This window comes from Salvelinus namaycush, chromosome 3 (assembly GCF_016432855.1).
Source record: "Salvelinus namaycush isolate Seneca chromosome 3, SaNama_1.0, whole genome shotgun sequence".
Lineage (NCBI taxonomy): Eukaryota > Metazoa > Chordata > Actinopteri > Salmoniformes > Salmonidae > Salvelinus > Salvelinus namaycush.
Window position 1 is genome coordinate 77,501,517 of NC_052309.1, and position 62,664 is coordinate 77,564,180.

General features: G+C 44.6%; 2 protein-coding genes across 3 annotated transcripts; both read right to left on the reverse strand.

Moving 5' to 3' along the window:
* Positions 1 to 3,482: 3,482 nt before the first annotated feature.
* Positions 3,483 to 21,926, reverse strand: LOC120044047 (protein phosphatase 1 regulatory subunit 27-like). The gene is made up of 4 exons (XM_038988637.1): positions 21,778 to 21,926; positions 4,422 to 4,630; positions 3,894 to 4,044; positions 3,483 to 3,603 (listed from the first exon to the last, which is right to left on the reverse strand). The coding sequence occupies exons 1-4, from the start codon at positions 21,924 to 21,926 to the stop codon at positions 3,483 to 3,485; spliced, it is 630 nt and encodes a 209-aa protein (XP_038844565.1).
* A 6,331-nt stretch (positions 21,927 to 28,257) lies between these two features.
* On the reverse strand, positions 28,258 to 36,858 carry LOC120039472 (platelet endothelial cell adhesion molecule-like). 2 transcript variants are annotated; one of them, XM_038984866.1, is made up of 15 exons: positions 36,723 to 36,832; positions 36,549 to 36,572; positions 35,165 to 35,458; positions 34,573 to 34,854; positions 34,142 to 34,402; positions 32,814 to 33,101; positions 31,724 to 32,023; positions 31,259 to 31,540; positions 30,992 to 31,124; positions 30,752 to 30,822; positions 30,380 to 30,433; positions 30,190 to 30,279; positions 29,975 to 30,031; positions 28,797 to 28,825; positions 28,258 to 28,588 (listed from the first exon to the last, which is right to left on the reverse strand). In XM_038984866.1, exons 1-15 carry the CDS (start codon positions 36,778 to 36,780, stop codon positions 28,448 to 28,450), a joined length of 2,364 nt encoding a protein of 787 aa, XP_038840794.1. In that variant the 5' UTR covers positions 36,781 to 36,832; the 3' UTR covers positions 28,258 to 28,447. The 2 variants fall into 2 exon arrangements, with proteins under 2 accessions (XP_038840794.1, XP_038840803.1); XM_038984875.1 differs by lacking the exon at positions 28,797 to 28,825 and having other exon boundaries at positions 36,723 to 36,858.
* Between the last annotated feature and the right edge of the window lie 25,806 nt (positions 36,859 to 62,664).

Genomic DNA, 62,664 nt, shown 5'->3' on the forward strand with positions numbered 1-62,664 from the left:
GATTGAGAACCATATCAGGCTGAACATAGAAACAGACGAACTAGACACACAACATAGAATTCCCACCCAGCTCACGTCCTGACCAACACTAAACAAGCAAAACACATAAGAACTCTGGTCAGGACGTTACACCTTTATTGACGCTCTGCCTGTTTGATGGTTTGTCGGAGAGCGTACGGGTTAGTGTACCATTCCTTGAAAGCGCCAGCTCTGGCCTTTAGCTCAGTGCGGATGTTGTCTGTAATCCATGGCTTCTAGTTGGGATATGTACAGTACGTACGCAAGCCCTGCCACATACGACTAGCGTCAGAGCCGGTGTAGTAGAATTCGATCTTAGTCTTTTATTGATGCTTTGCCTGTTTGATGGTTCGTCGGAGGACATCCTGGTTATTGTCCCACTCCTTGAAAGTGGCAGCTCTAGCCTTTAGCTCAGTGCATATGTTGCCTGTAATTCATGGCTTCTGGTTGGGTTATGTACGTACGGTTACTGTGGAGACGAGGTCGTCGATGCACTTATTAATGAAGCCATTTACTGATGTGGTAAAACACCGCAATGCCATGAATCCAATAACATATTCCAGTCAGGTGATGTAAAAAATGTTGCCCTCTAGTTGCACAGGTGACATGCTGGTAGAAATGAAGTAAAACAGATTTTAGTTTTCCTGCATTAAAATCACGGCCAGTAGGAGCGCTGCCTCTGGATGAGCCATTTCTTGTTGGCTTATGGTCCTATATAGCTCGTTGAGTACGTTCTTAGTGCCAGCATCGGTTTGTGGTAGTAAATAGAAATACTCACAGGGATCCTCTCAGGCTCCCTCACACTTTGCCCATCAACCTCTACTTTCCTTACTGTCTCAGCATATGACACTTTCTGCACTGCTCTCACCCTGGAAACTTCAATCTGTCTCACTTACACAGGACATTTCTGATCCCCAGCAACAAAGCCACCCCCACAATTGGAAGACTTCCCCAGCCCACTCCCACATGTACACTTCTCACATTTAGGAATCTCCCTCCTACATACTGCTGCAACATGACCATAAACTTGGCACCTGAAACGCCATAGTGGGTTCGGAACAAAAGCTCTGTATGAAAATGTATATACCCTAGCATGACTTTATCCAGAAAACACTCTAGTCTGCGCCGCACTAAACAACGTATGTCACAAACACCGGGGACCCCCAACTTCAGTTGATCCACTCAACCCCACCCCAGTTATCACTCCTGTCTGCTCCGGAGATCAAAGCAGGACATTGCTTTCGTCCCAAGACTAGAAATGCGCAACGACCTTTCCCTCTGAGCAGCAGACACACACAAAAATCAACACAAGTCCATCTCTGGATACTTTGACCGAATTGACAGAACCCCACTCTTTCACCCAGCCTGATACCACAAACGGATCGGCCAAAAGGCATGGATCCACTTTCTCCATGAATCGTACTCCCACTGGGCCAGAGTCATCTCATGCATTTTCCTGATCATTGGGGTGAGGCTTGGAAGTCTTCACTTCACCTGACAACGCAGATTCTTTCTCCTCACTTTTGTCAGGATCAATTTCAAGTTCATTATCCGTCGACTGCTCAGGATCTTCAGGTGCGTAACATGCATTTTTCTCTCCTGTACTTGACCCAAAGGAGAAAGTACTCAGCTTGTATTTCACCGTCAGTTCAGGTTTTCACCTCGCACCCTTCTTTCTGCCTCGCTTCTTCTCGCCATCTATCCTCTTGCTCGCCCAGTCCTCCGACAAAGGTGTGTTACCGTGTCCAAAACTTCTTCTTCTTCTTCATGTGGTCTTCCAGCAGAGTAGACGCTGTGTTGTGTATTGCTGCTTTTCACAGGTTGGAGTGCAGATTGCACATTTTGGTCACAAACAAAAAAGGGAAAAGGGAATGGGAAAATCTTAAATTGCACCACCATCTAAACCTGCACCTATACACTATACCCAAAAACCCACCACCCCATCCGACTACTTTGACCCTAAACAAAATAAATGTTTTCTCATTGGAAGAAACATGATGGAATTTTGTCATTAAAATTGTATGCTTGTATAATTATGTACCAGTGTAATTGCATCATTCAAGTCACGAGTGTGTCCCGAAGTCGATGGGTTTATTTGGTCCCCTCGCCACTTTTGAAGTCACACTCGGAATTTTATCAGTAACACGTAAAATTGAGGGCCCTACAAATGAGTTAGTTGGTAGGGGCGAGGGCCTGGTTTGGGATTCACTGTACGACTTGAGGGTCGTTCAAGTGAAACTTCCAAGTCAGAACTCCACACTTCAGAGATCTCTGACAGCATGTGAACGCCACACTAAGCCTAAACATAAACCTCAGGTTGATATGAAATTATGATGTGAATTAGCAGCTCGTTACCCTTTTCCTCTAGGGGATCCTTATCATAACCTATAATAGGCTATTTAGATTTTTCCATCAAGGGTCAATCAGTGATATAGAAAAGAGTTGCGTCCCCACCAATTAATTTCATCAATATTTATAAAAAGCACCTTTATTTAGGAAAATATTTTGTAAAAAATAAGACTTTCTTTGGTGAAATTCATTAGATTAGTTGAAATTGGCAGAATACCACTTACACTTTCAGCAACACTGTTAACTATTTCAGAAAATAACAACTGCCAAGGATAATAGGAAAAATGCCAAAACAGCAGCACCAGTGCATGTATGGCATAGTAGCTATTTTCCAATGATCTCTGGCCTACCAAATGAAATGTAATTTTTGATGTGAATTGTTATTGACGCCCTCTCTCTGCTCAGCAGAGAGGATACACACAACTTTTCTCAAGCCATAAACATACAGGCTAAATGCAGAGAACAATGCCAAATACAGTCTCTGCCCATATGCAGGAACTATCCTCAATGTTGCGTAGTTTTGTGGAAAATCCAAGCAATGGACAGTCAGATTTTTATAAGATTGATCACAGAATTGGGCTGGATGATCTCATTGGGTAATCAGAATGAAGACATACCCTATTGATTCATTACACAGATTAAATAACAACTGTTTACTGTGGTGTGTCACACTGTATTTTTTGGTATGTGGTGCTACATGATCTGGGAAACTGAAAGCGGCTGGTGCTATGAACAGCCTGAGATGCTGTTTGTGACAACTAAAGTGACAAGACTGGTTTGCATGTTTTTGTGCAAAAGCACCAAACAAAAATTAGCCAACTTCTTTTAAGCAAAGAATGAAAAAGTTACAAAAAATAATAACCTTTACAAAGCATTGTCCAACTTGATACACAAAACCTCTCCAAAAAGCATTGTGAGTCACAATTATGCATTTAGCAAAGAATAGGCTACAAGTGCTCTGTAGCAGGAAAAGTGGCCTGGTCCCTTGTCACAGTCTTTCTCCTTCTCTCTGGCTGGGCTTTTCCATTCCAAGAAGCTAGTCTCAGGACCAGGGTACACTGTCCATCTGTCCACATCAAGCTCCTTCAGGTCCTGTTCAATAGGTGGCCAGTGAGTTACACACAGCCTGCCTCAAATAGATTGACCAGCTCCTTACAGTCTGGGTCAATGAGGTCCGCTGGCTTCTCCCCATTCTCGTTCTCTGCAAATGCACTGGCACCAAGAGAGAGCAGGTAGCTAAGGAGGGACAAAATACAGTGTTGTTCAACACAAGTCACATTCACACAAGGCATCTTCATTGTCTATATTCACACTGGCTATGAAATGCTGCATGTCTGGTTCAATCAGGTCACCGAGGTCAGTATGGTTAGCAAATCACTTCCTGCCTTTTGTCAGAAGAGTTATTTCTCAAAGAGGCAGCAATGTTGCATGATAGATCAATTGAATGTTATGTTTTGTGGTCTCCGTACTGTAGGCAAATATATCTGTGGGCCTTTTATGAGTTTGTGTTTCATTTGTACACCAACCTGGCGATTTCGGGGAAGCCATCACTGCAGGCCATGTGCAGCGGCGTCCAGCCGTCCTCATCTCTCTGGTGGACATCAGCTCCATATCTCACCAGCAGCTTCACGCAATCCAGGTTCCCTGTGAGTACGGCCTCATGGAGTGCTGCCATACCTGTACACAGAACACCATACATGGGCACAGTCAGAAGAGGGCTCAGCTGCACTGTACATACCCTTACACTGCTTTTCTGTCATTTCAACCCCTGCTTTTAACTTCAGAACTTTTTTGAACTTCACTATGCATTTGTCAAACAATTATTTTGAGCCTTTATTCTTTTACTGGTTTAGAATATAAATAAATATTTGAGACCCTTTAACTTCTCAGTAGTTTTATATTTGTCAACACAATATCACTCCGAAAAATAAGCTTTTGTAGTTAGTGACTATATTTCCATGCAGACAGTTGTAGGTGCCATTGCCTGCTGTGGTAACTCCTGTCAATCTCTCAACACTTTTCCTCTGTCTTTATGTATTTGTAGATTCACTCACCAGATGGGAAGAGGGTATGCAGACGTACTTTCTTCGCTCTCATAAAGCGTCCAATCTGCTCCATCTCACCATGTCGGACAAGGTCCTGGAAGATAATATCATTGGAGAAGTGTACAGCCCGGACTGGCTTGAGTGGTAGAGGTGCAGGAGTCTGCTGTGCAGGTATGTGTGCTGTGCGACATGTAGCAGCACTGTAGCGTGTTCCTTTGCTGTACGAAGGGGTGTAACTGGAACTGGTTTTGTGTGTAGGTGTGTAAAGTGATGTGGAGTAGCTTGTGGGGGTGTAGTGAGTTGAGCTGTACTTTGTTGGGGTATATGAAGTGGGTGTGTATTTGGTGGGGGTGTAGTGCGTAGGTGTGTATTTGGTGGGGGTGTAGTGCGTAGGTGTGTAATTGCTGGGGGTGTAATGCGTAGGTGTGTAATTGGTGGGGGTGTAGTGTGTTGGTGTGTATGTCATTGGTGTGTACTGACTATATCGCGTGGTGTACGATGACACTGGTAGCTGGTAGCTATACTTCATCCCTGCGGTCAACACGGTTCTTCCTCCCCCTATGCGCTCAGCCCAGGAGGAGTGGTGGGAGAAATCCAAGAATACTTTGCAATCCAGTCAGGGGAAACAATTTCCTTTGTCCTTTTCACGCTTATCGTTCTTGACTTTTCTCACTTCCTTCTGATCCTTGAGTTTCCAACCAGAGTAGCACGGCTACTCTCTCTGCAGAGTACCAAAACTTTCCCAAAGTCAATTCTCACTGACCAAACTTCCTCTTTTTATTTATTTATTTCCTTCTGGTTCTCTGGATTTCTCCCTCGTGCCTCCTGTCTTGTTTCTCCAGTCCTTTTGTATGTCACTACAGTTTCCTCTGGCTTTGTACAGGCTGGTGGTCTGATGGAGCAGGTGGGAGAGGGTCCCTATATACACTCTGGAGGGCTATTTTGGGGCCCGTCATCCCTCATATCGAGTGACTTTAGCTTGGAACGGAGTGGTCTCTGCCAGGCCAGGCTCCTCCCACTATGTGGTCACGTGACCCCTGACACTGCCTCCACCCATAGCACAAACACATTGGGGTCTTTATGGAGCTTGCCCAACATGTCTAATACCACATCACATCAAAATGTCCATGATCAACATCAGAGGAGAGGAGAGGAACAAACTGTCATTAACAGTTGAAGGAAATGAAATGTTTACAGTTCAGTGTAGACGTGTTTTTATGGCCCCTGGGTACAGGTCAGGCAGCCTTTTTTGGAATTTCACAAGCGACAGCACTGACACATGGTCATGGTGGTCAACAGTGTGAGAGTCACATGTCGAGTCACATGTCTAGTCATGTGATTTTCAGAATTAGTTTGACATTTTGTTTTTGTTACTTTGGAAGGGTTCAAGAACTCTCGCCTCAAAACAACAAAAACCTGAATACTTGTGTCACACCCTGGCCTTAGTTATCTTTGTTTTCATTATTATTTTAGTTAGGTCAGGGTGTGACATGGGGAAGTTTGTGTGTTTTTTGTATTGTCTAGGGCACAGGTGTCAAACTCATTCCACGGAGGGCCGAGTGTCTGCGGGTTTTCGCTCCTCCCTTGTACTTGATTGATGAATTAACATCACTAATTAGTTAGGAACTCCCCACACCTGGTTGTCTAGGGCTTTATTGAAAGGAAAAACCAAAAACCTGCAGACACTCGGCCCTCCGTGGAATGAGTTTGACACCCCTGGTCTAGGGTGTTGTATGGTTTAGGGGGTTTAGTAGAGGAGATGGTTTAGTGTTCAGTGTAGGTGTCTAGGAAAGTTTATGGTTGCCTGAATTGGGTCTCAATTAGAGACAGCTGGTTATTGTTGTCTCTGATTGGGAGCCATATTTAAGGCAACCATAGGCTTTAGCTTTTGGTGGGGAATTGTCTATGTCGAAGTGTTTTGTGTTCAGCACTTATGGTTGTATAGCTTCACGGTCGTCTGTTTTGTTGGTTTGTTTTGTTTTTTCCTTCTTTTAAATAAAAGAAGATGTACTTTCCACGCGCTGCGCTTTGGTCCTCTCTCAGTCCCTTTGACGATCGTGACAACTTGAACTATTTCAACAGAGGTAATGTACGAGAATTTAGGACACGTTATTTGACATTAAGAAAATAGCAGACAAACAAGGTCTTCAAAAGTTATTTTATTTGCCATGAAAGGATAACATACTTTTTGGTTGCTTGAACAACTACTGTATCTATTCTTATTGTGACAGGTCTTGAAACTTTGGAAGGATCAATATTTTGACCGTAGCATCTCTGGTATTAGAGCAAACAGTAACCCCATCACATGGTTGACATCTGATCTACACTCACTTGCCTGGACCCATTGGACCAATAGTATCTTGCCATACAGGACGTTCAGGAACCACTGGGCCAATTGTATCCAACCATTCAGGGAGTTCAGTGCAGGAGCGCAGTCTTGGCCAACAGTTGTGTCATAGGGACATAAATCTATGATGCGAAATGTAACCCATTTCTCTAGATGGCATTAAAAGATCAGATGGTTTTGGTTTAAAAAAGAAGGCCCTTTACAGTGCAGTGATCTTTCAATCTGTGTAACCTTCAATCATATTGGGAAATCTGATTAGCTCAAATTCCAAAGCAATGTTTTGAAATGTAGTAAAGTTGGTACTGTGGTTACTCCATTTTCATGTCATATGATTTTGTGAGTTGGAAGTTGTGCATGTGAACCGTGACAGCCGGGACATTGTGCCAGTGCCAGCTGTTCTCAGCAGACAGGCAGGAACTTCTAAGAGTGGCAGAGCTGGTTCAAGCTGGATTTCAACGGCTTTGGACTTGGACATTTCACAGGAGCTGCTCCATGCTAGCCAACGAAAATAGCATGGCTACCATCCCACTGGTTTTCTCTTACCAAGGTCTCGCAGGCTAGACTTTACTGTGCCCTAAGGGGCAACCTTTATGGTTGACTAGAATCCACAACATAGGCTTCATCTTACTATCAGTCCTGGCTTGAGAAGCAGTACATTCTACTGTAATGTACATCCTGTTATGTGTGTCCTGCATCTGTCATTAGGTACAATTCCACTATAAGGATCCACTTTCTCACTTACCGTCAAAATGTCAAGGCTTATATTATATCACATCATGGCAAATTGTATTACAATGAGGGAGGAGATATAAGCTTGATGCAAAACCATCCTTCTTCTAGAACAGTTGATTGTCATTAGGGGTATAATAGGCTTGTGCATTCAGTTACAAAGAAATGAAGTTACATACATCCATTAACTCCATCCATTACCTAACTGGAGGGGCCCTTTAAACTCATTATGATTATCCACGTTGGGATTGGAACTGTATGGGTGACTTTACCTTCGGATTAGAACTGACCCCGGCCCTGAACATAAACCTTTTTTAGCACTACACTGTCTCCACCCAGCACAGCTGGCCATTCTGCACCGAGGAGCTGGTGGGAAAGTCTTAGAGCTCATGTCTAGACAAATTGAGGTGAGAGTAATTTATAACCGCAGCTCGGGGAAGAAGCTTTATGCACTGATTATCGAGTTCACCAGTCTCTCATAAAGAAGTGTGGTGAGAGGGTGGTGGAGTTCCATGAACCATGGTGCTACCCCTTCCCAAAGCCCCTACCCACCCAAGACTGAGAAGGGCCTCATTTGGTGGGAGTTGTTTGTTTGTTGTCCTCTTGCATCACCCTTGGATACATGCCAAAAGGAGTGCTCACGTATCTGTAGGGGTTGAATCACCCTCCATTCAGTGTGCTATACATAGATACAGGCCCACCTCCCGCATGCCTTATAGGGCACATACAGTATTGCATACTGTCAATTACCACCAAGCAGTTCCATGTTAAAACCTTCCTGGTGTGTGAATCGCTGTAGTGTTTCAAGTTAGTAATCACAATAATCACTATAGCAGTAGTGTATGTGGTGAGTGGGTCTGTGAATGGTGATGAGTGTAAGTGTGTGGTGTGAGTTGTGAGTGTGGGTGCATGTGTGTGTGTATGCGTGTGGGTGCATGTGTGTGTGTGTATGCGTGTGTGAGAAGAGTGTCAGTGTGTGCCTTAGCGTGTGCCTGTAGGCGTGTGTGCCTTAGTGGGTAGACACAAACATAGGCGCACGCACACACACACACACACACACACACACACACACACACACGATAACAGCAGCTAATGGGGATCCATAATAAATACCTGTGGATGAGCATAGAGTTCGTGCAGGTAGTACAGTGGTAGCTGTCTATTGAAAAGTCTTATGGCTTGGGGAAAGAACCTGTCTCTAAACCTTTTGGTCCGAGACTCGATGCTCCGGTACCGCCTGCCGGACGGAAGCAGAGAGAACAGTCCATGAGAAAAGAGAGAACAGTCCATGTTTTCCAATTGCAGCTGTGTCATGACTTTGGCAAAGCCTTTATGTATACAGTGCATTCGGAAAGTATTCAGACCCCTTGACTTTTTCCACATTTTGTTACGTTACTGCCTTATTTTATAATGGATTAAAAAAAATGTCCCTTATCAATCTACACACAATACCCTAAATTGACAACTAATTTTTTTTGCCCAAAAAATGTATAAAAAAATGAAATACGATATTTACATAAGTATTTAGACCCTTTGCTCAGTACTTTGTTGAAGCACTTTTGGCAGCTATTACAGCCTCAAGTCTTCTTGGGTATGACGCTACAGGCTTCGCACACCACTATTTGGGGAGTTTCTCCCATTCATCTCTGCTGATCCTCTCAAGCTCTGTCAGGTTGGATGGGGAGCGTCGCTGCACAACTCTTTTTAGGCCTCTCCAGAGATGTTTGATCGGGTTCATGTCCGGGCTCTGGCTGGGCCACTCAAGGACATTCAGAGACTTGTCCCGAAGCCACTCCTGAGTTGTCTTGGCTGTGTGCTTAGGGTCGTTGTCCTGTTGGAAGGTGAACCTTCACCCAAGTCTGAGGTCCTGAGCGCTCTGGAGCAAGTTTTCATCAAGGATCTCTCTATACTTTGCTCCGTTCATTCCTCCAACGATCCTTACTAATCTCCCAGTTCCTGCTACTGAAAAAACATCCCCACAGCATGATGCTACCACCACCGTGCTTCACCGTAGGGATGGTGCCAGGTTTCCTCCAGAAGTGATGCTTGATATTCAGGCCAAAGAGTTCAAACTTGGTTTCATAAGACCAGAGAATCTTGTTTGTCATGGTCTGAGAGTCTTTAGGTGCCTTTTGGCAAACTCCAAGTAGTCATGCAGGCTTATGTGCCTTTTACTGAGGAGTGGCTTCAGAGATGGTTGTACTTCTGGAAGGTTCTCCAATCTCCATAGAGGAACTCTGGAGCTCTGTCAGGGTGACCATCGGGTTCTTGGTCACCTCCCTGATCAAGGTCCTTCTCCCCATCTCTAGGAAGAGGCCGGCTCTAGGAAGATTCTTAGTAGTTCCAAATTTCTGGTCGGAGGGAAAAAAAACAATTTAATCAATTTTAGAGTAAGGCTGTAACGTAACACAATGTGGAAAAAGTCAAGCGGTCTGAATACTTTCCAAATGCACTGTATAGTTTAAGATCTATGTTATAAATTACCTGGCAATGCACATTTTCCTTCTATAAATAAGCGGTTGAACCAGTCAGGTATCTGTACCCACTGCAAAGTATTAGGATCCTTATAACGACAGACCTTCAATAACAGACCAAAGGTTTAGGACACAGCCGAGGACAGACAGAGGCATCGTGATGTTAACAACCTGTCAAATAGGCTTATCATGTTGACCGGACAGCTATGGATTCCAAAACACTTTGATGTTGACTTTCATCAAGCTGGTGGCTGGACAGTTGGTGACTCACTCTCTAAATATGTTCAAGGTGAGATAAAACCATAGAAACCAGAACAGTGAAACAACCAATGTCAGCAAAGACTTCACAAGAATTCATAGCATATTGGCTATTCCTGGATCAACACTGGAGTCCCCTGCTGCACTCCATTGTATGATTGACATACACATTATTTTCAGGATCATCCTTAGATATGAGCATACAGAACAGAACAAAACGTTAGGAACACCTGCTCACTTACCAGGTGAGTCTAGGTGAAAGCTATGATCCCTTATTGATCCTCTTCAATCAGTGTAGATGAAAGGGAGTAGACCGGTTAAATAAGGATTTTTAAACCTTGAGACAATTGAGACATTGTGTATGCATGCCATTCAAATGGTGAATGGGCCAGACAAAAGATTTAAGTGCCTTTGAACGGGTATGGTAGTAGGTGCCAAGCACACCAGTTTGAGTGTGTCAAGAACTTCAACGCTGCTGGGTTTTTCACGCGCAACAGTTTCCTGTGTGTCAAGAATGGTCCACCACCCAAAGGACATCCAGCCAACTTGACACAACTGTGGGAAGCATTGGAGTTAACATGGGCCATCTTCCCTGTGGAACGCTTTCGACACCATGTAGAGTCCATTCCCCAACAAATTGAGGCTGTTCTGAGGGAAAAAAGGTGTTCTAATGTTTTGTACACAGTGCATATTCTGAGCTTTGATTGATCTCCTAACAGATTAGCAGGACTAGGGCATGGGGCTGTCTGCAAAATGCATACCTATTGCCAAGTTGGCAGACAACATTCTTGTACTGATGATGAGGTGCCAGGTACCGCGTGCCTCCTGTGCATGGCGTGTTGAGCCTCTTCTCAGAACAGCCTGGCCTGCCCCGGTCAAAGTGAGCCCCATTGGTGGCAGCACTATGCTCTCATCAGGGGGGCAGAGACAGGGAGCAGACTGACACACCTGGATTACTGGACAGTGAACACTGTGGGACTGGATCTCAGCCTGGATCCTCCAGGCCCAGTGGGAGACACATGCCCGGGCCGGCTGGATCCAGTTACGGCACGTGTGGCTAGGCCAGAATAGGAAGCCTACATCTAAATCCGGAGCCAGTAATCCTCAGTCCTTGCACAGGGAGCCTCCACCATGCCAGCTGCAATCACCAGTAACAGTGGCAGAAGTGTGAGACTGAATCGACAGCAGACATGAGGTCATTTATAGCAGGGAAATTTGCATGTTAGAAAAAGTGATGAGAAAGCGTGTTCATGACTTCTCGATTTTCCCCCAACAACTGGTTGAGCCACACACTTAGGGCCCTGAATATATCCCCCCAGAGTCAGTTGACGCATCGGTGCATCAATCTAAGTAACATTTAAACAAAATCCCCATTTAAAAATCAGTCAGTTTAAGCTAGAGATATCAGTTTTGCATTGGATGCGTCTCAATCTACCGCATCCGCCGATGTCGCACAAGGTGGTGGTCTTCTCACGAAAACATCTGTAGCATCCGAACGGATACTACAAACTAGTATGACCACTCTATGGAAATATCTCACGAGCCTCTCACGAACACTATGGTGGTCTCAGTTTTGTTCTACGACACCCACAAGTGTCAGGGGACTTGTTTCAAGTCGGTACCGTCGATGTGCCAACTTCAGAGTTTAGCGTCTGATCCGTTTGGGCTACAAAGTGTCACGGGACTCGTCTGAAGGTAACCGGTACCGGTTTAAAACATTAATGGAAGTATGGAGGTAGTTTTGTGCCTACTCAAAAAATGGGGTTAAATATGTGGGGAAAAAATATACAGTACCAGTCAAAAGTTTGGACACACCTACTCATTCAAGGGTTTTTCTTATTTTTAAAAATATCTTCTACATTGTAGAACAATAGCGAAGACATCAAATCTATGAAATAACAGATATGGTGTCATGTATTTAGCAAAAAAGTGTTAAACAAATCAAAATATATTTTAGATTTTAGATTCTTCAAAGTAGCCACCCTTTGCCTTGATGACAGCTTTGCACACTCTTGGCGTTCTCTCAACCAGCTTCACCTGGAATGCTTTTCCAACCGTCTTGAAGGAGTTCCCACATATGCTGAGCACTTGTTGGCTGCTTTTCCTTCACTCTGCGGTACAACTCATCCCAAACCATCTCAATTGGGTTAAGGTCGGGTGATTGTGGAGGCCAGGTCATCTGATGCAGCACTCCATTACTGGCCTTCTTGGTCAAATAGCCTTTACACAGCCTGGAGGTGTGTTGGGTCATTGTCCTGTTGAAAAGTAAATGATAGTCCCACTAAGTGCAAACCAGATGGGATGGCGTATCACTGCAGAATGCTGTTGTAGCCATGATGGTTAACTCTGCCTCACAGACAGTGTCACCAGCAAAGCACCCCCACACCATCACACCTCCTCATCCATGCTTCACGGTGGGAACTACACATGCAGAGATCATCCGTTAACCGACTCTGCGTCTCACAAATACAAGGCGGTTGTAACCAAAAATCTCAAATTTGGACTCATCAGACCAAAGGACAGATTTCCACCAGTCTAATGTCCATTGGCATGTTTCTTGGCCCAAGCAAGTCTCTTCTTATTATTGGTGTCCTTTAATAGTGGTTTCTGTGCAGCAATTCGACCATGAAGGCCGGATTCACGCAGTCTGCTCTGAAAAGTTGATGTTGAGATGTGTCTGTTACTTGAACTCTGTGAAGCATTTATTTGGCCTGCAATCGGAGGTGCAGTTAACTCTAATGAACTTATCCTCTGCAGCAGAGGTAACTCTGGGTCTTCCTTTCCTGTGGCGATCCTCATGAGAGCCAGTTTCATCATAGCTCCTGATTTTTTTTGCTATTGAACTTGAAGAAACTTTCAAAGTTTTGACATTTTCCGCATTGACTGACCTTCATGTCATAAAGTAATGATGGACTGTTGTTTCTCTTTGCTTATTTGAGCTGTTCTTGCCATAATATGGACTTGGTCTTTTACCAAATAGGGCTATCTTCTGTATACCACACTTACCTTCTCACAACACAACTGATTGGCTCAAATGCATTAAGAAGGAAAGAAATTCCACAAATTAACTTTTAACAAGGCACACCTGTTAATTGAAATACAATTCCAAATGACTACCTCATGAAGCTGGTTGAGAGAATTTCAATAGTGTGTAAAGCTGTCATCAAGACAAAGGGTGGCTACTTTGAAGAATCTGAAATCTAAAATATATTTTGATTTGTTAAAAAAATAAATTGGTTACTACATGATTCTAAATGTGTTATTTCATAGTTGTGATGTCTTCACTATTATTCTACAATGTAGAAAATAGAACAAATAAAGAAAAACCCTTCAATGAGTAGGTGTGTCAAAACCTTTGACTGGTACTGTATATACATATTTCCTGAGCTTTCTTATATCTCCTAGATATAGGACAGACACTTCTAAACCTTATTCCTTATGAGTTATTTTTGATTGTCTTTTTTGTCATTTATGAATGTGTTACTCAATGTGTTTCTGTGGGTGGTAGTAAAGGCCAAATAATTTGTTTATATTTCTTTTTGATACCTAAAGGGGTCCTAAAACTCAAAACCAAATACCTAAATGATCCATGGTATGACCATCTTAAAACAATTCCATATGTCATCTTAAATTAAACAGCATGATCATTACACAGGTGCACCTTGTGCTGTGGACTATAAAAGGCCACTCTAAAACGTGCAGTTTTGTTCCATAACACAATGCCACAGATGTCTCAAGTTTTGAGGGAGCGTGCAAATTGCATGCCTCCAACCGCAGACCACGTGTAACCACGCCAGCCCAGGACCTCCACATCCGGCTTCTTCACCTGCGGGATCGTCTGAGACCAGCCACCTGGACAGCTAATAAAACTGTGGGTTTGCACAACCAAATAATTTCTGCACAAAGCTCATCTGCATGCTCGTTGTCCTCACCAAGGTCTTGATCTGACTGCAGTTTGGCGTCGTAACCGACTTCAGTGGGAAAATGCTCACCTTCGATGGCCACTGGCACGTAGGAGAAGTTTGCTCTTCACGGATGAATTCCGGTTTCAACTGTCCGGACAGATGGCTGATGGTGTCGTGTGGGCGAGCGGTTTGCTGATGTCAATGTTGTGAACAGAGTATGCTGGGGTTATGGTATGGACAGGCATAAGCTACGAACTATGAACACAATTGCATTTTAACAATGGCAATTTGAATGCACAGAGAGACCGTGAAGAGATTCTGAGGCCCATTGTCGTGCCATTCATCCGCCGCCATCACCTCATGTTTCAGCATGATAATGCACGGCCCCATGTCGCAAAGATCTGCACACAATTCCTGGAAGCTGAAAATGTCCCAGTTCTTCCATGGCCTGCATACTCACCAGATATGTCACCCATTGAGCATATTTGGGATGCTCTGGATTGACATGTAAGACGGCGTGTTCCAATTCCCGCCAATATCCAGCCATTGAAAGGGAGTGGGATCATTCCACAGGCCACAATCAACAGCCTGATCAACTCTGTGCGAAGGAGACGTGTCGTGCTGCATGAGGCAAATGGTGGTCACACCAGATAATGACTGGTTTTGTGATCCACATACCTACTTTTTTTTAAGGTATCTGTGGACCAACAGATGCATATCAGTATTCCGAGTCATAAATTAGGGCCTAATGAATTTATTTCAATTGACTGATTTACTTATATGAACTGTAACTCAGTAATATCTTTGAAATTGTTACATGTTGCGTTTTACATTTTTGTTCAGTGTTGATAAAAAGCTGAAATCAGTATGAGATGCTGGCATTTTAAAGCATACTTAATTATCGGAATATCACATACTCTCAAACGTTCTATTTTCAAATACTCAATCAGCTTAGTATTTGGAATGCAAGTACACATATTCAGACACGGCCATCCTCTTTTCTGGTTTGAAGAGTTTACAGGATTGTAATAATCAAGGCCAAAGGTACCCTGGATATGTGACCCTTTTCACAGCCCATGGAAGTGGTGACCGACAGTTACACCCACATTTCTGTGCCTTCATTGTAGGCATCAACTATTGCAAAACATGGAGGCTACAAAGTTTGCTGTGCATCACATAATGTGGCACATTTCCATTGACTGCTTATCAGCTCTGCCCTCTATGCGTGTCTTTGAACATGCTGTGGCAGGCATCCACAAAGGGATGATCTGACAGCTTTCAGAGCCTCTAATCTGAGCCTTGCTCCTAGCACGGACGGCAGACCACCCCAAACTAAATCGGGCTATTTGCTCTGCAAATGGGAGCGTCCGGCGTCCACCACCTGGCCCGAGATGTATGGCATGGCCATCATAGTTCCCATGCCTCTGGACTCTAGAGTTGCTGAGCCCTCAAGGCACAAGGACATAGTTTCCATGGGAATTGGTCAATATTTTCTTACAGAGAGAAGACCAAAATAGTGTTGCCCGGAAAAGTATCAATGATACATTTATTTGTTTGACTTTCAGTGTTGCCTTTGCTTATTTTAAGTTGACATAAAAGAGACAGGAAAGTTACGGGATGTTTAACAGCACATAGAAAAATGAATTGTGTACTTTGGCTTGGCTGCACTTCGATTGTGGACATTTTGCCTGAAAACTATTATAGGTAGGCTTATCATATGATGTGCTCAGACCCAGAGAAACTAAGACACACGTCTTCAAGAACACAAACAGCAGGCCTGCTGCTGCACCCATCACACAAGGAGGGCACCATGGGCATTTCAAGGCTATATTTAGTTGGGGCTCAGTTTTAAATAACACCCTTTCTGTGTAAATGCACCAATCAATTTAAAAGTCAAGGCTCCAAAGATTGTTGGAGAGTATTCCTTGGGGTAATTTAAGCTGAAAGAAAGAGAGTTAGAATTGTGACTATTTGTGGTCACAATTCAGGGCTGAAATATATCACCTTGACTTTCAAGGAGGTTCACTGGTACTCTGAAGTGTATGCCTATACCATGGTCTGAACAATGGTTTAGAGCAGGCTATTAGACATGAGCCTATGCTTAATACAGGGATACAGGGATATATAGTTCATGCTAATTATGATCACATAGATTAATGCAGATGTTTCTGACCACGACTCCATTTTGTTGCTCCCAGCCTATAGACAGAAACTAAAACAGGAAAGGCCCATGCTCAGGTCTGTTCAATGCTGGTCCGACCAATCTGATTCCACGCTTCAAAATTGCTTCAATCACGTGGACTGGGATATGTTCCGCATAGTGTTGGAAAACAACACTATGCGAGTTTATTAGCAAGTGCATCGGTGATATTGTACCCACAGCAACTATTAAAGCCTTCCCCAACCAGAAACCGTGGATTGATGGCAGCATTCGTGCAAAACTGAAAGCGTGAACCACTGCTTTTAATCAGGGCAAGGCGACCGGTAACATGACCGAATACAAACAGTGTAGCTATTCCCTCCGCAAGGCAATCAAACAAGCTAAGCGGCAGTATAGAGATAAAGTAGAGTCACAATTCAACGGCTCAGACACGAGAGGTATGTAGCAGGGTCTACAGTCAATCACGGACAACAAAAAGAAAACCAGCCCCGTCGCGGACCACGATGTCCTGCTCCCAGACAAACTAAACAACTTCTTTGCTCGCTTTGAGGTCAATACAGTGCCAACGACACGACCCGCTACCAAAACCTGCAGGCTCTCCTTCACTGCAGCCAACGTGAGTAAAACATTTAAACGTGTTAACACTCGCAAGGCTGCCGGCCCAGACGACATCCCTAGCCGCGTCCTTAGAGCATGCGCAGACCAGTTGGCTGGTGTGTTTACGGACATATTCAATCAATCCTTATCCCAGTCTGCTGTTCCCACATGCTTCAAGAGGGCCACCATTGTTCCTGTTCCCAAGAAATGACTATCGCCCCGTAGCACTCACCGCCGTCATCATGAAGTGCTTTGAGAGACTAGTCAAGGATCATATCACCTCCACCCTACCCTACCTCCACCCTACCTGACACCCTAGCCCCCCTCTAATTTGCTTACCGCCCCAATATGTCCACAGACGACGCAATCACACTGCACACTGCCCTAACCCACCTGGACAAGAGGAATACCTATGTAAGAACGCTGTTCATCGACTACAGCTCAGCATTTAACATCATAGTACCCTCCAACCTCATCATTAAGCTCGAGACCCTGGGTCTCGACCCCGCCCTGTGCAACTGGGTCCTGGACTTCCTGACGGGCCGCCCCCAGGTGGTGAGGGTAGGAAACAACATCTCCACCCCGCTGATCCTCAACACTGGGGCCCCACAAGGGTGCATTCTCAGCCCTCTCCTGTACTCCCTGTTCACCCATGACTGCGTGGCCATGCACACCTCCAACTCAATCATCAAGTATGCAGACAACACTACAGTGGTAGGCTTGATTACCAACAACGACGAGACGGCCTACAGGGAGGAGGTGAGGGCCCTCGGAGTGTGGTGTCAGGAAAATAACCTCACACTCAACATCAACAAAACAAAGAAGATGATCATGGACTTCAGGAAACAGCAGAGGGTGCACCCCCCTATCCACATCGTCGGGACAGTAGTGGAGAAGGTGGAAAGTTTTAAGTTCCTCGGCGTACACATCACGGACAAACTGAAAAGGTCCACCCACACAGACAGCATGGTGAAGAAGGTGCAGCCGCGCCTCAGGAGGCTGAAGCAATTTGGCTTGTCACCAAAACCACTCACAAACTTTTACAGATGCACAATTGAGAGCATCCTGTCGGGCTGTATCACCGCCTGGTACCGCAACTGCTCCGCCCACAACCGTAAGGCTCTCCAGAGGGTAGTGAGGTCTGCACAACGCATCACCGGGGGTAAACTACCTCTCCTCCAGGACACCTACACCACCCGATGTCACAGGAAGGCCAAAAAGATCATCAAGGACAACAACCACCCGAGCCACGGCCTGTTCACCCCGCTATCATCCAGAAGGCGAGGTCAGTACAGGTGCATCAAAGCTGGAACCGAGAGACTGAAAAACAGCTTTTAACTCAAGGTGATCAGACTGTTAAACAGCCATCACTAACATTGAGTGGCTGCTGCCAACATACTGACTCAATCTCTAGCCACTTTAATAATTACAAATTGGATGTAATAAATGTATCACTAGTCACTTTAAACTATGCCACTTTATATAATGTTTACATACCCTACACTACTCATCTCATATGTATATACTATACTCTATACCATCTACTGCATATTGCATATGCCGTTTGGCCATCGCTCATCCATATATATTTTTATGTACATATTCTTATTCATTCCTTTACACTTGTGTGTATAAGGTAGTTGTTGTGAAATTGTTAGATTACTTGTTAGATATTACTGCATGGTCAGAACTAGAAGCACATGCATTTCGCTACACTCGCATTAACATCTGCTAACCATGTGTATGTGACAAATATAATTTGATTTGATGTGTAAATCCACTAGAAGGTGGAAAGGAGATTGCATTCCTTAATAATATAATGGTTATATGTAGGTAATAAACGTTTAGAAAGACCAATGTTTGTTAGTGAACACTTTCACTGAGGCTCATTATTTTGAGTGTGTAAAATGTGAAGTTGGTCAAACACTTGACTAGCCATACCTTTCCTTTATTACCATAGAGCAGATATTAGAGAGTGAGAGTGTGTTATTTGTTCTGAGGTAAAGGTATTGAGGCCCTTTCCAAGCTAAGGGATACAGTGGCTTGCAAAAGTATTCACCCCACTTGGCATTTTTCTTATTTTGTTGCCTTACAACCTGAAATTAAAATAGATTTTGGGGGGGGGGGTTGTATCATTTGATTTACACAAATGCCTACCACTTTGAAGATGCTAAATATTTTTACTTGTGAGACAAAGAAGAAATAAGTAAAAAAAAAACTGAAAACTTAAGCGTGCATAACTATTCAACCCCCCCCCCCCCCCCAAAGTCAATACTTTGTAGAGACACCTTTTGCAGCAACTACAGCTGCAAGTCTCTTGGGGTATGTCTCTATAAGCTTGGCACATCTAAACACTAGGATTTTTGCCCATTCTTCAAGGCAAAACTGCCCCAGCTCCTTCAAGTTGGATGGGTTCCGCTCGTGTACAGCAATCTTCAAGTCATACCACAGATTCTCAATTGGATTGAGGTTCAGGCTTTGACTAGGCCATTCCAAGACATTTAAATGTTTCCCCTTAAACCACTCGAGTGTTGCTTTAGCAGTATGCTTAGAGTCATTGTCCTGCTGGAAGGTGAACCTCCATCCCAGTCTCAAATCTCTGGAAGACAAACAGGTTTCCCTCAAGAATTCCCCTGTATTTAGCACCATCCATCATTCCTTCAATTCTGACCAGTTTCCCAGTCCCTGCCGATGAAATACATCCCCACAGCTGTAACGGCAGATTTACTCCTCTTCGTCTGAAGAGGAGGTGTAGCAGGGATCGGACCAAGACGCAGCGTAGTAAGTGTCCATGGTTTTAATATAATAAAACTGAACAAGACACAATACAAAATAACAAAAGTAAATCTAACCAAAACAGTCCTGTGTGGCACAAACACTGACACAGGAAACAATCACCCACCAACCAATAGTGAAAACAGGCTACCTAAATATGGTTCCCAATCAGAGACAATGAAAAACACCTGCCTCTGATTGAGAACCATATCAGGCCAAATGACAAACCTAAACATAGAAACACAGAACATAGAATAGACCCACCCAGTTCACGTCCTGACCAACTAAATAAAGACTAAACAAAGGAAATAAGGTCAGGAACGTGACAACAGCATGATGCTTCCACCACCATTCTTCACTGTGGGGATGGTGTTCTCCGGGTGATGAGAGTTGTTGGGTTTGCGCCAGACACAGCGTTTTCCTTGATGGCCAAAAAGCTAAATTTTAGTCTCATCTGACCAGAGTACCTTCTTCCATATGTTTGGGGAGTCTCCCACATGCCTTTTGGCAAACACCAAATGTGTTTGCTTATTTTTTTCTTTAAGCAATAGCTTTTTTCTGGCCACTCTTCCATAAAGCCCAGCTCTGTGGAGTGTACGGCTTAAAGTGGTTCTATGGACAGATACTCCAATCTCTGCTGTGGAGCTTTGCAGCTCTTTCAGGATTATCTTTGGTATCTTTGTTGCCTCTATGATTAATGCCCTCCTTGCCTGGTCCATGAATTTTGGTGGACGGCCCTCTCTTGGCAGGTTTGTTGGGGTGCCATATTCTTTAAATTTTTTAATAATGGATTTAACGGTGCTCCATGGGATGTTCAAAGTTTCTGATATTTTTTTATAACCCAACCCTGATCTGTACTTCTCCACAACTTTGTCCCTGACCTGTTTGGAGAGCTCCTTGGTCTTCATGGTGCCGCTTGCTTGGTGGTGCCCCTTGCTTTGTGGTGTTGCAGACGCTGGGGCCTTTCAGAACAGGTGTATATATACTCAGATCATGTGACACTTAGATTGCACACAGGTGGACTTTATTTAACTAATTATGTGACTTCTGAAGGCAATTGGTTGCACAAGATATTATTTAGGGGTTTCGTAGTAAAGGGGGGGAATACATGTGCACGCACCACATTTCAGTTTATTTTTTGAGAATTTTTTGAAACAAGTAATTTTTTTCATTTCACTTCACCAACTTGGACTATTTTGTGTATGTCCATTACATGAAACCCAAATAAAAATCTATTTAAATTACAGGTTGTAATGCAACAAAATAGGAAAAACGTCAAGGGGGATGAATACTTTTGCAAGGCACTGTATAATGGATCAGAACATTTGAACCTGGGAACTTACTGACCGTACAAATCACCCCATTAACACCGCTACCGGTTCTTATGACCGAAAGCAAACCAATGTTAAAAGGCTTCCCGCTTTACAGAGCCAAAGCTGTTCCAAAGGGATCACTAGTTTTATGTGTTTAGTATGTTTAGAATAGTGCTTTGTGTGCTCCCGTTGGAGACACGGGCCACAGTGAGGGGCTGTAGCTGCTGACAGTGACCAGGTATGAAGAATGCTAACCCATGAAGGGCCGCAGCAGTAAACAGGGCCAGCAGCTGTCCAGTCCACAGCCAGAGCAGGAGTGTCCGGACTTCACACGAAGGGGAGAGAGCAAGGGTGCAAGCCTGCTTGTCTGGGGATAGGGTTACCCGAGCCGGGCCTGCATCCATGGAAAATGAGGGTGGGGTGAAAAGCCAGCTGTGTGGGCATTTAATATGTTGATGTTTGATTACACAATGGGGGCATGTGACTGAGTTTTGCCCTGGAAATGGTTGGCATTCAGCAGCCAATGGATAGGAGGACAGATAGTGATTAAAACAAGTAACATGCAGTAACTAACCTTTACAAACTTGTACCCTCCACATCAAAGAACAATGTCATTCTGGACAATCTTCAGATGGCATCCTCTATAGCAAAGTGCAGACAAGACCATTTACCAGTCATCATTCCTACCTATGAAATTTCCATTAAGGAGAGGACACTGACATAAATGCAAAATATAAGATCCCGTGTCATGGTGGACACACAGGTCCATAATAACCGTGACAAGTAATGGACTTATTGAAACTTACCTCAAGACTAATCCCTCCTTAATCTCTGACACAATATCCATGTAGTGTGTGCCCTTATCAACACTGCTCCCACCATGGAGGATCAGCCTGCAGGAGCTCTTGCCCCTGTGACCTCTTATTGTCACACCGTTGGGGCATATCTCTGGCATACCGTTCCTCGTTAGTAGCTGTGGAGGTTGCATGACAGGAATGAATTCAACTGAGTAGCCAGCGGGCAAAAGATTGGATGGTAAAAAAAAAGGGGGAAGCAAGCTGCGTGACCTAATTAAGTAACACAAATAGAATTTCCAGCTGGAGTTTGACCTATTGCAGGCCAGCAGGTTGGGGCTGCGCTGTCTTCAGTCATGCACCTGCCAAGAGAGCTTTTCAAGGAAACATAGAGGTTATGTAAAATATACACACCTATCTATAGCCAAGCTGACAGGACTTATTAGTCCTATTAAAGATGACAACCACACACAGTCAATCTCTGCCCTGCAGCCATCCATGCTTACGAAACCTCCTCCTCAGCTCTGCTGATCTACCGTTTACCAGTGGACAGAGACCAACCTATGAAAGGTCATATGAAGAGTTGATTTGAGAACTTAAAGTTCCTACCACCAGTTTAGAATTAGTTGCCATTAGGGATCAAATAATGCATGATATTATGAAGAGACAGATATTATTAGGCCAAATAGTTAGTTATTCAATTAGTTATATTCATTACTCTAAATACAATTTCATAGTATTGACTGCTTTAGATACAAATCGTATAAGAATTGATCATTGATTGGTTATTATTGTTTATACAATGGGTGGTTTGGAATTCCCATTGTTAGAGTCTATCCTGCCCATGATATACTAGACAACATACACATGGCTACTAGAGTCTAGACTAGACAGGCAGGCAGAAATCCCTTATAAAAGTCAGGGTAGGAGTCGAGAAACCCGCCTAAAGCTATACGATATTACAGAGAACAAGTTAATTATCTTAAATCCTGGAAAAGATTTGTAATGTTGAGGTTCTTGTTCATGTAATTCTTGCTCGTGTTGGGTTTTTGTGCTAGCGCCCAATTGACTCCTTGAAGGAGAGTTCTCCTTGTCAGAGTTTACCCAGAATGCACCGCACGGCCCATTGTCAACGTACGGGCAACGTACACAGTGGGTGTTAATAGGATTCCAATGACATGTTATGCCGGTGGTTGTCTACCCCACAAGACTCCCGAGTGGCGCAGCGGTTTAAGGCACTGCATCTCTAGCAAAAGTGGTCCCTGGTTCAAATCCAGGCTGCATGCAACACATCTGGCTGTGATTGGAAGTCCCATAGAGTGGTGCATAATTGGCCCAGCGTTGTCCAGGGTAGGCCGTCATTGTAAATAAGAATTTGTTCTTAAGTGACTTGCCTAGTTAAAAAAAGGTTGCTTAAGTAATTACCATTTTACTACGTAAATAACTGTGCTACAAAAAAAGTACTACACAAGTATGATATACTCAATATCTGAACATGCGAATGATCTAAATCAAAGCTTTACCCTCTGTAGTTATACTGAACAAAAATATAAACACAACATGTTTCATGAGCTGAAATAAAAGAGCTCAGAAATGTTCCATACTCACAAAAAGCTTATTTCTCTCAAATTCTGTGAACAAATTTGTTTACATCCCTGTTAGTGAGCATTTCTCCTTTGCCAAGATAATCCATCCACATGACAGGTGTGGTATATCAGGAAGCGGATAAAAAAAAGAGCAGAATTTAAAATCAAATACCTAAATGATCCATGGTATTACCATCTTAAAACAATTCCATATGTCATCTTGAATCAAACAGCACGATCATTAAACAGGTGCGCCTTGTGCTGGGGACAATAAAAGGCCACTCTAAAATGTGCAGTTTTGTCACATAACACAATGCCACAGATGTCTCAAGTTTTGAGGGAGCGTGCAATTGGCGTGCTGACTTCAGGAATATCCACCAGAACTGTTACCAGAGAATTGAATGTTCATTTCATTACAATAAGCCCCCTCCAACGTCATTTTAGAGAATTTGCAGTACATCCAACCGGCCTCACCATGTGTAACCACGCCAGCACAGAACTTCCACATGCAGCTTCTTCACCTGCGGGATCGTCTGAGACCAGCCACCTGGACAGCTAATAAAACTGTGGGTTTGCACAACCAAATAATTTCTGCACAAAGCTCATCTGCATGCTCGTTGTCCTCACCAAGGTCTTGATCTGACTGCAGTTTGGCGTCGTAACCGACTTCAGTGGGAAAATGCTCACCTTCGATGGCCACTGGCACGTAGGAGAAGTTTGCTCTTCACGGATGAATTCCGGTTTCAACTGTCCGGACAGATGGCTGATGGTGTCGTGTGGGCGAGCGGTTTGCTGTTGTCAATGTTGTGAACAGAGTATGCTGGGGTTATGGTATGGACAGGCATAAGCTACGAACTATGAACACAATTGCATTTTAACAATGGCAATTTGAATGCACAGAGAGACCGTGAAGAGATTCTGAGGCCCATTGTCGTGCCATTCATCTGCCGTCATCACCTCATGTTTCAGCATGATAATGCACGGCCCCATGTCGCAAACACCTGCACACAATTCCTGGAAGCTGAAAATGTCCCAGTTCTTCCATGGCCTGCATACTTACCAGACATGTCACCCATTGAGCCTGTTTAGGATGCACTGGATTGACGTGTAAGACGGCGTGTTCCAGTTCCCGCCAATATCCAGCAACTTCACACAGCCATTGAAAAGGAGTGGAACAACATTCCACAGGTCACAATCAACAGCCTGATCAACTCTATGCGAAGGAGATGTCACGCTGCATAAGGTAAGTGGTGGTCACACCAGATACTGACTGGTTTTTGATCCACACCCCTACCTTTTTTGTTAAGGATTCTATGGCCAATAGATGCATATCTGTATTCACAGTCATGTGAAATCCATAGATTAGGGCCTAATTCATTTATTTAAATTGACTGATTTCCTTATATGAACTGTACCTCAGAAAAATCTTTGAAATTGTTGCGTTTTATATTTTTGTTCAGTGAACATAGGGGAACAGATAGTAGCCACCTGTTTAACATTGCAGGAGTTATATTATCAATGTTAGGATAAAGATGTGGAAATTACAAATGTAGGACAATGGGAGCTGGGCTTGTTTGTGTAAACCCGCTCTATTGTTCGTATGTAGTGTTATACAGTATGACATACCTTGTTGCTTGTTTACATGACTTAAATTACTGTCTGAGATTTGAATCACATGAGCTGATCCATTACTCATGAAAGGGGGAAAATGAACAAAGTTTACATCCAAAATGTATGCATGGAAACACGAATACCAGGGAATATTGAGAGCAGCGTAGAAATTGAAGGAGCAGTTGTACTGAGAAGAGTTAGAGAAGAGATGATGATAGGCAAGTCAGGTAACTAGCCATACCATGAGGAGGAAGCAAAAAAGGTGGAAGTGTAAGTTTGCTTCACCTGATTGAGTCTGACCACAAGTCAGAGACCACTATAATGACACAACACATGTGTTTGATGGATCCTTTCTGTATCCTCCTCTAGTCTATAGACTGGGTCAGTGTATCATGTTGACAATTTGCCACGCCCTCAGGTCTTTGATTATAATCATAATTTAAAAAAAACTTAAAACATGTATTGCAGAGGCAGTGCTTAGTGTGCTGCTGTGGGCTATCAAGTACATTAGTAATAGAGGCTTTAGCTGGTACTATGGTGTCTGCTAATAGCAGTATTTTGCGACATCTGTAAAACACAGTAAACTTGAACAATGTGTACAACTGGAAAGCACAAACTCATAAGTACCTGGAAATGTCTTAATTTGTGATAGTAGCAAATCTAAGAACAATGAACCTGCTGCCGCGATGACCTCACCACTGAGTCTCAGCAGTGCACAACACTGGCCCCATAAGGCCAAGTGAAAAATATAATATTCATAGGGGTCAACGTGCCAATTTTAGCAGCGTAGCCAATGGTGTAGCTAGAATCCTGCTTCAGATACAGGAGGGGCCAGATCAGGTTTCCTTGCTGAGACACGAACACACAGGCAGTAAAAATAAAGGGACACAGCGTCCCACACTTCTAAATGTGAAAAGTTCCAAAGACACATTTATCACTCTCTCCTACTGTATCAACATTATAAAGACATTAAGAAAACCTGTCCTATCTAGTTACCACGCCATTGGTCTTGTGACTATGGAGGACATACCGTCTGGTCTTCTCCTGTGCAGATGGGCAGATGACATGTAACAGGAATCCACAGCGTCTATGACAGCACATGACCTCACATGATGGATGCAGGAACATTGTAAATGCAGCAGCGTGTATTTGACAGGGTAGACAGGCTCATCAGACCAGGCCCTCTGAAGAGAACAGCACCATCCATGGCCAGGACATGTCAGGGTTTGGAGAGGATGGTGGCCGGGTTGACGCCGCAAGGTATGCAGGAGATGGCCTCAGCAGATTCACCAAACTTGGGGTTATTTCTGTATGTAGTGTCCTTGCGGAGGAAAAGAGTATAGGACACAGGGTGTAAACATATAGCACTTTGGCTTTATTATTGTGCAGTTGAAAATTAAAACGCCAATCTGAGCTATAATAAATGTTGTCCAAAAATTGCTTGAACAGGTTAATACCCGCTCATTAATACCCAGCCACCATATTCTTATTTATTCTACTTCTGCTATGGTCATTTTAATTCCATAGCGGCACATGACCCCCAGCTGCCAGTTCTCAAAATATGCTGCTAACCGCTGTCAGGGCAGACCTGTTAAGTAATATGATTAATTCACCCACACTGTAAAAGCTGAAACTGCAGCGTGTGATGTAACGATACAGTAATAACAACCTGCAGAGATCCAGACTGCTGAGACATGGAGATGGATTCGGTTTTCATTTTGGAACGCATTTTGGAAAACTATCCATTCATAGATGACTCTTTGGACCCAAGGCCTCCTCTTAAAGGGGCCGTCTTTATCGATAGTTTTGTCTTCCCCTTGGGGGATTACCTAAAATAGCAGTACTTATTTTCTTTCTTACGGTATCATAATACAAAATAGATTTGCATGGACATTAAATATTGTAGTGTTTTGTTACATTTTGAACTTCCCAGTACGAGAACCAATAGTGAATAGTTTGACTACACTAAAGGTGGCTGGACTTGTCACTCTGAACTTTTCCTTACATTTTTGCTTGCTAGGATGGCGATTCAAACTCAACATGACCTGAGGTGGGGAAGGAGGAGCCCTAGATTAGACACACTGTCACTAGAGCTCTCTCTTTCTCTCTCTCTTGGGTTCACCCTTACTTCCCCCTCTGTACTGCCACCTCTCTGTCACACACAGGTGCGCACACAAACACACACACACAGCTGAAACATGCACACACAAATAACTGAAACATAATCCAAACAAGGGACTGGGCTATCTCTAATGAAGATAAATGCTTCATCCTAAGGGCTGTGGTATACAGTATACGTTAGACTGAACTGGGAATGTAGTTGAGAGCATTTAAGTGGGTGGCAGGCTGTGGGTGTTTAGCTGTGTTGTCAGGACTTTATGGCTTTTCACACAGGGTTGGTCAGTCGTTCAACGTCCCTAAGAGCCTCCTGGTCAAAAGGCAAATCCGCATGAGCTGGACTGTCAACAACATGTGCCATGACATTAATGAAGGAATCAACCTCTTGTGGACTATAGGCCTTTGTTGTTCAGATCACCTTGGTGATGTCTCATTAAGCTTTTTGAATAAACAAATACATTATAGCTAATATAGATATTTACATTTTGTGATCAAGGATATGTGATGGCACAGACCTTACTAATGTAATGTTGTTGTGTTCCCTTGGGCATGAAGACTCCACTAGCCTTCCGGACTGAAGAGAGGTTCTGAAATTACTGCAGTTCGGTGTACACCTTTGTACAGAGACAATATAGCCTACACTTTAAAGTTTGTTTCTCTGTTTTTAATCTCCTCTGGTAGCCAACTACTGAGAAAAGGAATTGACTCCTGCATGACCTTATAACTTATTGAGTCACTTCTTGTCTGAGTCAATCAAAGCCATGAAAGGATGGAAACTGAAACTGATATGCCTTGATGCTAAAACACAGTGGAAGCCTCTCACATGAGTTCAGCAGCATGGCACCAAGTTTCCCTACTGAATCATAAGCAAGGTGCTGCCCTCCTCTGGTCAGGAGAGGGAGAGTGGTTTGCCTGGTCACCCACCAGGGGGTATAGACTTTCTTTTCTCATATTGTTACACTTCTCTACGGGGGTGTCACAGTGCCTGACTGTCACTACACCCTGCAGGCTTCAAAGGTTTCCTTCCTGTCCATGGAGCTCAGCTCACAATGGAGGAAAATGTATTTGTGTGTATTTTCCTCTGGGTCACAACACACATCCTATGTGCACGTTCTCAGGAGAGATGACGGAAACCGTCAATAACAATTTTTTTCTCATTGAGACACAGGACAAGGTCTCTCCCATTCTGCTGCATTGTTTTATTCTCAATTCACAAAGGCATAATTACAGGCATTTAAAGACTGTACAAAAGGTTAAGAAGAAGAAGAGGTGTAAAAAATATAGAAAATATACAAATGCATTCAAATCAATAACAGCTCCAGTTGTTCAATGGTCTGAATAAATTAGAGAATAAATATTGATGGTGGTCATTCAAGTTGTCCGTCTTGCTCTGATCCTTGTTCTGGTTCGTGCTCTGGTTCAGGCCGGGGTTCTTGTTCTGGTTCGTGCTCTGGTTCTTCTGACTCATGGTCATTGTGGTTTAACTGGGCATACTCAACTGAGCCTTGCTGAAATAGACAAAATAAAATAAAAATTACAAGAAGAAGCCCGTGTCTGTTTCTGTGTATTCCAGCAGTTTCCTCCTCCTGTGTTGAATCTTATTTTCTCCATAAGGGGTCCCTCTAAGACAAAACAAAGTCATAAGGTCTATGTACTGTATGTAAAACAGTACTGTTACGTACATGAGTGTATTTGTTAGTACATTGCTCTACTTACGCCGTCAGCTTGTTCGGACTCTGACTCACCTGCAAAAACAAGAGCAGGAGACAAGCTCAGGAAAACAACACCCTCCACCCAGAGCCTCCCCCTTCCCCAAAACAACACCCTCCACCCAGAGCCTCCCCCTTCCCCAAAACAACACCCTCCACCCAGAGCCTCCCCCTTCCCCAAAACAACACCCTCCACCCAGAGCCTCCCCCTTCCCAAAACAACACCCTCCACCCAGAGCCTCCCCCTTCCCCAAAACAACACCCTCCACCCAGAGCCTCCCCCTTCCCCAAAACAACACCCTCCACCCAGAGCCTCCCCCTTCCCCAAAACAACACCCTCCACCCAGAGCCTCCCCCTTCCCCAAAACAACACCCTCCACCCAGAACCTCCCCCTTTCCCAAAACAACACCCTCCACCCAGAGCCTCCCCCTTCCCAAAACAACACCCTCCACCCAGAACCTCCCCCTTCCCCAAAACAACACCCTCCACCCAGAACCTCCCCCTTTCCCAAAACAACACCCTCCACCCAGAACCTCCCCCTTTCCCAAAACAACACCCTCCACCCAGAGCCTCCCCCTTCCCCAAAACAACACCCTCCACCCAGAACCTCCCCCTTCCCCAAAACAACACCCTCTATCCAGAGCCTCCACCTCTCCTCAAGACTGACACCTTGGGCTTATCGCATTACAACCATTCATGTGTGTGTTACTAGTCAGTTTCCCTGCCGATAAGCCCATTGTTTGACAATATAGAGGCAGGCCAAAGCCCATGATTGTTTTCTCTTCCCCTGCGCTGCAACATTGTTTGATACAAATACCATTGACATTTGCAAGGAGTAGGTCAATTACTCAACAATGGACAATATGGTTGGCGTGTGGGTTCTTATTTCAGGGGTAAACAAGGGAGCAGTCTGTCCTCTGACTCCGCTTGACAGATGCACCCTGTGTTTGGGTTGGATTGTAATAACAGGAAGTTCCCTTTGACGAGAGCAGGAAGTGGACAGCTGGCTAAGCGGCCGGCTTAACGGCACCCTCTCTCACTGACAATGCAGATGTTTAGAGTTAGGCCTGGCCTGGTTTCCTGCATGGCACATTTCTCAAACCCCAGAGAAGAAGCCCATCTAATTAGCTGTTTCTTAGTGTATAGAGGGCTTCAGTGAACATTGAACAGGATGTTAGTCTTACCTTGATTCGAATTCTGCACTTCGCTGTACACAGTGTCTGTGCCTTTCTTCACGGGGGCTAGAAATGCATAAACAAATGCTTCATAGGGACATAATCAAAAAATGCAAGTGGACAGCTCATGATTATTTGACATTAAGCAATAGATCAATAATAATGTTGACATGCGTATTTGAAGCCTAGCACCTCCCAGCTAAGAGGATGGGTCAGTCTTTTACCTCTGGTGGGGTCTACTTCCTGGGGATGGACCTCAGTGTATCGTGGCTCAGGTACCTCAGTAGTTTCCTCGCTGGTCTGGTCGTCAGACTCTACAATAGTCACACTTAATGTTAGACATGAATAGTTACATAGTTAATGCTCCTACTGTTGAAATGTAGGAGTTGACCTCATGAACTCTGGTACACTCACCTGAGCCTGAGACGTGATCACTCCAGATGCTCCTTCCCATGACCCCAGGAGTGACTGCAAAACACAGAGACCAGGGGTCAGTCATACAGGACACCGGTCACATCCAATTGGATGAAACATTCATTGCTTTGCCATATTAGGTATGCATCCCCTCACCTGCTCTTTACCCTGAGCCAAGCTAGGAGGAAGGAACACACAGAGAGGAAAGATGACATCCTGAGAGGATGAAGGGTTGGAGCAAGGTTAGGGCTGAGATGGTAGGGGTCTGCAAGACTCCATAAACTTTCTATCATGGGCCAATGGTTTAGCAGTGTGAAGTCCTGACAGCAGATATAGGTTCTACTGTACAGTAAATCAGTAGACAGATCTTACCATTGGCAGCCTCATTGACTTCTCCATGGGTCAGTCTCAGAGTCTCGTCTGTTTTAGTGCTTGCTGGCTTCCTGAGAGAGGGGAACAAGAAAACACAATGAACAATTAAACAGGAAACTCCTATATGACCTTTATCGCTTTAATATTCACATCTTCCCAAACAAAGAATTGTGCATCACCTGTACATTCAATGGTTTGTGAATAGACTATGGTAGTATGATGAAATCAAAGCCTACTCACACTGAGAGTTCCACTGTTCTCTCTCTTCTGAATGGAAGAAGGCATTTCTTAACGAGGATAATGATGATGAGAGACACTGTGAGCAGGATGCAGAATGCTGCGATCAGCCCCTTCTTCCAGCCAGCCAACTTCACTGCAGACAGCAAGGTTACAGAGGTTACCTCAGGTCAAGTTCAGCCACAGTGGATTTAGCTAAAGGACTTCTAGTCACACACCAGTGTGTTTGTGTGATAATACTTTCATCTGCAAGATCCCTTCCCCTCTCACCTCCAACAGTGACCATGGCACTCCTCTGGCTGTCATTGGATGGGTTGTTAGTGACGCAGTAGTATCCGCCTCCATGCTCTCTACTGACACCTTGAACCGAGTGGGATAATCGCATGTCATTGGTGGTCTTGGACAGCAGGGGCAGGGCACTCTTTGTGTGATACCATGTGTAGGTGATGGGGGGCGTGCCCCGCTGGACAGTGCAGGTTAGGGTCAGGTTCTCCCCCTCAGCCACGTCCCCCATGTTGGGTGTCACGGTCAGTACTGGCCTGGACACTGGCTCTGTGGGGAATTAATGTTGTTGAGTCATTACAATAAATCTACTATATCATCAGTTAGACTGACTGTACCAGCATCTCCCTTTTATAAGCCAGAGCCATATGTAGGTGTATGTATGTATGTATGTATGTATGTATGTATGTATACATTTGGTTCTGTTATAAACAGGTGGTGTGGCCAACTCACCTATGATGGTGGCAGTGCGTCGGAGGTGCTCTCCTGAGCTCTCCATGTGGGGCTGACTGGGGTAGTTCTCGGCCTTGCAGGAGAAGCTGTGGATGTCAGTGCTCCTGTGGATGGAGGTGATGTTGAAGAGGGCCAGATCCCAGGGTCTGCGGACCACCCTGAACTCAGCTTGTCTGTAGGGGCTCAGCAGGGTGTAGGTGATGGGCAGACTACCGTTGTCACTCTGACACTGGAGCTGGAAGGGCTTGCCCAGGATCAACCTGCCTCCTACCACACTCAGAAGAGGGACTGACACAGGCACTGACAGAGGGAGAGGGGGAACAAAAAAGAGAACGAATAAGACAGAATGAGACCAGAGAAGAGAAAAACTGTTAGAAAATCAAGCACATGCAATGTTTGAGAATGTTGAATGAGAGTGTTTTTAATATGACCCCATCCACTGTCAGAACAGAAATGACAAGATTGTTATAATGCTGTTATTGCATCAAATGGTTGTTTTATGCAACATAATAAGGGGTTGGTAGAACACTCATCTATCTGTGTGTGTTCTACTGAAAGTGAGCCTCTAGGAGATTTAACACTGACAGAAGATTTACAATATCTTCTGGGTGATAAACCTAACAAGATCGCATTCCATAGCATGATTAGTGTCTGTGTGCCTGACTGGAAGCTACCAGGGAGAGATGGCTCGGGCCAGACCCTGGTTTCTAAACAATGAGAAGTTTTTACAGCAGATACTTATAATTCACAGCAGACAGTATCTTTCAAACAAATCTTAAACTTGTAACCCATTCCATACATCTGTTGTTTGTCATGTAGACTGAAGGGGGTGTATCTTGGTTATAAAAGACCTTTGTACCTTTGTCTCGAGGCTCTCAACGAATCATCTGAGGGTGATTTGTCGACCAGCCATCATTATCTTAGGGCACTCAATCGATTCACTTTATATGTGTGTGTTGTATTGACCTGCTCCCTTATTAATAAGTGAATAAAGATTCAGTTTAAGTATATCTCTGACTTGTGTGATAAGTTTGTCTCGCCTCATTTGAAAGTAAAGAAATTAACCACCACACCACACAGAGAGACTCACCTTTTGCCTTGAGGACAATCTGTGTGCTGTTTTTGAAGATCTTTTTGGTTTGGCCTCTTCCTTGGGCTTGGGCCTGGCAGGAGTAATTTCCATTAAGGGAGGGGTGTGCTGTGGCACTGTATTTCCCTCCTGATGTCAGTAGGACCTGGTTCCTGTACAAGGAGTACTTCACGTCCCCAATGTTGATTCTCTCATGGGAATAGCGGTCAGTATCACAGTTCAGTGTGAAGCGCTGTGTCTCAAACACCTCTCTGGGCTTCATCACCAGGACTGGCTTGGAAAACAACTCTATGGGGATCAGACAGAAAAAGCAGAGTGTCAAACATTAAATTCAAAGAAACTTTGGCATGGCGAAACATTAAATTCAAAGAAACTTTGGCATGGCGAAACATTAAATTCAAAGAAACTTTGGCATGGCGAAACATTAAATTCAAAGAAACTTTGGCATGGCGAAACATTAAATTCAAAGAAACTTTGGCTTGGCGAAACATTAAATTCAAAGAAACTTTGGCTTGGCGAAACATTAAATTCAAAGAAACTTTGGCATGGCGAAACATTAAATTCAAAGAAACTTTGGCATGGCGAAACATTAAATTCAAAGAAACTTTGGCTTGGCGAAACATTAAATTCAAAGAAACTTTGGCTTGGCGAAACATTAAATTCAAAGAAACTTTGGCATGGCGAAACATTACATTCAAAGAAACTTTGGCATGGCGAAACATTACATTCAAAGAAACTTTGGCATGGCGAAACATTACATTCAAAGAAACTTTGGCATGGCGAAACATTACATTCAAAGAAACTTTGGCATGGCGAAACATTACATTCAAAGAAACTTTGGCATGGCGAAACATTACATTCAAAGAAACTTTGGCATGGCGAAACATTACATTCAAAGAAACTTTGGCATGGCGAAACATTACATTCAAAGAAACTTTGGCATGGCGAAACATTACATTCAAAGAAACTTTGGCATGGCGAAACATTACATTCAAAGAAACTTTGGCATGGCGAAACATTACATTCAAAGAAACTTTGGCATGGCGAAACATTACATTCAAAGAAACTTTGGCATGGCGAAACATTACATTCAAAGAAACTTTGGCATGGCGAAACATTACATTCAAAGAAACTTTGGCATGGCGAAACATTACATTCAAAGAAACTTTGGCTTGGCGAAACATTACATTCAAAGAAACTTTGGCTTGGCGAAACATTAAATTCAAAGAAACTTTGGCATGGCGAAACATTAAATTAAGTTAGAAAACGCTCACTATTACATCATGTGGCCCAACCTTTTACAACACAGTCAGACATCCAATACTTGCCTTTGACTTTGATGCTCTTATAGGCTTCTTTCTGCACATTGCCTCTGTCCGCCTTGCACACATACTCCCCAGAGTCCTCTGCCAGGACACTGAGCGAATGATTGAGACTAATGAAGGCAGACTTAAGCACCCTCTTGTCCTTGGTCAGGAAGACCACCACATTGGGTGGGGGGTTCACCACTCGACAGACAAACTCGACAACGTCACCCTCAATCACGTCTTTACCAGGAAGAATGTTCATGACGGGTGTGATGAAAAGTTCTAATGATACAACAGAAGAACAGGGAAATTCTTTAACCCAACATTTATTTTCTTACAGGTGATATATTGAATTACACAGAAGCATAATGCCCTTAGCTACTATAAATCTGAACCGGAACCTTCGAATGACAAATGCAACAGTTATAGTCAGCATTCAACCCCACTCTTACCTTTGACCATGACCTTGACAGTGTTACTGTTGTTGGACCTCCCAGCGTCGGGCAGCATGGTGATTTCAAAGTAACAGCGCAGGTGTTTGTCCCCAGCATGCTTCAGCTCCAGCCTGGTCTCCACTGAGTTCCCATTGGCCCTCACCTGCCTGATCTTCTCCTGGTCCTGGTAGAAGTGGAAGAACAGGGAGCCAGACTCATCTGGGGCGCTGCAGGTAGCTGTCACCTCATCCCCCTCAAACAGGATCTGGGAGGTCACCTGCAGCACAGGCGTCTGTAAGCCTGTGGTCGAACAATCAATGTCAGTCACTAGGATGTCACATACCATGCATCATCAGGAGGAAAATACTTGATACTGTATGTACCTACATATAATGGATTCCGAATGAAGATATTTTTATTTTATTTTATTTAACCTTTATTTAAAAAGGCAAGTCAGTTAAGAACAAATTCTTATTTACAATGACGGCCTACCCCGTCCAAACCCTAACCCGGACGATACTGTGCCAATTGTGCACCGCCCTACGGGATCTAGAGATCTAGAGAGTTTTACCAGAAAGTCAATATAATCATGGATCCATTTCAGCAGTACCTGTGACGGTGAGTCTGTGGGTTCTGCTGCCTTTGCTCTTGCCTTGAACTATGACCTGGCACTTGTAAGTGCCAGAGTTGGCAGCCCTGGCCGGGGTGAGCTGGTGAAGGACCGCAGGTTCGGTGGTGTTTTTGGAGTAGACCAGGACATCGTCTCTCAGGAAGTTGAAGCTGTGTGTCAGGGGGTGGGACTGGTCATGGCTGACGCTGACCTCACAGTTCAGGTCCATCAAGGTCCCACTGGTTACCTCGCCACTTGGGTCCAGTTTGAGTGTCACACTATCTATGGTGAATACTGGACAACCACACAGACAGACACACAAAGACACCATGACATCCAAGGCTAATGCAAACTACTATTTGGGGTGCAAAATAACCAAGGCTAAATTGACTATTCTTCAAGACTAGCCAGGGAGTTCCCTCTGTGCTTTCTCCTTTACAGTGCAGGTAGAGTCCTCCAGACAGAGGAAGGCCCTTCCCTGGTGCCTGGCGGCCCTCCACAGTAAGCAGGAGGTGTGCCTGGCGGCCCTCCACTCCACTGCACAGTAAGCAGGAGGTGGAGGAGGAAGGAAAGGAGGAAAACACTTTAACAAACACAGACCAACCGTCCCCTCCCCTGGGAGGGCTGTGGCCTTACCTTGGCTCCTGTTCGCACTCAATACCAACAACACTATTGTGCCTGAGCTGACACAACAAAGCGGGCATTTTGTTCCACATCCTCCCTGGTAATGCTTTTAGAATAGGTAACACATACAGCTCAGCCATGCAGGAGAAAAGGCTGAGACCTGAGCCAAAAGTACTTTGGAGCCAAATTTGTGACTCAGCCTTCAGGGAATAGATACGGTCTGTTATTACAGTTATATGCCACCAGTTCACTCTCAATACCCCACCAAGAGCTCAGAATGAACTAAGTTGCTGAGAAAAATAAAACCATTACAGTATCTGAGAATGTAGGTGGATCAAAGAGGTTCAACATCTCAGAAGCTTGTTCACATGCTGACACAAAACAATGAAACCAGCTGCGTATTCCGCTTAAAATACCTTCAATAAATCGAATGAAAAACATGAAAATGTCAAGGAAGCCAGACGCTCACAATACCCATTTCCTACAAAAAGACATAAAAATAGCCGCTTATCAACCGTAGAGAGGACCAACTGCCCTCAAACTATCGTTACCTTTACCTTTACCCGGCATAGAGACAGTTTGAGGGCAGTTTGAGGGCACTCTCTACGGTTGATAAGCGGCTATTTTTATGCCTCACACACAAAAAAAATATTTTTGTAGGAAATGGGTATTGTGAGCGTCCACCTAAGACTCTTCCAGCTCTCTGGTGCATTTATTAAAGTGGCATCAAATACAGAAAGTAATTGTATCTCATACTTACATGACTGAGCTCCTGCCCCTTGCCCTGTGAGTGGAGATAGGTGGAGGGAGACAGAGGAGGAGGAATAAGAATAGAAAGCAAGTGATGTGAGAGACAGACATACATATGAATAGAAGGTGAACTAAAGGTAACCTATCTGAGCTCAGAAAGTAGAGTAGAGTGCTGGATCCTTACAGAGGGTGAGCAGACAGGTCAGCAGCAGCAGAGGCAGGTAGAGTGGTGGGGAGTCCATCCTGAGTGATGACACTGATACAGCACCACAGCCAGGAGCAAGAGTGGCAGGCGCTCACATAGGGACAGGGGAAGAAGGGAAACATGGGCCGGGCCACAGGGAATGAGAGGTGGAGTACGCAAGGAGCAGGAAGGTGGAGAGGGCGGGGCATAATTGTCTATGTGTGTGTGTTACGCCTTCGTCTTATCATTGGCCTTCTTTTTGTTTCATTGACCAGGAAATGACCGCTGCTTCCTCAGGATATGCAAGTTCCCAAATGTAAAGTGCCTTGACTTACCCCAAATTTTCTTGTGTTACAGCTTGAATTCAAAGTTGATTAAATAGTTTTTTCCCCTCACCCATCTACACACAATACCCTATAATGGCAAAGTGACATTTTTGCAAATTGATTGAAAATTAAATACAGAAATATTTAATTTACATAAGTATTCACACCACTGAGTCAATACATGTTAGAATCACCTTTGGCAGTGATTACAGCTGTGAGTTTTTCTGGGTAAGTCTCTAAGAGCTTTGCACACCTGGATTGTACAATATCTGCCCATTATTCATTTCATAATTCTTCAAGATCTGTCAAATTAGTTGTGGATCATTGCTGGACAACCATTTCAAGTCTTGCCTTAGATTTTCAAGCAGATTTAAGTAAAAACTGTAACTCGGTCACTCAGGAACATTCACTGTCTTCTTGGTAAGCAACTCCAGTGTAGATTTGGCCTTGTGTTTTAGGTTATTGTCCTGCAGAAATGTGAATTCATTTCCCAGTATCTGGTGGAAGCAGACTGAACCAGGTTTTCGTCTAGCATTTTGTCTGTGCTTCATTCAGTTTATTTTTTATCCTGAAAACTCTCCAGTCTTAACGATTACAAGCGTACACATTACATGAGCAGCCATCACTATGCTTCAAAATATGGAGTGGTACTCAGTAACGTGCTGTATTAGATTTGCCCTAAACAAAACGTGAATTGCTTTGCCACATTTTTTGCAGTATTACTTTAGTGCGTTGTTGCAAACAGGATGAATGTTTTGGAATATATTTATTATGTACAGGCGTCCTTCTTTTCACTCTGTTAATTAGGTTAGTATTGTGGAGTAACTACAATGTTGTTTATCCATCCTCAGTTTTCTTCTATCACAGCCATTAAACTCTGTAACTATTTTAAAGTCACCTTTGTCCTCATGGTAAAATCCTCTCTGGCAACTGAGTTAGGATGGCCGCCTGTATCTTTGTAGTGACTGGGTGTATTGATACACCATCCAAAAAGTGTAATTAATAACTTCACCATGCTCAAAGGGATATTCAATGTCTGCTTTATTTATATTGTTACCGATCCACCAATAGGTGCCATTCTTTGCAAGGCTTTTGAAAACCTCCCTGGTCTTTGTGGTTGAATCTGGGTTTGATATTCACTACTTGACTGAGGAATCTTACAAATATATGTATGTGTGGGTTACAGAGATAAGGTAGTCAGTCAAAAATCATGTTAAACACTATTACTGCACAGAGTGAGTCCATGCAATTTATTATGTGATTGGTTTAGCAAATCTGGACTCCTGAGCTTATTTAAGCTTATTTAAACTTGCCACAATAGGCAAGGGGTTGAATACTTATTGACTCAAACATTTCAGCTTTTCATTTATTTATTATTATTTGTATATATATATATATATATATATATATATATATATATATATATATATATATATATATATATATATATATATATATATAAAAATCATAATTCCACTTTGACATTATGGGGTATTGTGTGTAGGCCAGTGACCAAAAACTTCTACATTTAATCCATTTTAAATTCAGGCTGTAACACAACAAAATGTGGAAAAAGTCAAGGGGTGTGAATACTTTCTGAAGGCTCTGTATTTGTTATTGTCAGTAGTTAAGTATTAATTAAGCCTTGCCTGGCTTTGTTAGTGTACATAGAGGGACGAAGTCATGACTTCAACAAGTGTGGATTTTAGCCTATAGATAGGACCCTGGTTGATTGGCAGACATGATAGGATGCTATGATATGATGAGTCTGAGTGTTGACTTTGAGCCAAACCCATGCAGGAGTGTGATGAGTGACTACTCAATGTAGTCTTTGATACCACCTGCTGTTAATCTTCCAGCAACACAGCAGGGGCTCATACAGTACGATCTGAATCTTATTCTAACCTCTCATTACAATGCTGTTCAAAATAATGAAAGATGACAAGAATCCTTAGATTAACTCCTTCAAGATATTCTTAGCAATATCATCTTCGTCATTAACATCAACTCTCCATCACTCATGTCTGCTAATGGAAATTGAGTTTTGAATTAGATATCCCCAAATACAGACCAAAATGTACTTTGCCCATGTGCTTATTGTTTATGAATGATTGGCAAGTCCAACAAAACCCTCCTAGGTTTTAAGGCAGTATGACCATACAACACATAAAGGGTTAACCAAAAAGGTTATGTCTGTAGCCAGGAAATTCAATTTTACAGTCAGTGGGAGAAAGTCAAACCGAAAGACTGTGCTTCATTACTGCTTACCTTGTTATGACAACTTCTTTGCTCCCCCTCAGACAAAAGACTTGGGCTAGTGTGGTTCTGATGATATCTACATAGGATCTACATAGTACACTAATAGGGGCTTGACAAACAGAGAATGTCTGAAATAACTACTCTGTCCAAAGAGCATATAGGGGTATTTTACACAAACTGTCTGTCTGTCCACATTATAGTGTGAATTCCTGCTCAGTCCTGATTGCACATCTTATATCTCACCACTAAGAGGTGCTAAAGGCTCACAGGGAAAAGGGCTACAGCAGCAACATCACCTACTCTACGTTCTTCTCACCGCATCCACATCTGCATATGGCCCGTAGCCTGTAAAGCCTGAGGTGTTGCCCTAATTGCTGCTGTCCTTGTGTTGTGTTTTGCTGTGCTGTGGGGTGTTGTGTTGTGTTTTGCTGTGCTGTGGTGTGTTTTGTTGTGTTCTGTTCTATTTTGCTGTGTTGTGTTGTGTTCTGTTCTGTTTTGCTGTGCTGTGTTCTGGTGTGTTGTGTTGTGTTCTGTTTTGCTGTGCTGTGCTGTGTTGTGGTGTGTTGTGGTGTGTTGTGTTCTGTTCTGTTTTGCTGTGTTGTGTTCTGTTTTGCTGTGCTGTGCTGTGGTGTGTTGTGTTCTGTTATATTTTACTCTGCTGTGTTGTGTTATGGTGCGGTGTGTGTGTCTTTGCGTCTCCATATGCCCCAGGACCTGAGTGATGACCTGTATTCGTTAAACATTCATGGGACAGGTTAGTACTTAATTGCACCGCTGGCTCATGGGTTAGTGTGAAAAATCTTTGTTTTCTCACAAAGTCCCTGAGGGGTCCAGCACCCACCCACATACTGTACCCTAAGTCCTTCAGACTCAATGTTGCAATATAGCTGGAAGCTAGCATGCATATATAGATGTAACGTCCCCTGTGCAGTCATTTGCTTACATTTCTTACATAAAATGCCTTATTTCATGTTTTGTACTCATGCTTTTAAGTTTTCACACATTGGACAAACTGACTTTTCAAAGTCACCTGCCTTACACATACTGTATATTAACACAGACTCCTTGTGCACCTAATTTAAACTAAAACATACTGTTACGCTGCCCTAGATTGTCATAAACAGTGTAGTTGGTAAACATTCTTCTACCCAGGATGCTGCTGTGTGTAATTGGCGCCCATGGCCAGTCTGTCTGTCACACGAGGGTGCACAGCTGACTGTGGCTGATGTACAGTAGAGATGGAGCTGACTGTCTGAATGGATCTGGCTGAGCTCCTCATCATGCCATGATGCTCAGTCACTTGGAAATCATCCTACAGGTCCCACAGGGAGGGGAAGAGTCACCCGCCTGCTGCGGCAGAGGCAGGGCTGAGTGCAACAGGGAGGGGAGAGTCACCCGCCTGCTGCGGCAGAGGCAGGGCTGAGTGCAACAGGGAGGTGAAGAGTCACCCGCCTGCTGCGGCAGAGGCAGGGCTGAGTGCAACAGGGAGGTGAAGAGTCACCCGCCTGCTGCGGCAGAGGCAGGGCTGAGTGCAACAGGGAGGTGAAGAGTCACCCGCCTGCTGCGGCAGAGGCAGGGCTGAGTGCAACAGGGAGGTGAAGAGTCACCCGCCTGCTGCGGCAGAGGCAGGGCTGAGTGCAACAGGGAGGGGAGAGTCACCCGCCTGCTGCGGCAGAGGCAGGGGCAGGGCTGAGTGCAACAGGGAGTGGAGAGTCACCCGCCTGCTGCGGCAGAGGCAGGGCTGAGTGCAACAGGGAGTGGAGAGTCACCCGCCTGCTGCGGCAGAGGCAGGGCTGAGTGCAACAGGGAGGGGAGAGTCACCCGCCTGCTGCGGCAGAGGCAGGGGCAGGGCTGAGTGCAACAGGGAGTGGAGAGTCACCCGCCTGCTGCGGCAGAGGCAGGGCTGAGTGCAACAGGGAGGGGAGAGTCACCCGCCTGCTGCAGCAGAGGCAGGGCTGAGTGCAACAGGGAGGGGAGAGTCACCCGCCTGCTGCGGCAGAGGCAGTGCTGAGTGCAACAGGGAGTGGAGAGTCACCCGCCTGCTGCGGCAGAGGCAGTGCTGAGTGCAACAGGGAGGTGAAGAGTCACCCGCCTGCTGCGGCAGATGCAGGGCTGAGTGCAACAGGGAGGGGAGAGTCACCCGCCTGCTGCGGCAGAGGCAGGGCTGAGTGCAACAGGGAGGGGAGAGTCACCCGCCTGCTGCGGCAGAGGCAGGGCTGAGTGCAACAGGGAGGGGAGAGTCACCCGCCTGCTGCGGCAGAGGCAGGGCTGAGTGTAACAGGGAGGTGGTGGGGGGTGTTATTTGAGCAGAATGTCTGTCTACTTGACATTTTCTCATTGTTTCTCTTATCAGGTATACATTACATTCAGTGAATGACCTCCAAAACCGACGACAGTGTTGTTGAGAGAATAGAGTGGCAGGCTGCATGTGTTTGTATTCGCCATTAAAGAGCATTCACATATGAGAGTGATTGATGGTGCCCTGTAGCGTTGCTGTTGAGGCGGTCAGTTCTCTGTGGGTCGTGGGTACAGAGGTCTGATTGATGTCATAGCCCCGGGCGGCATTGCCAAAGCTCCCCTCCTCTCTTCTGACTGGCTCAGGCTCTGCACACCACACTGCTATGCTTCTGCCTATAAGACCTCTCACCGTGCTAATAATGCATGTCATCAATACCAGAGAGGGAGAGAGAGGGAGGCAGGGAGGGAGCGAGCGAGAGAGAGAAAGAGAGAGTGGTAAAGGGCTAGAGAGAGGCATGGAGGGAGAGAGAGAATCATGTAAACTGCGCATTAGCAGCCTACTAAATGAGAGCACCATTGTCTTATAACTCAATCAGACCAGCAGCGCCAGTGTCCTCTTACTAACTCGTTAGCATTTCTCTTTGTGATGTCACCCTGGAATTCCTCTCTCACTTTGAATTAGTCTCAGCTAATTTAGCTTGTATTAGATACAACCTCCAAAAACTGTAATGTACTAGCCTCATTTCAAGCTTCTAATACACCTGTTTTTCATAGGTTCTGCACATCAACTAGTAAAGTAGCATGACACATGACGACAACTTTTGGGCCTTGAAGCTGTAGAGCACATCTCTAGCTGAACACTAACATTCCTACTGTCCAATAGGACTGGTATGAGAGGGAATTGTTATTGACATTGTCATTATTGAATTGGTGTAACACAGTAAAATAACACAGATATATACATAAATCATTGCAATGATCAATGTAGCCACCTCTAGCTACAGCCTTTTATCAATACGTGGCACTATACTTCACATAGGCAGTTATAGGAAAGCAGTGATATTCTATTACACCGTACTATCACCACTAGCAGGTGATCCTTTACTGAGTCAACAACTTCACAGACATGAACGATTTTTCTAAAGCAAATTAAGTTGCCAAATTTCTCTTGCTTCTGACACACTGAAGTAGAGACAATGATGCCAATCAGTCATTCTTACAGTAAGTTAGTCTGGCACATTGTGAATCATCCGTTTCCCTAGTTTGTGCTCTCACGTTCTCTCATATTTGAATTGTGTTTCTGGTGCCCTGTAGACCAATAGCCCTTTAAAAGACGTGGAAAAACTGTACTGGAATCTAAGGTTATGTTTCAAGTCAGAAATCAAAGTATTCAAATAGAAACACTACAGAGGTCTTTCTCTACAGGAAGAACAGGTAGATACAACCTATATAACCGAACAAGGACTCAACTTTAAAAAAAAATATATAATAAACAACATTTTCCTCATAGTCGTAATCAAGCGAGGCTGACAGCCACGGTTCTCATGTCGAGAGCTTAGGACTATTTTTGGTTCTATCTGCATTTTTGTCAAACTTTAGTTATTGACATAGCTTTCTACCTATACCAATGTTCTCTACCCATTTAGTACTCTAAATAAATCTAATCCAAATCAAATGTTATTTGTCACATGCGCTGAATACAACAGGTGTAGACCTTACAGTGAAATGCTTACTTACAAGCCCTTAACCAACAATGCAGTTTAAAAAAATACCTACAAAAAATAAGAATAAGAAATAAAAGTAACAAATAATTAAAGAGCAGCAGTAAAATAACAATAGCGAGGTTATATACAGGGGGTACTGGTACAGAGTCAATGTGCGGGGGCACATTGATTGAGGTAATATGTACATGTAGGTAGAGTTATTAAAGTGACTATGCATAGATAATAACAGAGAGTAGCAGCAGCATAAAGGGGGGGGGGGGGCAATGCAAATAGTCTGGGTAGCCATTTGATTTGACATTCAGGAGTCTTATGGCTTGGGGATAGAAGCTGTTTAGAAGTCTCTTGGACCTAAACTTGGCACTTCGGTACTGCTTGCCATGCGATAGCAGAGAGAACAGTCTATGACTAGGGGGACTGGAGTCTTTGACAATTTTTAGGGCATTCCTCTGACACTGCCTGGTATAGAGGTCCTGGATGGCAATGGAAAGTGTTGCGGTTCCGGCAGCGTCCGGTGAGCTCTCACTGGCCCTTGAAAATCCGGGGGAGAGGGTGTAAATCTCGCGCCGGGCCGTACCCATATCCGCAGCAGGTCTCCAAGCTGAACAGCCTCTGGCATGTTAGAACAATGTAGGTAAGGGAAGTCGGCAAGTCAGATCTGTAACTTCGGGATTGCCTTGACCAATCAGCCCAGAACGATAGTAAAACGGGCAATAAGTTAAACTTCAAGAAAGGGAACAAATATATAACCGTAAAAAACGTCTGCAGGTCTGAGGGCCATCAAACAAGTGCAGGTCGGAGGGCTATCAAGCGAAACAGATCAATGAAGCGCGGGTAAACGGCGGGAGTATCTATGACTCTCTGAAGACTGGGTAGGCTTCTCCCTTCTCTCTGTGTGTGGCTCTGGGCCGGGAGGGTGGCTTCGGCTCTCGCCCAAGCTTAGTTCCCTGCTTCTCCATGTCGCCTGGATTGCTCCCGATCGGCTCCATCCCCCCTTTCCCAGTTAGGCACGGCTGCATGGTGCACCTGTGGGCAGGTGCATCGGCCGTGTACGAAGGGGATCGGGGTTGCCGGTGAACCGGGTATTCCCACCTCGGTCTCCAATATCAAGCGCTTGGGTCTCGCCCAAGACCCGTGCGTGGATCTGGGTACCTAGTCAACCGCTCTGCACCCTGGCGCAGGCGGGGGTTCAATGTCTACCCCAATTCATGTTAAGTATAAAAGAATACAATAAAAAAACTGCTGACACCATTCAAACCATTGAGGGTTTCGGAATTTAATGCCAATTACCTAAGAATCATCTTTTTGCAGATAGAACCTTCTAGTCCCAAGCTCTCAATGTGCTAATTTGATGGGACATCCATTCACAAACATCTAATACTGCACATTGGATATGATAAACCAAAATTCTATATGGCATCACTACAGAACATCTCCGTGTGATGGCCCTATCTCCACCTCTCCCTCATCCCTCTCTCCTCACTCCCTCTCTCCCACACACAGCCTCACTCAGCGGGCTAAGCCACGCTCTGTCCATCTCCTCCTGAGTCTAGTCTGTTATGAAAGTAAGTGTCCACCTCTGTCTCCAGAGCATGTAGTGTCCTGCCACTCTTCCCAGGCAAAGTGACCGTAGACTGGGGATGCTCTTTCACCGTGACATGGGACTCAACCACTGAATTATGAGATATAGCTACAGCCTCCCACCCACACAACCACCTATAGGATGATGCTGTTACAGTGTGGATGCTTTTTCTCTCTCTATCTGGACTTTTTTTTCACCCTCCCTTGCTTTTTTCATCAAAGCATTGCTACCCTCTTTTTCTTGCTTTTCGGTTTCATCCTAGAATAGATAGCTAGCTACCTCTTTTCTCTCCCTCTCTCTCTATCTATCTCTCTCTCTCTCTCTCTCTCTCTCTCTCTCTCTCTCTCTCTCTCTCTCTCTCTCTCTTGCTGAATCAAAAATAAATTATCTAAAAGGCTTTGCTATGACAGTCTCTTTACTCTGGCTCTCTGATGGTTGTCAGGAAGAATTGAGACAATGCACCAAGTCCAAATTCTGCAACTCGGTAACAGGGAAACAATTGAAGTAAAACATTTGGGGGTCACACATAGGGCTTTGGCGATATGAAAACAGTTGGTGCTATTCTGTGTACAGACATATCACTGTTTGATATTTACGGCTGCATGTGTTTTAGCACAAGCTTCAAACTTCAAAGTTTTACTTGTCGCACTACGACGAACACACACACACGCACACACACACCCAACACAAACACACATGCTACACAGACAGCTCCATCTGAGTCTCCACAGGGGTCTATTGTTCTCAGTCGCCCGCTGTGAGCACACTCTTCACAGAGAGCTGGGCTGCATGATCCAACGTCACCCGGCTCTATGTACTGCTACACTGATGGGATGGCTAAACAGGGGCTGTTAACAAGGCTTGTGTACTGAGACTTAGATGTCAGGGGTGGTGTCTGTCTCCAACTCAGAGCTTCTCTAGCTGCTGACCTGCTTTGAGGGTGCAGGAGAGTTCTCCTAGAGAGAGATAGCTGCTGACCTGCTTTGAGGGTGCAGGAGAGTTCTCCTAGAGAGAGATAGCTGCTGACCTGCTTTGAGGGTGCATGAGAGTTCTCCTAGAGAGAGATAGCTGCTGACCTGCTTTGAGGGTGCAGGAGAGTTCTCCTAGAGAGAGATAGCTGCTGACCTGCTTTGAGGGTGCAGGAGAGTTCTCCTAGAGAGAGATAGCTGCTGACCTGCTTTGAGGGTGCAGGAGAGTTCTCCTAGAGAGAGATAGCTGCTGACCTGCTTTGAGGGTGCATGAGAGTTCTCCTAGAGAGAGATAGCTGCTGACCTGCTTTGAGGGTGCAGGAGAGTTCTCCTAGAGAGAGATAGCTGCTGACCTGCTTTGAGGGTGCAGGAGAGTTCTCCCAGAGAGAGATATGGAGAGTTTCGGTAACAGGTTTGTGGTCTTGAGAAATCCCCCTCATACAAAGGACTGAGTCAATGAAAATCAAACATGAATATTAAACTCTATGATATCAATGTATCAAGGAGTACCATGTTGACCCCACACATTCACAAACACATAAAATCATCACAAACCACATGCTGGTAGCCAAGAGGGTGAGGGTGCTGGCGCTGAGTGGAGTGCCTCTAAATAGCTTGCCCAGAATAGAGGCTTTGGGTCCTCATACGACATGAGATTGGCACAGGCTTATTTTCCTGGAGATAGTGCTGACACACTAAGTCATCTAATGCACAGAACCTGCTGAGCTACAGTACCAGAGAGGGAGAGAGGAGACTCATAATCAACCACCACCCTGACCCAGGCCTAAGCCCTCACTGACTCCAACTTATCCACTAACACTTTGGTCACATGCCGTGTTTTTTGTAAATTGCAATTGCAGTCAATACAGCACACAGGAGCAAGAGATTAATGCTCTTCCCGTTTCTCTTGCTCTCTCTATCTCTAAATCTCACGAAATCTCTTCCACGCAGGGCACCAAATACAATGTAACATCTGTCAAAATGTCAAGACTCACCATTTGGAACAGTAACTCTTCCCACTGCAGAAATGATTGGCTGACAGTGGTATCATGTATAAAATGAATGTCCTTGAGTTTCTAAAGACCAGCAGCAGACAGTGGCCTGCTATGTGCTACTTCGTCCAGTGAGGGGTGCTATATAGACAAGCAGTGGCATAGTCAACCCCTTAAGGTCCAGGGCTGCCCCTCCCCCGCTAATCACACTGCTTGTGATTAGGTAAGGCCCCTCTTTGAAATCAAACCAAATTTTATTTGTCACATGCGCCGAATACAACAGGTAGACCTTACAGTGAAATGCTTACTTACAAGCCTTAACCAACAATGCAGTGAATACATTTCTTTTTTAAAACCCCCACAAATATAAGAATAAGAAAAGAAAAGTAACAAATAATTAATTCGTTTCAGTAAAATAACAATAGCGAGGCTATATACAGGGGGTACCGGTACAGAGTCAATGTGCGGGGGCACCAGTTAGTCGAGGTTATTGAGAAAATATGTACATGTAGGTAGAGTTATTAAAGTGACTATGCATAGATAATAACAGAGAGTAGCAGCAGTGTAAAAGAGGGGGGGGGGGGGGGGGGGGGGGGGGGGGCTGCAATGCAAATAGTCTGGGTAGCCATTTGATTAGATGTTCAGGAGTCTTATGGCTTGGGGGTAGAAGCTGTTTAGAAGCCTCTTGGACCTAGACTTGGCGCTTCGGTACCGATTGCCATGCGGTAACAGAGAGAACAGTCTATGACTAGGGTGGCTGGAGTCTTTGACAATTTTTAGGGCATTCCTCTGACACCGCCTGTTATAGAGGTCTCCTGAGGGGGAATAGGTTTTGTCGTGCCCTCTTCATGACTGTCTTGGTGTGCTTGGACCATGTTAGTTTGTTGGTGATGTGGACATCAATGAAGTTGAAGCTCTCAACCTGTTCCACTACAGCCCCGTCGATGAGAATGGGGGTGTGCTCGGTCCTCCTTTTCCTGTAATCCACAATAATCTCCTTTGCCTTGATCACGTTGAGGGAGAGGTTGTTGTCCTGGCACCACACGGCCAGGTTTCTGACCTCCTCCCTATAGGCTGTCTCGTCGTTGTCGGTGATCAGGCCTACCACCGTTGTGTCATCTGCAAACTTAATGATGGTGTTGGAGTCGTGTCTGGCCGTGTAGTCATGAGTGAACAGGGAGTACAGGAGGGGACTGAGCACACACCCCTGAGGGGGCCCCGTGTTGAAGATCAGTGTGGCGGATGTGTTGTTACCCACCCTTACCACCTGGGGGTGGCCTGCCAGGAAGTCCAGGATCCAGTTGCAGAGGGAGATGTTGAGTCCCAGGGTCCTTAGCTTAGTGATGAGCTTTGAAGGCACTATGGTGTTGAACGCTGAGCTGTAGTCAATGAATAGCATTCTCACATAGGTGTTCCTTTTGTCCAGGTGGGAAAGGGCAGTGTGGAGTGCAATAGAGATTGCATCATCTGTGGATCTGTTAGGGCGGTATGCAAATTGGAGTGGGTCGAGGGTTTCTGGGACAATGGTGTTGATGTGAGCCATGACCAGCCTTTCAAAGCACGCCATGGCTACAGACGTGAGTGGTACAGTTCAGTAGTCATTTAGGCAGGTTACCTTAGTGTTCTTGGGCACAAGGGACTATGGTGGTCTGCTTGAAACATGTTGGTATTACAGACTCAGACAGGGATAATGTCATTGAAGACACTTGCCAGTTGGTCAGCGCATGCTCGGAGTACGCATCCTGGTAATCCGTCTGGCCCTGCGGTCTTGTGAATGTTGACCTGTTTAAAGGTCTTACTCACATTGGCTGTGGAGAGCGTGCTCACACAGTCGTCCGGGAACAGCTGATGCTCTCATGCATGTTTCAGTGTTATTTGCCTCGAAGCGAGCATGGAAGTAATTTAGCTCGTCTGGTAGGCTTGTGTCACTGGGCAGCTCTCGGCTGTGCTTCCCTTTGTAGTCTGTAATAGTTTGCAAGCCCTGCCACATCCGACGAGCACCGGAGCCGGTGTAGTACGATTCAATCTTAGTCCTGTATTGACACTTGGCCTGTTTGATGGTTGGTTGGAGGTCATAGCGGGATTTCTTATTAGCTTAAGGGTTAGAGACCCGCTTTTGAAAGCGACAGCTCTACCCTTTAGCTCAGTGCGGATGTTGCCTGTAATTCATGGCTTCTGGTTGGGGTATGTACGTACAGTCACTGTGGGGACGACGTCATCAATGCACTTATTGATGAAGCCAGTGACTGATGTGGCGTACTCCTCAATGCTATCGGAAGAATCCCGGAACATATTTCAGTCCTGTAGCTTAGCATCTGCTTCATCTGACCACTTTTTCATTGGCAGAGTCATTGGTGCTTCCTGCTTTAATTTTAGCTTGTATGCGGGAATCAGGAGGATATAATTATGGTCAGATTTGCCAAATGGAGGACGACTGAGAGCTTTGTACGGGGTGTCTGTGTGTGGAGTAAAGGTGGTCTAGAGTTTTTTCCCTCTGGTTGCACATTTAACATGGTGGAAATGAGGTAAAACGAATTTAAGTTTCCCTGCATTAAAGTCCCTGGCGACTAGGAGCGCTGCCTCTGGATGAGCGTTTTCCTGTTTGCTTATGGCGGTATACAGCTCATTGAGTGCCAGCATCGATCTGTTGTGGTATGTAGACAGCTACGAAAAATACAGATGAAAACTCGAGACTTCCTTAGAAATCAAATATAAATAGATCGCCACCCTTTGTCTTACCAGAGACTGCTGTTCTATCATGCCGATACAGTGTAAAACCCGCCAGCTGTAGGTTGTTCATGTCGTCGTTCAGCCACGACTCGGTGAAACATAAGATATCCAGTTTTTAATGTTAATCTTGCTCGTAGGTCATCGATTTTATTTTCTAATGTTTGCCAATAGAATGGATGGCAGTGGGGGTTTACTCGCTCGCATACGAATTCTCAGAAGGCAGCCTGACCTCCGCCTCCTTTTTCTCCATCTTCTCTTCACAGAAATGACTGGGATTTGGGCCTGTTATCGGGAAAGCAACATATCCTTCACGTCGGACTCATCGGACTTGTTAAAGGAAGAACTTTCTATCAGTTTGTGGCGAGTAATCGCTATTCTGATGCCCAGAAGTTATTTTTGGCCATAAGAGACGTTAAGTACAATATAAGTTAAAAACAACGCAAAAAAACTAACTGTAACAATGTGCACTGAGAGTCGGTAAGCAAGTTCAGGGAGTGAGTGTTTTAATAAAATAAACGGAACATAATACAAAACAAGAAACAATAACAGCACACATACATGAAACTGAAACTGAAACAATATACAGTTGAAGTCGGAAGTTTACATACACCTCAGCCAAATACATTTAAACTCCGTTTTTCACAATTCCTGACATTTATTCCTAGTAAAAATTCCCTGTCTTAGGTCAAATCAAATCAAATCAAGTTTATTTTATATAGCCCTTCGTACATCAGCTAATATCTCGAAGTGCTGTACAGAAACCCAGCCTAAAACCCCAAACAGCAAGCAATGCAGGTGTAGAAGCACGGTGGCTAGGAAAAACTCCCTAGAAAGGCCAAAACCTAGGAAGAAACCTAGAGAGGAACTAGGCTATGAGGGGTGGCCAGTCCTCTTCTGGCTGTGCCGGGTGGAGATTATAACAGAACATGGCCAACATGGCCAAGATGTTCATAAGCATGGTCAAATAATAATCAGGAATAAATGTCAGTTGGCTTTTCATAGCCGATCATTAAGAGTTGAAAACAGCAGGTCTGGGACAGGTAGGGGTTCCATAACCGCAGGCAGAACAGTTGAAACTGGAATAGCAGCAAGGCCAGGTGGACTGGGGACAGCAAGGAGTCATCATGCCCGGTAGTCCTGACGTATGGTCCTAGGGCTCAGGTCCTCCAAGAGACAGAAAGAAAGAGAGAAGGAGAGAATTAGAGAGAGCCAAGATTTTCAAAATGTTCATAAATGACAAGCATGGTCAAATAATAATCAGGAATAAATGTCAGTTGGCTTTTCATAGCCGATCATTAAGAGTTGAAAGCAGCAGGTCTGGGACAGGTAGGGGTTCCATAACCGCAGGCAGAACAGTTGAAACTGGAACAGCAGCAAGGCCAGGTGGACTGGGGGACAGCAAGGAGTCATCATGCCCGGTAGTCCTGACGTATGGTCCTAGGGCTCAGGTTCTCCGAGAGAGAGAAAGAAAGAGAGAAGGAGAGAATTAGAGAGAGCATACTTAAATTCACACAGGACACTGGATAAGACAGGAGAAGTACTCCAGATATAACCAACTGACCCTAGCCCCCCGACACATAAACTACTGCAGCATAAATACTGGAGGCTGAGACAGGAGGGGTCAGGAGACACTGTGGCCCCATCCGATGATACCCCCGGACAGGGCCAAACAGGAAGGATATAACCCCACCCACTTTGCCAAAGCACAGCCCCCACACCACTAGAGGGATATATATCTTCAACCACCAACTTACAATCCTGAGACAAGGCCGAGTATAGCCCACAAAGATCTCCACCACAGCACAAACCAAGGGGGGGGGGCGCCAACCCAGACAGGAAGATCACGTCAGTAACTCAACCCACTCAAGTGACGCACCCCTCCTAGGGACGGCATGAAAGAGCACCAGTAAGCCAGTGACTCAGCCCCTGTAATAGGGTTAGAGGCAGAGAATCCCAGTGGAGAGAGGGGAACCGGCCAGGCAGAGACAGCAAGGGCGGTTCGTTGCTCCAGAGTCTTTCCGTTCACCTTCACACTCCTGGGCCAGACTACACTCAATCATATGACCCACTGAAGAGATGAGTCTTCAGTAAAGACTTAAAGGTTGAGACCGAGTCTGCGTCTCTCACATGGGTAGGCAGACCGTTCCATAAAAATGGAGATCTATAGGAGAAAGCCCTGCCTCCAGCTGTTTGCTTAGAAATTCTAGGGACAATTAGGAGGCCTGCGTCTTGTGACCGTAGCGTACGTGTAGGTATGTACGGCAGGACCAACTCGGAAAGATAGGTAGGAGCAAGCCCATGTAACGCTTTATAGGTTAACAGTAAAACCTTGAAATCAGCCCTTGCCTTAACAGGAAGCCAGTGTAGGGAAGCTAGCACTGGAGTAATATGATCAAATTTCTTGGTTCTAGTCAGGATTCTAGCAGCCGTATTTAGCACTAACTGAAGTTTATTTAGTGCTTTATCCGGGTAGCCGGAAAGTAGAGCATTGCAGTAGTCTAACCTAGAAGTAACAAATGCATGGATTAATTTTTCTGCATCATTTTTGGACAGAAAATTTCTGATTTTTGCAATGTTACGTAGATGGTAAAAAGCTGTCCTTGAAACAGTCTTGATATGTTAGTCAAAAGAGAGATCAGGGTCAAGAGTAACGCCGAGGTCCTTCACAGTTTTATTTGAGACGACTTTACAACCATCAAGATTAATTGTCAGATTTAACAGAAGATCTCTTTGTTTCTTGGGACCTAGAACAAGCATCTCTGTTTTGTCCGAGTTTAAAAGTAGAACGTTTTCAGCCATCCACTTCCTTATGTCTGAAACACAGGCTTCTAGCGAGGGCAATTTTGGGGCTTCACCATGTTTCATTGAAATGTACAGCTGTGTGTCATCCGCATAGCAGTGAAAGTTAACATTATGTTTTCGAATAACATCCCCAAGAGGTAAAATATATAGTGAAAACAATAGTGGTCCTAAAACGGAACCTTGAGGAACACCGAAATGTACAGTTGATTTGTCAGAGGACAAACCATTCACAGAGACAAGCTGATATCTTTCCGACAGATAAGATCTAAACCAGGCCAGAACTTGTCCGTGTAGACCAATTTGGGTTTCCAGTCTCTCCAAAAGAATGTGGTGATCGATGGTGTCAAAGGCAGCACTAAGGTCTAGTAGCACGAGGACAGATGCAGAGCCTCGGTCTGACGCCATTAAAAGGTCATTTACCACCTTCACAAGTGCAGTCTCAGTGCTATGATGGGGTCTAAAACCAGACTGAAGCATTTTGTATACATTGTTTGTCTTCAGGAAGGCAGTGAGTTGCTGCGCAACAGCTTTTTCTAAAATTTTTGAGAGGAATGGAAGATTCGATATAGGCCGATAGTTTTTTATATTTTCCGGCTCAAGGTTTGGCTTTTTCAAGAGAGGCTTTATTACTGCCACTTTTAGTGAGTTTGGTACACATCCGGTGGATAGAGAGCCGTTTATTATGTTCAACATAGGAGGGCCAAGCACATGAAGCAGCTCTTTCAGTAGTTTAGTTGGAATAGGATCCAGTATGCAGCTTGAAGGTTTAGAGGCCATGATTATTTTCATCATTGTGTCAAGAGATATAGTACTAATCCCTAATCCCGATCCCAGGCCCTGGCAGAGCTGTGCAGATCCAGGACAGCTAAGCCCTGGAGGAATACGCAGATTTAAAGAGGAGTCCGTAATTTGCTTTCTAATGATCATGATCTTTTCCTCAAAGAAGTTCATGAATTTATTACTGCTGAAGTGAAAGCCATCCTCTCTTGGGGAATGCTGCTTTTTAGTTAGCTTTGCAACAGTATCAAAAATAAATTTTGGATTGTTCTTATTTTCCTCAATTAAGTTGGAAAAGTAGGATGATCGAGCAGCAGTGAGGGCTCTTCGGTACTGCACGGTACTGTCTTTCCAAGCTAGTCGGAAGACTTCCAGTTTGGTGTGGCGCCATTTCCGTTCCAATTTTCTGGAAGCTTGCTTCAGAGCTCGGGTATTTTCTGTATACCAGGGAGCTAGTTTCTTATGACAAATGTTTTTCGTTTTTAGGGGTGCAACTGCATCTAGGGTATTGCGCAAGGTTAAATTGAGTTCCTCAGTTAGGTGGTTAACTGATTTTTGTCCTCTGACGTCCTTGGGTAGGCAGAAGGAGTCTGGAAGGGCATCAAGGAATTTTTGTGTTGTCTGAGAATTTATAGCACGACTTTTGATGCTCCTTGGTTGGGGTCTGAGCAGATTATTTGTTGCGATTGCAAACGTAATAAAATGGTGGTCCGATAGTCCAGGATTATGAGGAAAAACATTAAGATCTACAACATTTATTCCATGGGACAAAACTAGGTCCAGAGTATGACTGTGGCAGTGAGTAGGTCCAGAGACATGTTGGACAAAACCCACTGAGTCGATGATGGCTCCGAAAGCCTTTTGGAGTGGGTCTGTGGACTTCTCCATATGAATATTAAAATCACCAAAAATTAGAATATGATCTGCTATGACTACAAGGTCCGATAGGAATTCAGGGAACTCAGAGAGGAACGCTGTATATGGCCCAGGAGGCCTGTAAACAGTAGCTATAAAAAGTGATTGAGTAGGCTGCATAGATTTCATGACTAGAAGCTCAAAAGACGAAAACGTCATTTTTCTTTTTGTAAATTGAAATTTGCTATCGTAAATGTTAACAACACCTCCGCCTTTGCGGGATGCACGGGGGATATGGTCACTAGTGTAACCAGGAGGTGAGGCCTCATTTAACACAGTAAATTCATCAGGCTTAAGCCATGTTTCAGTCAGGCCAATCACATCAAGATTATGATCAGTGATTAGTTCATTGACTATAACTGCCTTTGAAGTGAGGGATCTAACATTAAGTAACCCTATTTTGAGATGTGAGGTATCACGATCTCTTTCAATAATGGCAGGAATGGAGGAGGTCTTTATCCTAATGAGATTGCTAAGGCGAACACCGCCATGTTTAGTTTTGCCCAACCTAGGTCGAGGCACAGACACAGTCTCAATGGGGATGGCTGAGCTGACTACACTGACTATGCTAGTGGCAGACTCCACTAAGCTGGTAGGTTGGCTAACAGCCTGCTGCCTGGCCTGCACCCTATTTCATTGTGGAGCTAGAGGAGTTAGAGCCCTGTCTATGTTGGTAGATAAGATGAGAGCACCCCTCCAGCTAGGATGGAGTCCGTCACTCCTCAGCAGGTCAGGCTTGGTCCTGTTTGTGGGTGAGTCCCAGAAAGAGGGCCAATTATCTACAAATTCTATCTTTTGGGAGGGGCAGAAAACAGTTTTCAACCAGCGATTGAGTTGTGAGACTCTGCTGTAGAGCTCGTCACTCCCCCTAACTGGGAGGGGGCCAGAGACAATTACTCGATGCCGACACATCTTTCTAGCTGATTTACACGCTGAAGCTATGTTGCGCTTGGTGACCTCTGACTGTTTCATCCTAACATCGTTGGTGCCGACGTGGATAACAATATCTCTATACTCTCTACACTCGCCAGTTTTAGCTTTAGCCAGCACCATCTTCAGATTAGCCTTAACGTCGGTAGCCCTGCCCCCTGGTAAACAGTGTATGATCGCTGGGTGATTCGTTTTAAGTCTAATACTGTGGGTAATGGAGTTGCCAATGACTAGGGTTTTCAATTTGTCAGAGCTAATGGTGGGAGGCTTCGGCGTCTCAGACCCCGTAACGGGAGTAGAGACAAGAGAAGACTCGGCTTCAGACTCCGACTCGCTACTTAATGGGGAAAACCGGTTGAAAGTTTCTGTCGGCTGAATGAGCGACACCAGTTGAGCATTCCTACAGCATTTCCCTCCAGAAGCCATGAGAAAGTTGTCCGGCTGCGGGGACTGTGCGGGGGGATTTATACTAACGTTACTATCTGTACTTACTGGTGGCACAGACGCTGTTTCATCCTTTCCTACACTGAAATTACCCTTGCCTAACGATTGCGTCTGAAGCTGGGCTTGCAGCGCAGCTATCCTCGCCATAAGGCGATCGTTCTCCTGTATATTATGAGTACAGCGACTGCAATTAGAAGACATCATGTTAATGTTACTACTTAGCTTTGGCTGTTGAAAGTGCGGAGTCCGGAGTGAAAAAGTTGAATGAGGGAAAAAAGTTGTGATGGAAAAACTAAACATATAAACGGTAATTAAAAAGAAAAAAAAAAACGTAAAGTTGTCAGCTAGCAAAGTAAGGTTGGCAACAAAACGCACAGCAACAAAACGCACAGCAACACGTCTGCAAATTCCAGTTAGTCAGTTATTCCAGTTAGTTAGTCAGTTAGGATCACCACTTTATTTTAAGAATGTGAAATGTCAATAATAGTAGAGAATGATTCATTTCAGCTTTTCTTTCTTTCATCACATTCCCAGTGGGTCAGAAGTTTACATACACCCAATTAGTATTTGGTAGCATTGCCTTAAAATTGTTTAACCTGGGTCAAACGTTTCGGGTAGCCTTCCACAAGCTTCCCACAATAAGTTGGGTGAATTTTGGCCCATTCTTCATGACAGAGCTGGTGTAACTGGGTCAGGTTTGTAGGACTCCTCGCTCGCACACGCTTTTTCAGCTCTGCCCACACATTTTCTATAGGATTGAGGTCAGGGCTTTGTGATGGCCACTCAAATTCCTTGACTTGACCATTTGGAAGACTCATTGGCAACCATGCTTTAACTTCCTGACTGATGTCTTGAGATGTTGCTTCAATATATCCACATCATTTTCCTGCCTCATGATGCCATCTATTTTGTGAAGTGCACCTGCAGCAAAGCACCCCCACAACATGATGCTGCCACCCCCTGTGCTTCACGGTTGGGATGGTGTTCTTTGGCTTGCAAGCCTCCCCCTTTTTCCTCCAAACATAACGATGGTCATTATGGCCAAACAGTTCTATTTTTGATTTTTGTTTCATCAGACCAGAGGACATTTCTCCAAAAAGTACAATATTTGTCCCCATGTGCAGTTGCAAACCGTAGTCTGGCTTTTTTATGGCGGTTTTGGAGCAGTGGCTTCTTCCTAGCTGAGCGGCCTTTCAAGTTATGTCGATATAGGACTCGTTTTACTGTGGATATAGATACTTTTGTACCTGTTTCCTCCTGTTTCCTCCAGCAACTTCACAAGGTCCTTTGCTGTTGTTCTGGAATTGATTTGCACTTTTCGCACCAAAGTACATTCATTTCTAGGAGACAGAACGCATCTCCTTCCTGAGTGGTATGACTGCTGCATGGTCCCATGGTGTTTATAATTGCGTACTATTGTTTGTACAGATGAACGTGGTACCTTCAGGCATTTGGAAATTGCTCCCAAGGATGAACCAGACTTGTGGAGGTCTACAAGTTGTTTTCTGAGGTCTTGGCTGATTTCTTTTTATTTTCCCATGATGTCAAGCAAAGAGGCACTGAGTTTGAAGGTAGGCCTGGAAATACATCCACAGGTACACCTCCAATTGACTCAAATGATGTCAATTAGCCTATCAGAAGCTTCTAAAGCCATGACATCATTTTCTGGAATTTTCCAAGCTGTTTAAAGGCACAGTCAACTTAGTGTATGTAAACTTCTGACACACTGGAATTGTGATACAGTGAATTATAAGTGAAATAATCTGTCTGTAAACAATTGTTGAAAAAATGACTTGTGTCATGGACAAAGTAGATATCCTAACCGAGTTGCCAAAACTATAGTTTGTTAACAAGAAATTTGTGGAGTGTTTGAAAAACTAGTTTTAATGACTCCAACCTAAGTGTATGTAAACTTCCGATTTCAACTGTATATATAGGGAAGGTAATCAGGGAAGTGATGGAGTACAGGTGAGTCTGATGATGCGCAGGTGCGCGTAACGATGGTGACTGATGTGCGCCATAACGAGCAGCCTGGTGACCTAGAGGCCAGAGAGGGAGCACACGTGACAGTACCCCCTCCTTGACACGTTACTCCAGCCGCAGGACACCGACCAAAATTACGATCCCGTGGATCATTAGCGGACCAGTCACCTCTGCTGATGCGCAGGCACCTGTCAGTCTGGCTGAGACGTGGGAGCATGGCAACCTAGAGTGCCGGAGAGAGCATACGTGCTGGTACCCCCTCCCCGGCGCGTTCGGCTCCAGCCGCAGGACGCCAACCACTGACGAGCCGGTGGAAGCAGCGGAGCCTGGCGATCCGGTGACGATGGTGACTGATGTGCGCCATAATGAGCAGCCTGGTGACCTAGAGGCCAGAAAGGGAGCACACGTGACACGAACTAAATAACACAGTTGGTTAGGAGCACATAAAACGTCAGCCATCCTCTCCGGCACCATTCTACTATTTTAGCTTTTTAGGTTTATTAAAACCCAGCAGTTCCCCTTCCACCGACCAGGGGAGTTCTATGGAAAGCCCACTCACAAATCAATACAAACATCATATATGTGTGGAAGCAGACAGGAGAGGAAAAGGCCCAGCTCGCTGAACTTTGAAATTACTCACATGCCAACAGAATGTTTCGGAGCCTGATAATGTGGTAGACTCTTAAGTGAGACAGGGGAGGGAATTCAGCCACTGTTTTACAGCAAGCCAGGGCGAGATGTTACATAACATTATGGTAATTTTGAGCTCCAACTGAGATATACTCAGCTAGTGTTAGCCTTTATGGCAGAACAATGTGTTTAATTTGAAATGCACTGCACCCTGCATAGCTAATGAGCATTCAAGCCAAACATAAATGACTTGAAAAAATGGACCAAGTTGAAGTTAAGCTCACACCTCATATCTTTAAAAATGGCACAAATGCAGGAAAATAGAAAAGGCCCAGCATAAATCCTTAAGGAGCAGACATTTGATACAGACATTTGAGCAGACATTTGATAATGTAGCTCCTCAAACAATTATTGCAGAAGACTTTGTCAAAATTCCCCTGTTGTGGAGAGGCTAGCCCCACTACCCAGCATCCTCTGCTCTCACACAGCTGCACAGGAGGAGCCCTTGCAGGAACCAATTAAGAGACAGGGTCCTCTACCGTCTCAGAGTGCACTGAGCATTCACAGCTCATCTAAAACACCTGATGAGAGAGAGAGAGAGAGAGAGAGAGAGAGAGAGAGAGAGAGAGAGAGAGAGAGAGAGAGAGAGAGAGAGAGAGAGAGAGAGAGAGAGAGAGAGAGAGAGAGAGAGAGAGAGAGAGAGAGAGAGAGAGAGAGAGAGAGAGAGAGAGAGAGAGAGAGAGAGGTAAACCCCCTACCATCAGCATAATCCCTCCATCAGGGAGGAATAACACATCTCATCTTTCTGTCTTAGCAACCAAGGAACAGCTGCCAGTTAAAACTGATTACATTCATTCTGTAACTTTACAGAGGAGCATTTCCATAGAAAAGGACCCATGAGCACCAACATGGGAAGTTCATACGAGCATATCAAATTGGGTGTCAAATGAAAGCTAAGTCTACATTTTTCAACCATTTTCCATCAATTACTTTTTGGCATTAGTAAAGACTGATTTCTGGATAAACAGATGGAAAAGAGGTCTTAGACATCTACCAGAAAAAGTCTTAAAACGTATCAGAAATACGTCAAAATACAATAATGTTGACATAAAGACCCCTGCCAACTAATATTCATGCTTATATTTAGTTTTGGAGAAACTCTTTACCTTCTGTAAGTTTGAGAAATATTGCCTTGTGCCTTGTAATTCTGTTACCAAAAACAAACATATCTTTAAGATATTTTCAAATTTCTCTCCCTCATGAGGAGGAAGGATAATGAAAGTTCACAGAAGTAACAAGTAATGGTAGACCTACCAATTAGTTCTAATAATTTTACTGATGTCAATTTTGTTTATGAATTATTAAGTGATTCAATTTTTTAAATTTAACTATGCAAGTCAGTTAAGAACAAATTCTTATTTTCAGTGACGGCCTAGGAACAGTGGGTTAACTGCCTTGTTCAGGAGCAGAACGACAGATTTGTACCTTTTTCCAACGCTCTAAGCACTAGGCTAACTGCCGCTGTTAATGGATTCACCAACAAATCCGTAACGGAATTACTGCAAATGAATTGGCTACAATGGGAAATCATAGTTGGGTCCTCTGCGCCTCTCTATCTCTCTCTGCATCTCTGCGCCTCTCTCTCTCTCTTTCTGCACCTCTGCGCCTCTCGCTCTCTTTCTGCACCTCTGCGCCTCTCGCTCTCTTTCTGCACCTCTGCGCCTCACTCTCTTTCTGCATCTCTGCGCCTCTCTCTCTCTCTCTGCATCTCTGCGCCTCTCTCTCTCTCTCTGCATCTCTGCGCCTCTCTCTCTCTCTCTGCATCTCTGCGCCTCTCTCTCTCTCTCTGCATCTCTGCGCCTCTCTCTCTGCATCTCTGCGCCTCTCTCTCTGCATCTCTGCGCCTCTCTCTCTCTCTCTCTGCATCTCTGCGCCTCTCTCTCTCTCTCTGCATCTCTGCGCCTCTCTCTCTCTCTCTGCATCTCTGCGCCTCTCTCTCTCTCTCTGCCTCTCTGCGCCTCTCGCTCTCTCTCTGCCTCTCTGCGCCTCTCTCTCTCTCTCTGCCTCTCTGCGCCTCTCTCTCTCTCTGCCTCTCTGCGCCTCTCTCTCTCTCTCTGCCTCTCTGCGCCTCTCTCTCTCTCTCTGCCTCTCTGCGCCTCTCTCTCTCTCTCTGCCTCTCTGCGCCTCTCTCTCTCTCTCTGCCTCTCTGCGCCTCTCTCTCTCTCTCTGCCTCTCTGCGCCTCTCTCTCTCTCTCTGCCTCTCTGCGCCTCTCTCTCTCTCGCTGCCTCTCTGCGCCTCTCTCTCTCTCTCTGCCTCTCTGCGCCTCTCTCTCTCTCTGCCTCTCTGCGCCTCTCTCTCTCTCTCTCTGCCTCTCTGCGCCTCTCTCTCTCTCTCTGCATCTCTGCGCCTCTCTCTCTCTCGCTGCCTCTCTGCGCCTCTCTCTCTCTCGCTGCCTCTCTGCGCCTCTCTCTCTCGCTGCCTCTCTGCGCCTCTCTCTCTCTCTCTGCGTCTCTCTCTCTGCGCCTCTCTCTCTCTCTCTGCGTCTCTCTCTCTGCGTCTCTCTCTCTGCGTCTCTCTCTCTCTGTCTCTCTCTCTCTCTCTCTCTCTCTCTCTCTCTCTCTCTCTCTCTCTCTGGACGTTGAAAAGTAGCTGAAATTTGGTCAGTCCACTCTGGCCTCGATGTTAAAGTCCACAGACTGGACCAAATCTGAAGCTATTATAGACATGTTTGGATAGTACAGTAATTTTTTAAATAACTAATTGACCGACGTCAGTTTAATTATTTGAATTCCATTTCATATTTTTTTTTCTGTGAACTCAATGGTCAGTTTCTGTAGAGATAAATCAGATCAAACCCTGTGCGATGTAGTATAGAGTTGTAGTTTACAACAGGCCAATATTCTACATATTTGGTAATTAACTACAATTTGGTCCGGTCTATGCGGAGCAGACATGGAGACCTCTATGACAGAGACAGAGAGAAGGCAGAACGGTCAAGAGGATAGAAAGCAATTGCTTTGCAAGGTATCTCTACCTGAAAATACATGATCTAAGTGATTGATAGTTGGTATTCTGCAGTCATAAAAGTACACCTTATTTACATTGAAGAACTACTAAAATAGTGATTTTGTCAGACAGCACAGGCAGCAGCTCTATAGAGATGAGATGATGACTTGGAATGAAATAATAATGTTATAAAATACAACAAATATTTTATTATGTGAATAAATTATGGTTAATAAGTGATTAGCAGTAATGGGCAGTCACTACCATCATGGGACTTTTAGTCATTGTTTTATTCTGTGTTGTTACAGCATCCATACTTATGCATTTCTGTGTAGTACAGATCAGGGACCCATGATCTAATTCCATTACTGGGTGTAAATCCACTTCACTCACTGTAGTTCAAGAACCAAAATATATTTTTTCAAAGTCAAGGTGTCATGTCATAGCTGACACCCCATTCTTTCTGCAGACATCTTTCAATCTTAATTCTGAGCAGTTATTTAAACGTTTTTTGGAAAACATGGTTGTATAAAAAACTGAAGGAGATTTTACCATAATTCCTTTACCAAAGTTTGCGTGGAATTGTTACTGAATTTCATTACTGTGGAATTGACCAGAGGGAAGTAATTATTTTTTGTATCCTGCTAGTTCCAGACAGTCTATGACTTGGGTGGCTGGAGTCTTTGACAATTTGTAGGACATTCCTCTGAGACGGCCTGGTATAGAGATCCTGGATGGCACGGAGCTCGGCCCCAGTTCTGTACTGGGCCATATGCACTACCCTCTGGAGCGCCTTGCGGTCAGATGCCAAGCAGTTGCCATACCAAGCGGTGATGCAGCCAGTCAAGATGCTCTCAATCGTGCAGCTGTATAACTTTTTGAGGATCTGAGGGCCCATGCCAACTATTTTAATCTTCCTAAGGGAGAAGAGGCATTGTTATACCCTCTTCACGACTGTGTTGGTGTGTTTGGACCTAGATCCTTAGTTATGTGGACACCGAGGAACTTGAAGCTCTCGACCTGCTCCAATACAGCCCTGTTGGTGTGAATGGAGGCATGGTTGGGATATGTATGTATGGCCACTGTGGGGACGACGTCGCCGATGCACTTATTAATGAAGCCTGTCACTGATGTGGTAAACTCCTCAATGCCATCGGATGAGTCCTGAAACATATTCCAGTCTGTGCTAGCAAAACAGTCCTGTAGCTTAGCATCTGCTTCATCAGACCACTTCCGTATTGAGTGTGTCACTGGTACTTCCTGTATGCGTTTTTGCTTGTAAGCAGGAATCAGGAGGATATAGTTATGGTCAGATTAGCCAAAGGCGGGGTGAGGGAGAGCCTTGTATGTGTCTCTGTGTGTGGAGTAAAGGTGATCTAGAGTGGTTTCGCCTCTAGTTGCACAAGTGACATGCTGGTAGAATATAGGGAAGACGTATTTCGTTTTCCTGCTTTAAAATCACCTGCCACTAGGAGCGTCGCCTCTGGATGAGCATCTTCTTGGTTGCTTATGGCCCTATACAGCTCGTTAAGTGCAGTCTAAGTGGCAGCATCAGTTTGTGGTGGTAAATAGACAGCTACAAAAAATATAGGTCAAAACTCTCTTGATAAATAGTATGGTCTATAGCAGTCTTATGGC

What these genes read in the sequence shown, in the direction of transcription:
- LOC120044047 (XM_038988637.1), bottom strand. Translation starts at nt 21,926, where the DNA reads ATGCCAGAGATATGCCCCAACGGTGTGACAATAAGAGGTCACAGGGGC. An exon ending in GCATACCCTCTTCCCATCTG is followed by an intron (nt 4,045 to 4,421) that starts GTGAGTGAATCT and finishes TTCTGTGTACAG; the next exon opens with GTATGGCAGCACTCCATGAG. An exon ending in GGCTTCCCCGAAATCGCCAG is followed by an intron (nt 3,604 to 3,893) that starts GTTGGTGTACAA and finishes GTCCCTCCTTAG; the next exon opens with CTACCTGCTCTCTCTTGGTG.
- LOC120039472 (XM_038984866.1), bottom strand. Translation starts at nt 36,780, where the DNA reads ATGGACTCCCCACCACTCTACCTGCCTCTGCTGCTGCTGACCTGTCTG. An exon ending in TGTCAAGGTCATGGTCAAAG is followed by an intron (nt 34,403 to 34,572) that starts GTAAGAGTGGGG and finishes TTGTATCATTAG; the next exon opens with AACTTTTCATCACACCCGTC. An exon ending in TGCCATGGTCACTGTTGGAG is followed by an intron (nt 31,125 to 31,258) that starts GTGAGAGGGGAA and finishes TGCTGTCTGCAG; the next exon opens with TGAAGTTGGCTGGCTGGAAG.